At 39.1% G+C, this 72089-nt stretch overlaps 1 protein-coding gene and 1 non-coding gene across 2 annotated transcripts; both read right to left on the reverse strand.

The window, feature by feature from the left end:
- Positions 1-17674: 17674 nt before the first annotated feature.
- Positions 17675-17886, reverse strand: LOC122216784. Its single transcript, XR_006201114.1, has one exon. It is a non-coding gene; the product is annotated as a small nucleolar RNA U3 (small nucleolar RNA).
- Positions 17887-38420: 20534 nt separating this feature from the next.
- Positions 38421-43830, reverse strand: LOC122215217 (catenin alpha-2-like). The gene is made up of 3 exons (XM_042930317.1): positions 43613-43830; positions 43263-43529; positions 38421-38483 (listed from the first exon to the last, which is right to left on the reverse strand). The coding sequence occupies exons 1-3, from the start codon at positions 43637-43639 to the stop codon at positions 38421-38423; spliced, it is 357 nt and encodes a 118-aa protein (XP_042786251.1). The 5' UTR covers positions 43640-43830.
- Positions 43831-72089: the final 28259 nt, after the last annotated feature.

The following is a 72089-nucleotide window of genomic DNA, read 5'->3' on the forward strand; positions in this document are numbered from 1 at the left end:
GGCAGTCGTCAAGAGGAAAATACATTGCAACTCAGGCCTATCTCAAGAAGCAAGATAGGTACACAATATTAGATTAGGTTTCTAGAAAAGAAGCAGCTAATAAAGCCCAAAGCCAGAAGCAGAAGAAAAATAAATGATTAGAGCAGAAATAATGACATAGAATAAAGAAACAGAATAGATCAATAAATCTAAGATATGATTTTTTGAAATAATGAACAAAATTGATAATCCCTAGCCAGACTTCTCAAAAAGAAAAGAGAGAAGACTCAAATAGATAAAATCAGGAATGAAAGAGGAGAGATCACAACTAACACCAAAGAAATACAAACAATTACAAGAGAATATTATGATCAATTAAATGCCAACCAATTGGGCTATCAGGAGGATATTGATAAATTCATAGAAACCTATGAATTACTGAAAACTGAAACAAGAAGAAATAGAAAATTTGAAGAGACCGTAAGCAGTAAGGAAAGTGAATCAGTTTTCAAAAATCTCCCAACAAACAAGAGTTCAGGACCAGATGACTTCCCAGGGGAATTATACCAAAATTTTAAAGAAGAATTAATACCAATTATTTTGAAACCGTTAAAAAAAATAGAAATGGAAGGTAAACTTACAAACTCATTCTATGAAGCCAGCATTACCTTGATTCCAAAACCAGACAAAGACCCCTCTAAAATAGAGAATTATAGACCAAAATCCCTGATGAACATGTATGCAAAAATTCTCAACAAGATACTAGCAAATGCTACGGCTGAGAAACGTAACAGAAACCCATGGGGGAGGGGAAGGGGAAAAAAAAAAAAGAGGTTAGAGTGGGAGAGAGCCAAAGCATAAGAGACTGTTAAAAACTGAGAACAAACTGAGGGTTGATGGGGGGTGGGAGGGAGGGCAGGGTGGGTGATGGGTATTGAGGAGGGCACCTTTTGGGATGAGCACTGGGTGTTGTATGAAACCAATTTGACAGTAAATTTCATATATTAAAAAATAAAAAATTAAAAACTAAAAAAAACAAACAACAAAAAAAAGATACTAGCAAACGGAAATCAACAATACATTGAAAGAATTATTCACCATAATCAAGTAATATTTATTCCTGGGCTGCAGGTTTGGTTCAATATCCACAAACCAATTAATGTGATACACCACATGAATAAAAGAAAGGATAAGAACCATACGATTGCATCAATAGATGCAGAAAAGAACATTTGACAAAATACAGCATACTTTCTTCATAAAAACCCTTAAGAAAGTAGGGATAGAAGGAACTTACATCCACATCACAGAGGCCTTATATGAAAGACCTCAGCTAATATCCTTGATGGGGGAAAGCTGAGAGTTTTCCCCCTAAGGTCAGGAACATGACAGGGCTGTCCACTCTCACCACTGTTGTTCAACATAGTACTGGGATCCCTAGCCTCAGCAATCAGACAAAATTAAGAAAGAAAAGTCATGCAAACTGGCAAGGAAGAGGTCATTCACTCTTCACAGATGACATGATACTCTATAGGAAAATCCAAAAGACTCTACCAAAAACCTGCAAGAACTGATATGTGAATTCACCAATGCTACACGATATAAAATCAAGGTACAGAAATTAGCTCCATTTCTTTACACCAATAATGAAGCAGCAGAAAGAGATATGAAAAAATTAATCACATTTACAATTTCACCAAAAACCATAACATGCCTAGGAATAAACCTAGCCAAAAAGGTAAAATACCCGTACACTGAAAACTATAGAAAGCTTATGAAGGAAATGGAAGAATTATTCCATGGAATAATGGAAATGGAAAAATTATTCCATGTCCATGGGTTGGAAGAACAAATATTGTTAAAATGTAGATACTACCCAAAGCCATCCTCACATTAAATGCAATCCCATCAAAATAACACCAGCATTCTTCACAGAGCTAGAGCAAGCAATCATAAAATTTGCATGGAAACGCAAAAGAATCGAAATAGCCAAAGAAATGTTGAAAAAGGAAACCAATGTGACAATAAATTTCATATTAAGAAAAACTACAACGATAAAACCTCCAAACAAAATAAATAAAAGCCATGACAAATGTTTTAACTCTAGGTTATAAAAACATTTTTAAAGATATGACACCAAAATAAATGTCCATGAAAGAATAATAAATTGGACTTTATTAAAATTAAGTCCTCTGAGAAACACTTTAAAAAAGAATCAACAAAGTTTTTGACTGGGAGACAATTTTACAAACATAAAAGAAAGAAAGAAAGAAAGAAAACCAAAGCTGGAGGCTCCACAATCCCAGACTTTAAGCTGTATTACAAAGCTATAATAATCAACACAGTATGGTAGTACACAAAAACAGAAACATAGATAAAGGGAATAAAATAGAGAATTCAGAAATGGACCCACAAATATATAGAAAATTAAACTTTGTCAAGCAGGACAGTATCCAATGGAAAAAAGACGGTCTCTTTAGCAAATGATGCTAGGAGAACTGGAGAGCAACATGCAACATGAAGAATGAAACTGGACCAATTTCTAACACCACACACAAAAATAAATTCAAAATGGATGAGAGACCTAAATGTGAGACAGAAACCTACAAGTAGGTTTCAAGACAGGAAATTCTACAGTAAAAACAGACAGCAACCTCTTTGACCTGGGCTTCCACAACTTGTTACTTTACATGTCTCCAGAGACAAGGGAAATAAAAGCTAAAATGAACTATTGAGATCTCATCAAGACAAAAAGCTGCTGCACAGTGAAGGCAACAATCAACAAAACTAAAAGTCAACCAACGCAGTGGGAGAAAATATTTGCACATGACATCAGATAAAGGGTTAGTATCCAAAATCTCTAAAGAATTACCAAACTCAACACTCACAAAGCAAATAATCCAGTGAAGGAATGGGCAGAAGACATGAATAGACACTTTTCCAAAGAAGACATCCAGAAGGCTACCAGACACATTAGAAGATGCTCAACATCACTCACAGAAAAAAAAAACAAATGAAAACCACAATGAGATACCACCTCACTCCTGTCAGAATGGCTAAAATTAAGAACTCAGGCCACAACAGATGACGATGAGGATGCAGACAAAGGTGAACACTTTTGCACTCTTGGTGGGAATGCAAACTGGTGCAACCATGCTGGAAAACAGTATAGAGGTTCCTTGAAACATTAACATTGGAACTACTCTATATTTTCCAATAGCACTTGAAGCTTTGATACTTGATGGTTGTAAATGACCAAGTGTTGCTTAATCCATGAAAGACATGTTGCAATTTTTTTCAAAGAACTTTTAAGTGCAGTCCTGAATCCACATCACGTGTTTAACATAATTATTGTGAGGAGACCCCGTGTTGTATGAAAGTATGTAATCACAATATTGTACACTTGAAATGAATATTAGACTGTGTGTTAGCTAACGGGAATTTAAATAAAAAAATTAAAAATAAATAAATAAATAACTTTTAAGACACTTAACCTAAAAGAATTGAAAAACCAAGGGGCATAGCTCTCCTTTTAATTATTTCAGAAAAATTATCTTACAAATGTAAATTTCATGGGGAGTTGCCTTTTATTTGACTACAGGGGTATGATCTGCTTTTTCCATATTACCATACTTATTTTTGCCTTGTACATTTTCACTCATCTTCAGTGTAGATTTATATTCACCTTGAGGAGACCAAGTAAGCATATTCTAGTCTTTAATCTCAATGGCACTCATTAATTCTAAGTCACATTTTAGTGCTTTCCTCTAGACGAATTGTGTGAGTGTATCACCATATCCTCTCCACTATGACTTGCAGTTTTCTTCTCCACAAGTATACACATCCCTGGGTAAGCATGAAGCAGTTAGTAACTGGCTTCTTATCAATAGAGCACAAAGTGATGAGATATCATGTCTACGTTTAAAAAACATCAAAGCTATTATGTCCCTGTTTCTCTCTCTTCATTGATTTCTCTCTCTCCCTTCCCCTTTCTCTACCTCTCTCTCCCCTCCCCTTTCCCTAACTCTCCCTCCACTTCTCTTTCTTCCTCTCCCTCTCCTTTTCTCTCCCTCTCCTTCTTCCCATGTCCCTCTCCCCTTCCTTCTCCCTCTCCATCCCTCTCTCTTTCTCTCTCTCTCCATGCCAATGTCCCCCCCTCCCCGTTTCCCTCATTTTTCATTGCCTTGTAATGGGAAAAAGCACTGATGTTAACATTGATTCCATGGACAGGCACATATAGGACAGAAGAGAGAGAAACCACATGCTAACAGGCAGAATGGAAGTCATGCTCTGAGAGCAAACTGAATCCTGACAATAGTCACATGAATGAGCTTGAGAGGAAATATTCAGTTGAGCCTCAGTTGAGACCACTGCTCCAACTTCATTGAGACCTAGAAATAGAGCGCCCAGCCTTGTTTTGCCAGGATTACTAGTTTCCAGTTTATGAGCTATTCAATATTCATGGTTTGGAGGTGCTGAGTTTTGTAGACTGTTGCAGGGAGGAATTGATTGTTAAAAGTCTATCAGACCCAAGGATGAGACCCAACTATCCATCCCCATCTCCTTTCTCATTTCCCAGGTCCCCTCCAGCCAAACTGACTGCCTTCCTTACCTCCTTTGGTCAAATTCACTTCTCTCAGTGAGCCTCTCACCCACGTGACTTGTCCTTGACTCACTGCTCCCAGATGTGTGCAGGGCTGGCTCCCTCTTCCTATTCTGGTTCCAGTAAGAATCTCAAGTGAGGCCTTTCAAACCCTCCTACACAGTGGCTCGCCAGACCTCCCTCACTGCACCCTGCTTTGTTTTTGTCTTAATTGCTATTTTTTTTTTTGTCATGTTTTTGCTTTTGTAACTTTCACCCTTGGACTACGAGTTCTTGACAGGCCGAGAACACTTGTTCAATTACAGCACCACACTTAGGTGAACCAAGGTACTTGGCACTGGGTGGGTGCTCAGGGCATAGTGGCTGAATAAACTGAAAGATTGTCGAGTCCCCCTTTGCTCATTCTGACCAGCTCAGTCTGTGGAGATGGTCACTCATAATAATAGGTGCCTGATGTTTCTGAGGCAGGGGAAAGGTCAGAATGACCTCTGTATGATTCTTCCCTCCAGCTGCTGTAACAAATCTGAGCACAAACACATTCAGGAGGCTGCCTCCCCTTTGGTGGCCAGCACTAGCACTTAATCCCCACAGAGGAAACTTTATTTGGGTATCCTCAACGCAGAGTGTCTCCTGAACACCAGTGATAAAAGAGAAGACACTCAGTTTATGGACAAGGAAACTGAGTCCTTTCAAACTATGGTCCCCATTTTACTGTGGCCTAGCGTGTGTGCTCATCCTAGTCCTAAGAGCTGAGAATGGTGGGCGATAGGACCTCAGACTCTTCTCCAGAGACTACTATGGAGATGGCCTGTTCCCCTGCGAGATTATGGGAACTTTAAGAATCCCCTTCATGCTATGGAATTTTGTACATGTTGCCAGGAGAATAAATGTCCCTGCTCCATGTCAGATCTGTCTCCAAGTCTTTCCTCCTTTTTCCCTAACACTTACAGGCTATAAGCCCTTCCTTAACCACCATTCCATTATCTCCAGTGATGAATCCGTTTCTGTGTATGCATGTCTGTGTGCTCAGTTTAATGTGGAGAGGAGAATGATCTAAATTGGGAGGAGTTAGGTAGGGCTCACCAGGATCCTAAAGGCTCTCTTTCCAAAGCAAACTGGATAGACAGTGTTGAGCTTTGGCCTAGAAAGCCATATTCCTCATTTTTCTTCTGGACTCTGCTCACATACTGTGCCCTAAGCCAGTCTCAGCCTATTCCTTGGCCTCAGTTTTGCAAATATACAAAGGGTTGAATGTGGACTGCATAAATGCATGTGTAGGGGGATATGTTCTCAGACTCCATCAACACTAGATTCATCTGAGCAAACTGAGGCAGACACAGATGCACAGGCCTTTCTAACATGGGTAAATGACAAAGGACATACAGCAGGAGTGGAAAGGACTCATGCCTGGGACCTGTGTTTAGTTTCTATGTAAAGTAAGAATAAATTTGTGCAATGTTGAAAAATATTATTTTTATGCACATTGTTACAGCAGCCAACCTTAAATGATAGAAGTCTGGGGAGAAGTTAAGATGGCAGTGAAGTAGGTGGAACCTGGGCTAGTCTCATCCCTCGAACACAGATCAACACTATATCTCTTTTGAATACCTGGAAATTGATCTAAAGGTTAAGAGAACAATATGCATAATTTGAGGGAGAGAACATGGCAGGTACAAGGTGTGGAGTGGACATTTGGGGGAGAGTAAAGCTTCAGTGCCACAGATGGGTGGGAGCCCTTTGCACAGGGAGGAGAAAGAAAGAGGGGGAGAGAACAGTGTATTGGGTTCACACAAGAAAAACACCCCCCCCCCAAACCATTGATCAGGGAATTGTGAAGAAGTGAATATTGCAAGTTTTTGCAAACAGTGTAGCTGAAGTTCTGAGTTTTTGGAAGTCTGCATCATTTACTAGAGTAGGCCTTGGTAGGCAGTGGTACTCAATCTCCTGGGTTGCACTGGGATAGAAAGGTCCCCTTCCCTCAGTGCATTTACAGGAGGGTATATTGGCTCTTCAAGGACAAAAGACATGGCCGGCACCTTTGAGAGGGTATTGAATAGCAGGGGACAGAGACACATGCAGAGGGAAAATAAAGTGGTTACAGCTTTTTGCTGTGCTTCAACATAAACTTTAGACACGTTTGCAGCCCAAGGACTGCTTTTCTTGGACAGAAAAGTGCCAGTGCAACACTGCAAAGCTCTCCTCTGGAAAGGGGGAAGCAGGTTTACACCTTGCCCGTCCTTTCAAATTTGGAATTTTGAATCCCAGTCACACACCAGAGATAAACACAGAAGAGCTACGGCACTGGCATGTCCATGGTCTGGGCACAGAAGGGTTAAGGGCAGGGATCTGAGAGAAGCCTGGGACAGAGAAGGGAAGATCGTTTATCTGTGAGGGCTACCTAAACAGTGGCAGGCATCAGGTCCCCTACCCAGGAAAAATAGAGCAGGGTAATGCCATCTTCTCCCACCCACCAGCATGGTAAGCCTTCAGTGAGTAGCACAGCACCTCCAGTTGAGGCTGGAGCTGCTTACACCAAACCCCGCCCTCTGACAGGGTCATCTTTACAAGAGCAGGTATGATGGGCAGCAGGCCTCTCCCCCAGAGGACCAACACAGCTATACAAGGCCTTCCTCATGCACTTAATCTACTGATCATAGACTGCTCTAAAGCCTTGTGGTGACTGGGTGGCTCAGTTGGTTGAGCGTCCAACTTCAGCTCAGGTCATGATCTCATGGCTCATAAGTTTGAGCCCCATGTTGGGCTCTGTGCTGACAACTCAGAGCCTGGAGCCTGATTTGGATTTGGTGTCTTCCATTCTCTCTGCCCCTAACTGCTCATGCTCTATCTCCCTCACTCCCTCAAAACAAAGTAAACATTAAAAAACAAACAAAAAACAACAAAAAAATAATGCTCCAAAGCCTCAATTTCAGTGTTTTGGTTCTGGTGGAAATAGGACCAGGCATTTTTTTTTTCTTGAAAAAAAAATTGCAGTTCTTTTGTTTTTTTATTAGTTTTATTTTAATTTCCTATATCTCATTTTTTTTTTTGGAAAGGCTACTTTTTCTTTCTTTCTTTCTTTCTTTCTTCCTTTTTTTTTCTTCTTCTCCTTTTTGGCTTTCTTATCCTTTGGAATTAGGCTTATAGTTTTTTGTTTGTGTGTTTGTTTTTCTATTTTTGTTCCTTTACCTTTTTTCTTTTTTTTTTTCTTTTTGGATGAGGCTTTTATTTTTTTAAATCGGGCTTATTATCTATTTTAAATTGGGCTTAATGTTTACTTTTGAGCAAGTGAGTGAGAGCGAGAGAGAGAGACGGGGGGAGGGGCAGAGAGAGAGAGAGAGAGAAAGAGAGAGATACACAACACAGAATCCAAAAGAGTCTCCAGGCTCTGAAATATCAGCACAGGGCTGACCCAGGGCTCAAACCTAAGAACCAGGAGATCATGACCTGAGCTGAAGTTGAACACTTAACTGACTGAGCCACCAAGGAGCTCCAAATCAGGCTTATTTAAAAAGAACAAATCAAAGCACATCTAGTCAAAGTTCCAAACACTTCCCACTGCAAGCAAGGAGGAACTCTGCAGAAGACTGAGCTGGAGGAAAGAGCAGCCAAATCACAACAGCAGAGTGCACACAGCATATACCATAAACACGTCCCGAAGTGCCAGGCCCTTGACAGTGTATAATCCCTTCTTAATATAGTGTTACACCAAGAATAGAAAACATAACAAGCTTTCACAACACGACAAAGACTGAAACCTAGACAAAATGACAAGACAGAGGAATTCTCCCCTCAAGATCAAGAAGAAACCACACCCAGGATTTTGCTCAAAACAGATAGAAGTAAAATATCTGAAGAATAATTTAGAAGAGCAGACATAAGAATGCCTGATGGACTTGAAAAAAAAAAACCATAGAAGACTTCAGAGAAACCTGTGCTGCAGAAATAAAACACCTAAAAAGTAGTCAGGCTGAAATAAAACATGCTATAACTGAGATGCAAAATTGACTCATTGTAATTATAATGAAGATGGAAGAAGCAGAGGATAAAATAGGTGCTATAGAGGATAAAATTTTGGAAAATAATGAAGTTGAGAAGGAGAGGGAAAGAAAACTATTGGGTCACAAATATAGACTAAGAGAAATAAGCAATTCTATAAAGTGTAATAATACCCTTATCATAGGAGTGTCAGAAGAATGGGGAAAAGGGACAGCAAGTTTATTTGAACAAATTATAGCTGAGGCCTTCCCCAATCTGGGGAAGGGAGCAGCCATTCAAGCCCAAGAGGCACACAGTGAACTCCCCTCAATATCAATAAAACAGGTCCACACAAAAATATATCATAGTGAAACTTGCAAAATGCAAAGAAAAAGAGAATTCTGAAAGAAGCTAAAGAAAAAACGTCCTTAACCTATAAGGGTAGATCTATAAGGTTAACAGCAGACCTGTCTATAGAAACTTGGCAGGCCATAAGGGTGCGGTATGATATACTTAATGTGCTAAATGGGGAAAATATGCAGCCAAGAATACTTTATCAAGCAAGGCTGTCATTCAGAATAGGAGAGAGAAAGAGTTTCCAAGACAAGTAAAAACTAAAGGAGTTATTGAGCACCAAACCAGCTCTGCAAGAATTGTTAAAGGGGACATTTTGAGTGGGAAAGAGAGGCCAAAGGCAACGAAGACTAGAAAGGAACAGAGACATTCTACAGGAACAGCAACATTACAGGTAATACAATGGCACTGAATTCATATCTATCAATAATTATTTGAATGTAAATGGGCTAAATGCTCCAGTCAAAAGACAAAGCATATCAGAATGGATTAAAAAAATCAAGAACATTGAAATGGTGCCTATAAAAGACTCGTTTTAGACCCAAAGACACATTGAGATAGAAGGTGAAGGGGTGGAGGGCCAGTTGTCATGCTAATGGACATCAGAGGAAAGCTGGAGTAGCAATACATATATCAGACAAACTAGATTTTAAATGAAAGATTGTAATAAGTGATGAAGAAAGTCCTAATCGCTTCTCGGCCTTTTGGCTAAGATCAAGTGTAGAAAGTCTTATGTCATAATAAAGAAGTCTATCAAAGAAGAAGATCTAACAATTGTTAATATTTATGCCCCCAGCTAGGTACAGCCAATTATAGAAACCAATTAATAACAAACTTAAAGAAACATAATGATAATAATACAATAATAGTAAAGGACTTTAACACCCCACTTACATCAAAAGATAGATCATCTTAGCAGAAGATCAACAAAGAAACCATGGCTTTGAATGACACACTAGACCACACGGACTTAACAGATATATTCAGAGCATTTCACCCTAAAGCAGCAAAACACACACTCTTTTTGAATGCACACGCCACATTCTCCAGAGTAGATTATACTAGGTCACAAATCAGCCCTCTTATATTCAGACCACAATGCTATGAAACCTGAAGTCAACCAAAGGAAAAAAAAATGGGAAACACCACCAATACATGGATATTAAAGAACATCTGACAGGAAATTAAAGAGTAATAAATAAAAGAATCAATTTAAAAAATACATGGAAGCCAATGAAAATGAAAACATGACAGTCCAAAACCTTTACTATGTGGCCAGGCGGTAATAAGAGGGAAGTATATAACAATCCAGGCATTCCTCCAGAAAGAAGGAAAGTCTCATGTACACAACCAAATCTCACACATCAAAGAGTTGGAAAAAGAAGAGCAAATAAAGGTCAATGCCTGCAGAAAAAGGGAAATAATAAAGATTAGAGTAGAAATAAATGATATAAAATTTAAAAAAGTAGAAATGATTAATGAAACTAGGAGCTGGTTCTTTGAAAGAATTAACAAAATTGATAAACACCGAGCCAAAGCTATCAAAAAAAAGAGAGGGTAAAGGAACCAAATAAATAAAATCATGAATGGAAAAAAGAGAGATCACAACCAACACTGCAGAAATACAATTACAAGAGAATATTATGAGCAACTATATGCCAAAAAAGTGGATAATCTGCAAGAAATGGATGAATTTCAAGAAACTTGTAAACTACCAAAACTGAAACAGGAAGAAATAGAAAATATGAACAGATACATAACCAGTAAAGAAATTGAATCAGTAGTCTCAAATTTCCCAACAAACAAAATTCCAGGGCTGGATGGAATCTGAGCACAATTCTATAAAAAATTTTTTGGCATTTATTTATTTTTTATTATTTTTAATTTTTTAAATATAAGTTATTGTGAAACTGGTTTCCATCAGTGCTCATCCCAAAGATAGATGGTATCTATCTTGCTCTGCCTGGCTTATTTCACTTAGCATAATACCCTCCAGTTCCATCCACATTGCTGCAAATGGCCAAGTTTCATTCTTTCTCATTGCCAAGTAGTATTCCATTGTGTATATAATCCACATCTTCTTTATCCATTCATCAGTTGATGGACATGTAGGCTCTTTCCATAGTTTGGCTATTGTTGAAAGTGCTGCTATAAACAGTGGGATACAAATGCCCCTCTGCATCAGTACTCCTGTATCCCTTGGGTAAATTCCTAGCAGTGCTATTGCTGGGTCATAGGGTAGTTCTATTTTTAGTTTTTTGAGGAATCTCCACAACGTTTTCCAGAGTGGCTGTACCAGTTTGCATTCCCACCAGCAGTGCAAGAGGGTTCCCGTTTCTCCACATCCTCACCAGCATCTATAGTCTCCTGATTTACAAAACATTTAAAGAAGAATTAATACTTCTTTTGAAACTGTTCTAAAAAATTAAAACGGAAGGAAAACTGTTAAACTCATTCTGCAAGGCCAGCATAACCTTGTTTCCAAAAGCAGACAAAGATCTCACTAAAAAGGAGAATTACAGACCAATATCTCTGATGAACATGAATGCAAAAATTTTCAACAAAAGCTAGCAAAGCAGATTCAACAGTATGTTAAAAGAAGTATTCAACATGATTCAGTGGTATTTATTCCTGGGCTGTGGGGCTGGCTCAAAATCCACAATCCAACCAATGGGATACATGTCATTAATAAAAGAAAGGATAAGAACCATATGATCCTCTGAATAGACGAAGAATAGGCATCTGACAAAATACAGCATCTTTTGTTGTGATAAAAACTCTCAAGAAAGTAAGGATAGAAGGAACATGCCTCACCATCATTAAGGCCATATAGGAAGGAAGCCAGCATCCTGTAGGAAGGATGAGTTAATATCATCCTTAGTGGGTAAAAACAGTTTTCCCCTAAGGTCAGGAACAACAGTATGCCTATTCTCACCACTGTTGTTCAAAATAGCACATGAAGTTCTAGCCTTAGCACCCAGAAAACAAAAAGAGAAAAAAAAATCCAAATTCACAAGAAGTCAAACTTTCATTCTCTGCAGACGACATGATACTGTATGTGGAAAAGACTCCACCAAAAAAATTGCTATAATTGATACATGAATTCAGGAAAGTTGCAGGATATAAAATCAATGTACAGAAACCTGTAATATTTCTACACACCAGAAATGAAGCAGCAGAGAAATCAAGGAATCAATCTCATTTACAATTGCACCAAAATTCATGAGATACCTAGGAATAAACCTAACCAGCGAGGTAAAGATCTGTACTCTGAAAACTATAGAATACTTACAAAAGAAATTGATGAAGACACAAATTAATGGAAAAACATTTTCTGCTCATTGATTCAAAGAACAAACATTGTTAAAATGTCTATACTACCCAAAGCAATCTACACATTTAATAATACCAGCATTTTTCACAGAGCTCAGATAAAAAATTCTAAAATTGTATGGAACTAGAAAACACCATGAATAGCCAAAGTATGTTGAAAAACACAAGGAAAGTGGGAAGCATCACAATTCCAGACTTCAAACTGTATTACATATCTGTGAAGACAGTATGGTACTGGCACAAAAACAGATAAATAGATCGAAGGGACAGAATAGAAAACCCACAACCACAAAATGGACCCACAACTATATAGTCAACTAATCTTCAACAAAGCAGGAAAGAATACTCAATGGAAAAAAGTCAGTCTCTTCAACAAATGGTGTTGGGAAAACTGGACAGCAACGTGCAGAAGAATGAAACCTGGACCACTTTCTTAACACCATACACAAAAATAAATTCAAATAGATGAAAGACATAAATATGAGACAAGACACCATCAAAACCCAGAGTAAAATATAGGCTGCAACCTCTTTGACCTCAGCCAGAACAGCTTCTTACTAGACACATCTCCAAAGGCAAGAGAAACATAAACAAATGTAGACTACTGGGACTTCATCAATATAAGAAGTTTCTGCAGAGTGAAGGAAACAATCAACAAAACTAGAAGGCAACTGATGGAATTGGAGAAGATATTTTAAAATGATGTACCAGATAAAGAACTGGTATTCAAAATCCATAAAGAACTTATCAAACTTAACACCCAAAAAACAACTAATCCTGTTAAGACACGGGGAGAAGATATGAACAGACATTCCTCCAAGAAAGACATAAAAATGCCTAACAGACACGTGAAAAAATGTTCAACATCACTCATCATCATGGAAGTACAAATCAAAACCATGGATAGAGTCCAAAGTCCATTGATGAATGGATAAAGAAGATTTGGTATATACATGTATATATATATACACACACACACACACACATATATATAATGGAATATTGGTGATTACAAAGAATGAAATATTTCCATTTGCAACAACGTGGATGGAACTAGAGTGTATTATGCTAAGTGAATAAGTCAGAGAAAAATAAATATCATGATTTCACTGATATGTGGAATTTAAGAAACAAAACAGATGAACATAGGAGAAAGGAAGGAAAAATAAGATGAAAACTGAGGAGGCCAACAATAAAGGACTCTTAAATACAGAGAACATACTGAGGGCTCCTGGAGGGAGGTGGGGGGGGTGGCCTAAATGGGTGATGTACATTAAGGAGGGCACTTGTTAGGATGAGCACTGGGTGTTATATGTAAGTGATGAATCACAAAATTCTCCTAAAGCCAATACTACACTATCTGGTAACTGACTTGAATTTAAATAAAATGTTTGAAAGGAAATAAAAAAGAAAGAAGTCTGGGTATTCAAGGGATATCATATTTAAATATAAAGATACCATAATGATATGTTAATATACCATAATTTTGTTGTTAGATATTTCTCAACTGGTATGATTACAGACTACTTTCTTGCACATAAAAATGTAATTGGATAGAGTGGTCATAAGCATCATGTTCTTCCCTATCTCATTAACTTCTGATAAGACTTGTTAGGTGAGAGAAAACACAATTCAATTCCCTCCCTGATGAGCTCAGAGGCATACCAGCTGTATTCCACTGCTTGAAAGTACATGTCCCTGCACTACAATTTCCATATGAGCATGAGCAAAAAAAAAAATCCTTCATTTCTGCCTTAGTTATCTGTGATTTTAATCAAGGCCACATAGCAGTTTATCAAGGAGGATCTTTTCCTGAAAGAGCTGAAGCCCTCTCTAACCGTCTGAACATCTAGTGGAGAATTTAATGGTTGAAATGGGTGGATCTTTTGTAGGGACTTGACACTTGATTCTGTCACTGTGGCATGGCATAGGGATGATGTTTTTGAGATGACTTAAAACCCTGATGTCTTTTTTCTTCTCCAAGCCATTACTTCAAGGGCATGTCCCAGGCAGGAGAGTGGGCATGAATGAAGCAGAGCAACACCAGTGTCTTCCAGAGGCTGGGGCACTGAGATTTTTAGTAACTTAGCACTTTGGCCAGGAGGGGAGCAAGTCCACCTGCAGGTGAACCCCAAGGGTCCTGTGCTGCCCTCATTAGCCAGCAGGAGGCACACAATTCCACCATTTCTGAGCTGCCCAGAGCTCAGGAGGTCAATAGCAGGGTCAGTGAGAAAGAGCTTCCTTCCCTCAGCACAGTGACTTAGGAGACAACACTCTGGTTTGGGGCTGATGTGGGACAGAGTCCCCATGAGAAGAACTCTGTATCCTAGCTCCTGGGGCTGAGGAGAGGCTGTGCCATCAGGGTATCCAGAAAATTTTCCCTCTGTAGCCAGCACTGAGCCTTTATTATCTGGACCCTTCTTACATCCTTTATTCCCTGCTTTCTCAGGTAATACTTGAACAAAAGTTATTTTACAACAGGATCTGTTCCTAAAGGGGCTTGGTGGGCAAAGTCATGCTGTCATGTTTGCTGTGGACTAAAACTTAATTTGTGAGAGAAATTCCCGCACATATTCAGAGTCAGGGAAACAAATGTATAACTATGAAAGAAACATACAGCTGCCAGGAGCACCAGCCCAATATGATGGGATACACAGGATGTGTATGGCCAACATATACAAAATCTTTAGATGAATGGGGAAAAAATGTTTACAATTATGTACATACTTGCGTTTATTTTAATGCTTAATTTTTCATCTAACGTGGAAGTATGTTAAAATGTAGAAAAGGTAAAGAGGTGTGTAAAACTCCATTATTTTAAGATTCAGTGTTTTCAGTTTTGCAAAATCAGAATTTATTATAATTCTACTTTTCTGCTATAAATTAAGCAAAGGTCTATATACTTAAAATATACTTCTGTGCTTGTTTTCAAATGGGAATATTGTGTTTTTTGATATTTTATCCTAACAGTGACATTGTGAAATGTTTTTAAATATTAGTTCACTGGAAAATCTTTTTCAGGACTGCAATGTGAAAAACATTGTTAAAAATGATAATAAATCCAGGTGACACCAAATTTTGTGTACGAATGTAATAAGAAAATCTCATGTATCAGTTCTAGACTATTCGATGCAATGGCAATTTTTAAAATGCCAACCATGGCATGCTGCTTAAAACCATTTGAGATGAAACATTTTTAAACTTAAAACTTCAGAATAGTAAAGAGCCCATAAAATGGCTGCTTTTTAAAATTAGATATATTCATTGCAAACAAATTATATCCTATTAAAAATGTAAAATATGAAGGCAGTTAGTTTGGTATTAAATTTTTATTCAAAAGCTGAAATTAGGATATGTATATTATATCTGATATAAGTCATTTTCCCATAAGAGTTGATATTTTTAGCCATAGATTATCCACTGTCCATTGCTTTAATTTTCCTGTTTATTTTCTAAATCAAGAAGTATATTCCTATGATTTGTGAAGGCATTGTTTTTCTCACATGTTTCGAAGTTACTTTTTTACTTTGTAAGCATGGGTTGAGGCTTTTTAATAAACACGCATCTTTGCATATCATGATGAGTTTTCATTGGAGAGCTTTCTTAACCATTTCCACTTGAGCCTAACATCATACCATTAAAAAAAAAACACACAAAAAAATTAATCTATATATGCTAAGATGCATCTGACTACAGCATAGTGTATTTCATAATTTGACTTTACATTATAAAATATAATAATAAATTTATTTTATATTACCATACACTAATACATTATATATCTGTACATATATATCTGTTTGCTAGTTGACATGAATTTGCATTGGGTGGTGGCTGATTGCATTTGATCTTGTTGCCAACTGGATATTCATATGTGTATCTAAAGTTCTTTTTAGAACAGACATCTACTCATGGAGTTCACAAAGCCTGTTATCTACGGTAATATATTTAAAGGACATCTTACTTTATTTCACGGGAGCAGAAATTTTGTCTAAGATTATGAGCTGATCAAGGCACAGATTTGGCACTATCATATTCAATGGAGGACTAATGGCTTCTCTCTCCTTGTACAGCTGCCATCGATGCTTCTGTATAATTACTGTGAACTTAAGTGTTTTTATGTCAACATTATCTGTATCCCATTTACTAACAGTTATCTAAGCTACAATATATACATTTTTTTCTTTCATTTCATTACAATCAGTAAATCTTTGTGGTGATGGCAGTGTTTTTAACATGAACATTGTCATCTGACATCTTTGTTCATAATGAGTTATGAACCAGGGCCCGCTTCACGGCTTCCTGGGTGTAACACTAGTGCTGTCTCACAATGGTTTTTGCTGAGAAAAGTTTGTGCTTATTTGCATACTGTGCTGTTGCAACAGATAATGTTGACATAAAAACACTTAAGTTCACAGTAATTATACAGAAGCATTGATGGCAGTTGTACAAGGAGAGAGAAGCCATTAGTCCTCCATTGAATATGATAGTGCCAAATCTGTGCCTTGATCAGCTCATAATCTTAGACAAAATTTCTGCTCCCTGGTTCAAAAAGTTATGAAAAAATATGATTTTCATATTCTCAAATGTATATCAGCTTTATGCACTTTTCTTTGAATCATTCCACATGTCTCTTGTGTTCTATTAAACTCATAGAAAGAGATCACTTTTTATCTTTCCCAACAGGGGCAAGACCAACTAAAATGCCACAAAAAAGAACATGACTGGCTTGTTTATGAAAGGATAAATATCATACGGCCTGTTAGAATTGAAAAGAAAAGATGATTAATAAATGCAACACTTAGGCACAAAAGATAGATAATTATATGAGGTGACAGAGGTGTTAGCCAATCTTATTGTGGTAGTCATCTCAAAACATATACATGTATCAAATCATCATGTTGTAAAACTTATATTTCCCAATGATATATGCCAATTATATCTCAGTAAAACTGGGAAGAAAAGAATTTCAGGATTGCAACAGCACAGTATGCAAATAAGCACAAACTTTTCTAAGCAAAAACCATTGTGAGACAGCACTAGTGTTACATCCCGGAAGTCGTGAAGCGGGCCCTGGTTCTATCTGCAAATACGTCCCAAACATCTGACCACTTGTCACCATCTCCACTGCTAACAAACAGCCTAATTTCCCCTCTAGGTTACTACACCAGTCTCTTAAGTAACCTCTTGCCTCTGCCTTTGCCTTTCCAGTTGATTGGTAGCATAGAAATCAGATTAGTTCTGATAGACCTCCTCTTCTGAAAATCCTCCAATGATTTTCCTTTCACTCCAAGAAAAGTCAAAGTCCTTGCCATGGCTGACAAATCTGTTTACACTCCAAGTGCTGTCTCCTTGCTCACTTAACTTCACCCACACAGCATTCCGATGGACAATTAACAAGCCACACATGTGGCCTTCTTTTTTAGAGAAACTACTCAGACAACGGGCCACTTTCCTCTTAGTCCCCCAAAGGAGGAGGGAACAATTATCAATGACAAGGGCAGCTGTGGAAACCACACCCAGAGTCGGTTTTACAGTCAGGAAGGGACACTATTTCTCCTCCTCATGCTTTCAGGGACTCCACACTTAGAGAAATTTCTCTAGTGACAAACTTTAGAAACAATCCCTGAAAGTACAGTCTTCACATTTCCAATCATTGAAAAATCCATGGTCCTACCAACACGTCCCAGTTCTATCTAAAATTCCCTCCAATGTGATGTCCTTAAATATAAAAAAGATTAGGGGTGCCTGGGTGGCTCAGTCGGTTAGACATCCGACTTCAGCTCAGGTCGTGATCTCACAGTTTGTGAGTTTGAGCCCCGCGTCGGGCTCTGTGCTGACAACTCAGAGCCCGGAGCCTGCTCCAGATTCTGTGTCTCCGTCTCTGCGCCTCCCCTGCTCGTGCTCTATCTCTCTCTCATTCTCTCTCAAAAATAAATATTTTTAACAAAATTTTTAAATAAAATAAAAAAAATTAGCAACAAGGGAAAAGAATGAAGATATAACACGAACCCAAGAATTCAGCAACTTCGTAATTCGTTACTGGATTATCAAAGGTTGAATTTTTTTTTTTTTAGTTTAATAATAGGAGAAACAAACTTCTTATCCCAGAAATTAGTTACACTACAGGTCTGTGGTTTGGAATGTTAAATTATCCATTTAAAACAGAAAGCCAATTTATATTTCTCAGAAACATTTATGACTTAATTGCTGTTATCAACCTAATAAATTACCCTAGTAATTTGGTTTCCACAAACTGGTTATACACTCAAATTTCATGTCTGATGAAAGAATAATTGTATCAATATTCTGCAAATATGAAAAGGAAATTAGCTCATTGGCCACAAGGGAAAGGCATATACCTTGAGTGTAAACGCATCTATCTTTTTCTGTCTTTAAGCAGGCAAATTAAAATGGGAAAGAAACAGTTTGTGTCTCACAGGAATAATGTGTAATATGTTAATTGCTTTTCAAATACCATAGCATGACTCAAAAATATTCTTTGTGTCTAATGAGAATGTCATGTACTCTTGTGAACTCTGTATTTTAATGTACATCTACTGGCAACAAGTTCAATTACATAGATTCTTTTTATAACACAAGAAAACAGATACCTGAAAAGGGTTAACCCAACCCAGAAGATCATGAATTTCCCTTGGAACGTAACAATGGTCATGAAGACATGGAACATCTTGTAGAGAATATGCTATGGCAATAGTCCAGAAAGCTAAGAAGAAATTTTAAGTGGAGAAATCATAGCCACTAAGATCAAAACAGTGAGCATATTCATTTCGGTACCCATTCAAGAAACATTTATGTCATGTCTGTGTGCTAACTGCGCAGATGAAAATATAAATGAGACCTGCTTTTTAATCTCCCAGTGCTCACATTTGGAAACATGAAACCAGAGACATAGTAACATACTTAATATTAATATGCACCAAGTATAATACTAACATCAAAGTAATAGTGGTTTCATTGTGTAGAGAATTAACTTCAAAAACGAAGCTACTCAAAGATGGATGAATATAAATATATTAGGTTAAAAAGAGAAGGAAGTTCAGACAGAGAAAATACCATGAGTGGCAGCACATAAACGAAATAGCCACTACATCTGACAACAAACAATTGTAGCAGAACATAGAATGGAAGGCAAAGAAAAGTAGGATAGGAAATGAGAGAGGTCGTCAGGGGCCTACTGAAATAATTTGATGCCATGCTAAGAACTTTAAAGTTTATCCTGAAGGTGGAATTTTGCTGGTAAATAACGCAAAGCACCCTGTTTGCATTTTTGCAAAGGCAGACTGTCAGAGATAATGGAATATAAGGGAAGAAGTTGGGAGGGGGGCAGGACAAGCAGTTAGGAAATTATCTCAATGATCCAGGCAAAATACATGGGCCTGAACTAGCCAGTGGTCATAAAGATGAAGGTGTGAGTCCAAAGCAAGAGTTGTAAAAGGAACTGAATCAGAGGATTTCAAGATAAACTGAGGAGGAGAGTGGAGAAGACTCTCAATTTTCTGGATTGAGTGATCACATTAAAAAAAGATAGTACCTTTAGCTAAAAGAAAAATACAAGAAGAAAATTTAGCATTGATGAGAGATAAAAAAAAAAACAACAACTAGATTTAGTCTGAGAACTTTTTTAGATGCTTGAAGTCATCCAAATTAACATGTCACATAGGCAGCCGGGCATAGGTCTGGAGCTTGGGAGAGTTTGGTACTAGAGAAACACATGGGGGTACAAGGGATTCCAAGAAAAGAGGCCATTTAGTGGGAATCAGGTGGGGCAAAGGACAGAGCTCTAGGGAAAAGCCTTATTTAGGTGGCAGGAAAGAAGAGAAAACCACGGAGACTGAGGTATAATGGTCAAAGAGGCAAGAAAAAAATGAAGCAAAATGAGGTTATTCATGGAAGTCCAAGGGAACAGGATGTTGAAGAAGAAGTCATCCGTGGAAAGAGATGCTTTAGGATGACAAGGGTTAGCTCCAAAGTTAAACCTACCCAAGTGGCTGGTTCCTAAGGCAGATGGCTTGATGACTTTAAGCTCTCCAAAATCCAAGATTCCAAGATAAAAGATATATTGATTCTAACCTAACCTTTGACCTTGCTAAAGTACATGGCAAGGTCAAAGATCTATATTCTCTTGTTATAATTATTATGTATCATTTTAAATTATTATCAACAACCTTTCACTGTATTAGTACCTTTTCTCCTTCCTTAAATGTAAGTTCTGACAGTAATTACAACCCTTTGGCCAAACTGACTGACTCACTTTGCCTCATCTGCGATCCAGCAGGTACTGTCATTCCTTCATCCATATTCTTAATTTCCCAAACATTTCTTGAGAGCTTACTAAGTATGAGGCAGTGTTACGCACCAGAACTGAAACTGCTACCACACAGTAATTTCTTTGATGGGACACAATTCAAAAGGATATGAATTATTAAAACACATGAAAAACTTGGACATCTGCTGCTTCTTTTAACTGTTCATGAAAAACTCCCCGTGGAAAGGCATGGGTTGGAGTTGCTTGAAAGACGGGGAAAGTCTTATTACTTTTCAGCAATCTGCTAAGAAAAGGCAGCTGTGTTAGCTTTGTTGGCTGGATAAGGGCTGTTTACCTAAGCGTGTAGTACTAATTGTTAGTTCCTTTTGGTCTCTTCTTTTAGTCTCTCTCAATTTATCAATATTGCTATGTTCTTTCTGCCACTGAGACTCCTCTTGCTTTTCCCTATAGCCTCTCACCCCTCACCCTTGCCAACGTCTCAATGGAAAAATTAATGGCTCAGCTCTCCCCACCACTTATCTGTTCTGCACATGGCACCTGTGTAAGGCCTGTACTACATGAATTTAAACTATCAACAATGTGTGTGGTCTTGCCACAGCTATTTATCTGCTAGAATGTTCTGCTCCAGCCTGGCAGCAGTTAAGTGATGAGAAAATTAGCCTTTCCTTACTGTAATTTACAAGGCTGTGCAAAGCTTAAGTAAGTATGGCACACAGATAGAAAGTTGTATAGGAATTCCAAAGGATCTCTCTACTTTTCCCCAGTCCATTCCTGCACACAGATACCCTCCAGGTACTGATTTTAAATTAATTACTCCTTACATAGGAATATAGAGTGGTCACTAAAGGATGACTATTTTATCATACATAACAATTATGCTCAGATAAAATTAATCTATGTGCAATTCATATTTGCATAATTATAAACGCACAATCATAAATAAAACACAATGGACTTCAGAGGACCACAACAAACAAACTGCAGAATTAGTATTATTGACATTAGTAAAAGAAATAGATGGTAAATCAAAGTTACTTGCCATGATTTGGGAAACTATTTGAAGTGTTTGGGTCTAACACAAGTACACACCAGTTTTATACCTTATTTTTTAGCATAGGTTTCAGCAGTAATAAAACTTTAATTCGCTTTTTCAAGTGTGTGGCAATTTGAATGCAGTTCCTTACCTTTGACTATAAATATCTAATATTGTAGAGTCTATTTCAGGAGATTTGTCAATATCTACTGAATTTATAATATAAAGTTTGTTAAAGTAGCAAACCTTGAAACTCAGTGTCTAACTTTTAACCAAAGAACTGAATGTAGATCATTTTCCCAAAAGAAATCAATGTTAAAAAACTTTTAATGCAAAAACTTAATAAAAACTGTATCTCACTAGCACCTGGGTTAACTAACGTTTTAGTGTTTGCCTCAACCAGTCTACAGAATGTTTTTGTAGATGATGCCATTAATTCTAATAACCAACCTAGGTAACCATTTTACCTATGGAAACACGAAGGCTTAGAGACCTGCTCAAGCACCAGGAAAGGCAGAGAGGTAACCAAGTTAGTCCCATTTGAAACACGAAACTAATGGCTTCCTCTGCTTCCAGACCCACGAACAACAGCTGATCTACCCGTATTGTGTGGGGACACCGGAAAGACTTTTAAATTTTCTTGTCAGACAGAGCAGAAGAGAAACATGGACACTTCTGGTTTTTAGAAAGAAGTTAGTAGCAATGTGAGAAAATGGGCTGAAGAAGGTTGGAAGGATGGAAAGAAAACCACTTGCTAGGCCACTGTCGAGATATGACAGGAAGATCTGGCAGAATCAAGTACTCCAAAATATTTATTAACTACTAATCATGGGTGAAAGATGATTAAGGGAGGAGACTGCAATAGAATTTGCTCCTCAAGGATTTCTCAGCCCTGTCTTGCAAGTAAGACTTGTATTTATGACCCTCATAAAATGTGATATAGGCTAACGAAGGGGGGACAGATGAGGTGCTTTGGAAATTTACTTAGGAAATTTTGGTGTAAAAAGGAACTTTATTTCTCAAATATTAGAGCTTCTGTAAAATACAACAAGAAATCACCCCCAGTGATTTCCTCCCAATAATATCTTGCAAAGGCAGAAGGTCCACCTATGAGGGATGCTAGGTACAGACTTTCTATCTTATGGTAAGTTAACCACATGACCTCCAGTATCTTTACCAACTCTGAAGTTTTATGGCGCTCCCAAGAACAAAAAAGCCTTTGCGATGAATTAGCTTCAGAAATGAATAGATTCTGCAGGTTTCCCTCCCTCTTACTCCTCAAGAATACTTAGTGCCTTATTAAAATGTCCTAAGTTTTCTTTGTTCACACCATCTAATTGAACATCACTTTTCCCCCCACCTTTTAAATGTTTCTTAAACTTTATAAAATGCTTAAAAACAAGTATGCAATGATCAACCAGGAACAAACTTGACTCAGGTCAAACTTAGGTAGCTGATTGCTCTAACCTTCTAGTTACAAAGACCCAAGTTAAAAAATTTTTTTTAATATTTATTTTTGAGAGACAGAGAGAGAAGACAGAGCACAAGCGGGGGAGGGGCAGAAAGAGATGGAGACACAGAATCCAAAGCAGGCTCCAGGCTCTGAGCCATCAGCACAGAGCCTGACGTGGGGCTCGAACCCGCGGACTGTGAGATCATGACCTGAGCTGAAGTTGACGCTTTAACCGACTGAGCCACCCAGGCACCCCAACACAGTTTTTTTTATGGATGTTACTGTGTAAAGACCGTATTGGGGAAGATTGTATCGTACCCACAGCCCTTCATCAAATAACCCTTTGAACCAGGCAAAACTAGCAAATTAATACGTGTGCTGGTGTCATCCCTTTTAAAAAATCTGTAATTCTGGGGGCACCTGGGTGGCTCAGTTGGTTAGGCGCCTGATTTTGGCTCAGGTCATGATCTCACAGTCCGTGAGTTCAAGCCCCTCGTCGGGCTCTGTGCTGACAGCTCAGAGCCTGGAGCCTGCTTCAGATTCTGTGTCTCCCCGTCTCTCTACCCCTCTGTGTCTCATGCTCTATGTCTCCCTGTCTCTCAATAATAAATAAATGTTATTTTTTTTAAAAGATCTGTAATTTTTAGTAGATATAATTAGGGAAAGAGTGTCTGTTATGTGTGTAAGCATATATAATAAAGCTGACTTTACCCATTTGACAATTAAGGAGTCTGTGTGCCTGAAGGAGAAAGAGAGAACACACACACACAAAACAGTAAATGGGGTAAAACACTAACAACAGGTGAAGCTTGAAGAACATAGAGGTATTATTTTTATATTTGCAGTATATCTGTGAACAGTTTCCAATATTTTCAAGTAAAATATATATATATTTTTTCACTGTGTTATTTAAATAGTCATCTTTTTTTTTTTAATATATGAAATTTACTGTCAAATTGGTTTCCATACAACACCCAGTGCTCATCCCAAAAGGTGCCCTCCTCAATACCCATCACCCACCCTGCCCTCCCTCCCACCCCCCATCAACCCTCAGTTTGCTCTTAGTTTTTAACAGTCTGTTATGCTTTGGCTTTCTCCCACTCTAACCTCTTTTTTTTTTTTTTTCCTTCCCCTCCCCCATGGGTTTCTGTTAAGTTTCTCAGGATCCACATAAGAGTGAAACCATATGGTATCTGTCTTTCTCTGTATGGCTTATTTCACTTAGCATCACACTCTCCAGTTCCATCCACGTTGCTACAAAAGGCCATATTTCATTTTTTCTCATTGCCACGTAGTATTACATTGTGTATATAAACCACAATTTCTTTATCCATTCATCAGTTGATGGACATTTCGGCTCTTTCCATAATTTGGCTATTGTTGAGAGTGCTGCTATAAACATTGGGGTACAAGTGCCCCTATGCATCAGTACTCCTGTATCCCTTGGATAAATTCCTAGCAGTGCTATTGCTGGGTCATAGGGTAGGTCTATTTTTAATTTTCTGAGGAACCTCCACACTGCTTTCCAGAGCGGCTGCACCAATTTGCATTCCCACCAACAGTGCAAGAGGGTTCCTGTTTCTCCACATCCTCTCCAGCATCTATAGTCTCCTGATTTCTTCATTTTGGCCACTCTGACTGGCGTGAGGTGGTATCTGAGTGTGGTTTTGATTTGTATTTCCCTGATAAGGAGCGACGTTGAACATCTTTTCATGTGCCTGTTGGCCATCCGGGTGTCTTCTTTAGAGAAGTGTCTATTCATGTTGTCTGCCCATTTCTTCACTGGGTTATTTGTTTTTCGGGTGTGGAGTTTGATGAGCTCTTTATAGATTTTGGATACTAGCCCTTTGTCCGATGTGTCATTTGCAAATATCTTTTCCCATTCCGTTGGTTGCCTTTTACTTTTGTTGGTTGTTTCCTTTGCTGTGCAGAAGCTTTTTATCTTCATAAGGTCCCAGTAATTCACTTTTGCTTTTAATTCCCTTGCCTTTGGGGATGTGCCGAGTAAGAGATTGCTACGGCTGAGGTCAGAGAGGTCTTTTCCTGCTTTCTCCTCTAAGGTTTTGATGGCTTCCTGTCTCACATTCAGGTCCTTTATCCATTTTGAGTTTATTTTTGTGAATGGTGTGAGAAAGTGGTCTAGTTTCAACCTTCCGCATGTTGCTGTCCAATTCTCCCAGCACCATTTGTTAAAGAGACTGTCTTTTTTCCATTGGATGTTCTTTCCTGCTTTGTCAAAGATGAGTTGGCCATACGTTTGTGGGTCTAGTTCTGGGGTTTCTATTCTATTCCATTGGTCTATGTGTCTGTTTTTGTGCCAATACCATGCTGTCTTGATGATGACAGCTTTGTAGTAGAGGCTAAAGTCTGGGATTGTGATGCCTCCTGCTTTGGTCTTCTTCTTCAAAATGACTTTGGCTATTCGGGGCCTTTTGTGGTTCCATATGAATTTTAGGATTGCTTGTTCTAGTTTCGAGAAGAATGCTGGTGCAATTTTGATTGGGATTGCATTGAATGTGTAGATAGCTTTGGGTAGTATTGACATTTTGACAATATTTATTCTTCCAATCCATGAGCAGGGAATGTCTTTCCATTTCTTTATATCTTCTTCAATTACCTGCATAAGCTTTCTATAGTTTTCATCATACAGATCTTTTACATCTTTGGTTAGATTTATTCCTAGGTATTTTATGCTTCTTGGTGCAATTGTGAATGGGATCAGTTTCTTCATTTGTCTTTCTGTTGCTTCATTGTTAGTGTATAAGAATGCAACTGATTTCTGCACATTGATTTTGTATCCTGCAACTTTGCTGAATTCATGTATCAGTTCTAGCAGACTTTTGGTGGAGTCTATCGGATTTTCCATGTATAATATCATGTCATCTGCAAAAAGCGAAAGCTTGACTTCATCTTTGCCAATTTGGATGCCTTTGATTTCCTTTTGTTGTCTGATTGCTGATGCTAGAACTTCCAGCACTATATTAAACAGCAGCGGTGACAGTGGGCATCCCTGTCGTGTTCCTGATCTCAGGGAAAAAGCTCTCAGTTTTTCCCCGTTGAGGATGATGTTAGCTGTGGGCTTTTCATAAATGGCCTTTATGATCTTTAAGTATGTTCCTTCTATCCCGACTTTCTCAAGCGTTTTTATTAAGAAAGGGTGCTGGATTTTGTCAAAGGCCTTTTCTGCATCGATTGACAGGATCATATGGTTCTTCTCTTTTTTTTTGTTAATGTGATATATCACGTTGATCAATTTGCGAATGTTGAACCAGCCCTGCATCCCAGGAATGAATCCCACTTGATCATGGTGAATAATTCTTTTTATATGCTGTTGAATTCGATTTGCTAGTATCTTATTGAGAATTTTTGCATCCATATTCATCAGAGATATTGGCCTGTAGTTCTCTTTTTTTACTGGGTCTCTGTCTGGTTTAGGAATCAAAGTAATACTGGCTTCATAGAATGAGTCTGGCAGTTTTCCTTCCCTTTCTATTCCTTGGAATAGCTTGAGAAGGATAGGTATTATCTCTGCTTTAAACGTCTGGTAGAACTCCCCTGGAAAGCCATCTGGTCCTGGACTCTTATTTGTTGGGAGATTTTTGATAACTGATTCAATTTCTTCGCTGGTTATGGGTCTGTTCAAGCTTTCTATTTCCTCCTGATTGAGTTTTGGAAGAGTGTGGGTGTTTAGGAATTTGTCCATTTCTTCCAGGTTGTCCAATTTGTTGGCATATAATTTTTCATAGTATTCCCTGATAGTTGTTTGTATCTCTGAGGGATTGGTTGTAATCATTCCATTTTCATTCATGATTTTATCTATTTGGGTCATCTCCCTTTTCTTTTTGAGAAGCCTGGCTAGAGGTTTGTCAATTTTGTTTATTTTTTCAAAAAACCAACTCTTGGTTTCGTTGATCTGCTCTACAGTTTTTTTAGATTCTATATTGTTTATTTCTGCTCTGGTCTTTATTATTTCTCTTCTTCTGCTGGGTTTAGGCTGCCTTTGCTGTTCGGCTTCTATTTCCTTTAGGTGTGCTGTTAGATTTTGTATTTGGGATTTTTCTTGTTTCTTGAGATAGGCCTGGATTGCAATGTATTTTCCTCTCAGGACTGCCTTCGCTGCGTCCCAAAGCGTTTGGATTGTTGTATTTTCATTTTCGTTTGTTTCCATATATTTTTTAATTTCTTCTCTAATTGCCTGGTTGACCCACTCATTCGTTAGTAGGGTGTTCTTTAACCTCCATGCTTTTGGAGGCTTTCCAGACTTTTTCCTGTGGTTGATTTCAAGCTTCATCGCATTGTGGTCTGAAAGTATGCATGGTATAATTTCAATTCTTGTAAACTTATGAAGGGCTGTTTTGTGACCCAGTATATGATCTATCTTCGAGAATGTTCCATGTGCACTCGAGAAGAAAGTATATTCTGTTGCTTTGGGATGCAGAGTTCTAAATATATCTGTCAAGTCCATCTGATCCAATGTGTCATTCAGGGCCCTTGTTTCTTTATTGACTGTGTGTCTAGATGATCTATCCATTTCTGTAAGTGAGGTGTTAAAGTCCCCTGCAATGACCACATTCTTATCAATAAGGTTGCTTATGTTTATGAGTAATTGTTTTATATATCTGGGGGCTCGGGTATTTGGCGCATAGACATTTATAATAGTTAGCTCTTCCTGATGGATAGACCCTGTGATGATTATATAATGCCCTTCTTCATCTCTTGTTACAGCCTTTAATTTAAAGTCTAGTTTGTCTGATAGAAGTATGGCTACTCCAGCTTTCTTTTGGCTTCCAGTAGCATGATAAATAGTTCTCCATCCCCTCACTCTCAATCTAAATGTGTCCTCAGATCTAAGATGAGTCTCTTGTAGACAGCAAATAGATGGGTCTTGTTTTTTTATCCATTCTGATACCCTATGTCTTTTGGTTGGCGCATTTAATCCATTTACATTCAGTGTTATTATAGAAAGATATGGGTTTAGAGTCATTGTGATGTCTGTATGTTTTATGCTTGTAGTGATGTCTCTGGTACTTTGTCTCACAGGATCCCCCTTAGGATCTCTTGTAGGGCTGGTTTCGTGGTGACAAATTCCTTCAGTTTTTGTTTGTTTGGGAAGACCTTTATCTCTCCTTCTATTCTAAATGACAGACTTGCTGGATAAAGGATTCTCGGCTGCATATTTTTTCTGTTTAGCACACTGTAGATATCGTGCCAAGCCTTTCTGGCCTGCCAAGTTTCAAAGGAGACATCCGTCACGAGTCTTATAGGTCTCCCTTTATATGTGAGGGCACGTTTATCCCTTGCTGCTTTCAGAATTTTCTCTTTATCCTTGTATTTTGCCAGTTTCACTATGATATGTCGTGCAGAAGATCGATTCAAGTTACGTCTGAAGGGAGTTCTCTGTGCCTCTTGGATTTCAATGCCTTTTTCCTTCCCCAGTTCAGGGAAGTTCTCAGCTATAATTTCTTCAAGTACCCCTTCAGCACCTTTCCCTCTCTCTTCCTCCTCTGGGATGCCAATTATGCGTATATTATTTCTTTTTAGTGTATCACTTAGTTCTCTAATTTTCCCCTCATACTCCTGGATTTTTTTTATCTCTCTTTCTTTCAGCTTCCTCTTTCTCCATAACTTTATCTTCTAGTTCACCTATTCTCTCCTCTGCCTCTTCAAGCCGAGCCGTCGTGGTTTCCATTTTGTTTTGCATTTCGTTTAAAGCGTTTTTCAGCTCCTCATGACTGTTCCTTAGTCCCTTGATCTCTGTGGCAAGAGATTCTCTGCTGTCCTGTATACTGTTTTCAAGCCCAACGATTAATTTTATTACTATTATTCTAAATTCACTTTCTGTTATATTATTTAAATCCTTTTTGATCAGTTCATTAGCTGTTGTTATTTCCTGGAGATTCTTCTGAGGGGAATTCTTCCGTTTGGTCATTTTGGATAGTCCCTGGAGTGGTGAGGACCTGCAGGGCACTTCCCCTGTGCTGTGGTGTATAACTGGAGTTGATGGGCGGGGCCGCAGTCCGACCTGATGTCTGCCCCCAGCCCACCGCTGGGGCCACAGTCAGACTGGTGTGTGCCTTCTCTTCCCCTCTCCTAGGGGCGGGATTCACTGTGGGGTGGCGTGGCCCGTCTGGGCTACTTGCACACTGCCAGGCTTGTGTTGCTGGGGATCTGGTGTATTAGCTGGGGTGGGCAGGCAAGGTGCACGGGGGCTGGAGGGGCAGGCTTAGCTCGCTTCTCCTTAGGTGATCCACTTCAGGAGGGGCCCTGTGGCAGCGGGAGGGAGTCAGATCTGCTGCCGGAGGTTTGGCTCCGCAGAAGCACAGAGTTGGGTGTTTGCGCGGAGCGAGCAAGTTCCCTGGCAGGAACTGGTTCCCTTTGGGATTTGGCTGGGGGATGGGCGGGGGAGATGGCGCTGGTGAGCGCCTTTGTTCCCCGCCAAGCTGAGCTCTGCTGTCCGGGGCTCAGCAGCTCTCCCTCCCTTTGTCCTCCAGCCTTCCCGCTTTCTGAGCAGAGCTGTTAATTTATGACCTCCCAGACGCTGAGTCGCGCTTGCTGTCGGAACACAGTCCGTCCGGCCCCTCCGCTTTTGCCAGCCAGACTCGGGAGCTCTGCTTGGCCGGCGAACCGCCCCTCCGCCCCGGCTCCCTCCCGCCAGTCCGTGGAGTGCGCTCCGCCTTGCTGCCCTTCCTACCCTCTTCCGTGGGCCTCTTGTCTGCTCTTGGCTCCAGAGACTCTGTTCTGCTAATCCTCTGGCGGTTTTCTGGGTTCTTTAGGCAGGTGTAGGTGGAATCTAAGTGATCAGCAGGACGCGCGGTGAGCCCAGCATCCTCCTACGCTGCCATCTTCCGGAACCCCCTCGTAAAATATATTTTTTAATTAAGGAATCACTTGTCAAAGTTTGGGAAGAAATATAGGTGAAAAAACTCTTAACAGTCATCACAAGCCAAAGAAAAACCATAAACATCTGGTGTGAGTTTATATATGTTATAATTCATAATCATATATATTCACATAAAACATACATTCAGGTTTATTGGGTATTTTCACTGCAATTATTTTTTCAAATTTTCCTGCTGCAGGGAAGTGATTTCTTAGGTGCTAGAGTGTTAGTATTAAATTTTTTCCTTAACGCTCATTTACTTTGAGAGACAGAGACAAAGCACGAACAGGGGAAGGGTAGAGAGAGAGGGAGACACAGAACCCAAGGCAGGCTCCAGGCTCTGAGCTGTCAGCACAGAGCCCCACGTGGGACTCAAACTCGCAAAATGTGAGGTCATGACCTGAGCTGAAGTTGAACACTTAACTGACTGAGCCACCCAGGCGCCCCTAGAATGTTAGTATTAAGTCTGCATCTTCCTTGTGTCACTTTCGGCTTATTTCGCTGCTCCAGATTTTAAAAGTGATTCTGGTATGTGAGGCTTGAGAGAGTGTGAAAATAAAACCAGCCTGTATCCACAGACCAAAGGGCTGCCACATTTAAGAGGCTAGTAACAGATCAAGCACATTACCTTTTTCACCCTAGGAGATCTACGTCAGATATCCACAAATGACATCTTTCTTCACATCTGTCAGAGATCTTTGTTTAAAACAAAATGAAAGAAAGAAATTTCTGAGAAAACTTTTCTGGTTGATGATGCTTCTGTGTTTAAATGCTATGCCAAACAGACTATTTTGAGCAAATGGAGGATTTAAAAATCTTCACATCATTCATTCAAATACATGCAAATATTCTTCAGAGTAATACTTGTTTTCAGGTAAAGAAGATTCTTAACTTATGTGCAAATCTGGTCAGTTTTGCTAGGTTTAGAAAGTATCCTGGGCGGGGGGGGGTGTCACTGCAATTAGTTCAAACTTCCCAACTAGGAATTCATTTGGTCTTTCAAATAATATGCATAAGCATCTCCTGGAAGAAATGAAGCTGCAAGATGTATTTAGAACAAAAGAAAAACGAAAGGAGGAAAGATCACAGCTTTTTTCTTATGTAGAAAAAATTGTGTACATTATATACAATATATGATTATGAAAGCTTATTTTTAAATTTCTAAACATACATCAAAAACTGAGAAGGAAAAGTAAAAGAAAATGACACCAAAAAGAGGTGCCTAGGCGGCTCAGTTAAGCCTCCAATTCTTGGTATCTGTTCAGGTTGTGATCTCACGGTCTTGAGATCTAGCCCTGCATCGGGCTCCACTCTGGGTACAGAGCCTGCTTGGGATGTTCTATCTCCCTCTCTCTCTCTGCTCCTCCCCTGCTCACACTCTCTCAAGACAAATAAACTTAAAAAAAATAACACCAAGGTCATTACCAGCTTAGAGGCCCTCAGCAATCAGAATAAGCTTAAGAAGTATGATGAAGGCTAAGCATGAAGAAGTACGAAGAGGACAGGAAGACCCCTCACACAGATGTACGTGTGTGTCTCATCCTTTCAGAGAATATACTAAAAGCATGGGCCTGGGAGACAAGCATGTCAGCTGCAGAATTTCTTCAAAGAAAAGCTGTAGGAGAGGCAAACTAGTAAGAGAGGGAGAAGGCAGGACCTGTCTGGAAGCCGCACCTGCATTGCAAGCACATTCTTTTTCTTCTTAGTGTTTGTTTAGTTTTGAGAGAGAGCGAGTGAGCAAGCAGTGTGAGTGGGGGGCAGAGAAAGGAAACACAGAATCCAAAGCAGGCTCCAAGCTGTCAGCTGTCTGCACAGAGCCTGATGCAGGGCTCAATCCCATCAATCATAAGCCTGAGTCAGGCGCTCAACCAACTGAGCCACCCAGGCTCCCCACAAGCACATTCTTCTACTTAGATTGCATCATTAATGGGGGGGGGGAGTACTTTTAGGGACTTAATAGAAATTTAGAGGAAGCACTTCGTGTACCATTCTTGGCCAATACCTCTGAAATAGAAAGACATATCCATACTTGGGCTAGAAGGATAATAGTTTCTATCACTTTGAACTAAGTGAGTTCTTCGGAAATCACTTTCTACACTCCTAAATTGGGTTATTTTACAAATTGGGTTATATGAACTCAACAATAAAAGGAGATTATTACTAATCTTTGATTCTCTGTATCATCCAGGTATTAGAAATTCCCTCTGATTTACGAGTCTATGTTCTATTCCAGGAATATGGATCCATTCTTCTCCTCATCAAAACTGAGGGGTTTAATCCTGGAGGTTTTTAAGAGAATATTGGTGATAGAAAAGCTGAGCATTAAGTGTAGGCATTAATAATGTCTTTTCACGGTGTTTTTTCCTTATCTTTTGTATTAGGCTTTTTAAACCAAGTGTCGTGTCTTGCTAATTAACTGTGGTAGAAAGTTATCACCTGGGTAGAACATGTTAAAAAATAATTATATATTCCTTGGCATTGTGGTTCTTGGATGAAGGAAGAACACCAATCTTTGCCATCATTTCATCTTCCATTTTTACCCCTTTCTGTCAGCCACTCTTTTCCTTCTTGGTGTACTAGGAGAATCTTAAGAGACCACCAAACCTGAATAACTCTGATATTTAATAGGAAGATAAAGGGGTCTCTCACCACATCAGAAGCAATGAGAATTACCAAATAAACACAAGGGAGAAACCTACATTCCTAGTGCTAGCACTAGACTTACAACTTCACTCTTTACAATTCATCCTTGGAGAGGGGCACATGAGTGGCTTGGTCAGTCAAGGGTCAAGCTGTTGATTTCAGCTCACAGTTGTGAGATCAAGCCTACCTCAGGCTCTGCTCTGATGGCACGGAACCTGATTGAGATTTGCACTCTCTCTGCTCCTCCTCTCTCACTCTCTCTCACTCTTTCTCACTCTCAAAATAGACAAACATTAAAAAAAATTATCCTTGGAGAAAGGGAACCCTTGTGCACTGTTGGTGGGAATGTAAATTGGTACAACCACTATGAAAACAGTATGGAAGCTCCTCAAAAAATTAAACACAAATACTATAGGATCCAACAATTCTACTACTATTTAGCCAAAGAAAACAAACACTAATTTGAAAAGACGTATGAACCCCTATGTTCACTGTAGCATTATTTACAATAGCCAAGGTATGGAAGCAACTGAAATGTCCATCAATAGATGGATAAAGAAGATGTGCTGTGTACACACACACACACACACACACACACAGGAATATTACTTAGCTGTAAAAATAGAATGAGATTCTGCCATTTGCAACAATATGGATGGACATAGAAGGTATTATGCTAAGTGAAATAAGTCAGGCAGAGGAATACAAATACCATATGATTTCAGTTATGTGTGGAACCTAAAAAAAAACAAAACAAACCAGAAATGGACTGAAGAGTACTGGTGTTTGCCAGAGGGAGGGGGAGGGGGAATGGACAAAATAGGTGAAGGGGATTAAGAGGTACTAAAGCTCAACTTTAAGTCACAAGCATGAGGAGGAGTACAGCATAGGGAGTATAATCAATGGTATGTAATAGTGTTGTATGGTGACAGATGGTAGCTAGACTTAGTGTAGTCAGTACCGTATAATGTATAGAACTGTTGAATCAATGTTGCACACTTGAAACTAATATAACATTATATGTCAACTATACCGCAATAAAAAAGTTTAAGAAATTAATTCTTAGGCCAGGTGGTAATTTAATCTACACTTTGGCCAGACTTTTCTTGGAGGTCTGGATGTGACCAAGGAAGAACACAACTTTTCAGTTAGGAACTGTTCTCTAAGCATTTTCTAGCCAATAGTTTCCACAGTAACTTTGGATGGAAGACATCTGTCTGTGACTTCTGTAAAGAGAAGTAGGAGAAAAAGACAACTAGCATTTCTAAGTGCCCACCAAGGATGAGGCACCCAAGAATGTTTATTCCATATAACTATTATCACCATCTTGGTAAGTCAACATTATTACCCCATTTTATAGATGCAGAAACAAAGGCAAGGAAGGAAGAGTTGTATGGTCAGATTTAAACACAAGCTTGTTCTGTTTGTCCTATGCCATGCTGTGCCATTGTCCACAAGTATGACCACTGTAACGAGGATGACTAGCATGGGCCCCAGTCATGCCCTCAGTGATGTTAGCCACCTGACAAATTTACTACCACACTTGCATCTCTGGGTAACCGTTCCCCTCCGTTCTTAGCTCAATGAATGTGTGCAGTAAGAACAAAACAGCCCCAGAGAACATTTGGATAAATAAACAATGGGACTCAATAGGTTACAGTAAAGTTTCCAGAAAATACTGTCGGAGAAGTTCAGGATGTATATTAAGGAGTTTGGTTAATAAGAAATCAAAATTAGTGTTTTTAGGGGGGAGGAGCAGGTGTGTGTGTGCATGAGCACATGTGTTTACCTCATCACGGAATCAAACCAAATCCTATAAATGAGTACTGAATATATGCCTACTTGTAATATGGAGAGTGCATAAAAGGGAAAGGTATAATCCTGAAGGGCTACGACAAGCACTTCTAACGTAAGAAATCACGAAAGAAACTAAGACTAAGGAGGTCAATATTTTAAATAAATCCTATTTTTCACCACTAAATAGTTCACTAGATAAAAGACCTCATTTGGTTCCCCAATTTTAAAGTATAACTAATTAGATGATAATCAACATGGTATTTGCCATCACACGTTTAGACAATGTAGAATATGATGATCCATTACATCAATAATCAGTTACATTTAGAACTAATTATTTGAAATAAAGGTGAGCTCATATGCACAGAATCTGCCAATATTCTCAAAGGAAAACATTATTGGGGCACCTGGGTGGTTCAGGCAGTTGGGCGTCCAACTTCAGCTCAGGTCATGATCTCATAGCTTATGAGTTCGAGCCCCGCATCAGGCTCTGTGCTGACAGCCCAGAGTCTGAAGCCTGCTTCAGATTCTGTGTCTCCCTCTCTCTCTGCCCCTCCCCGACTCACGCTCTGTCTCACTCCTTCAAAAATAAATAAACATTAAAAAAAAATTTTTTAAAAGGAAAACATTATTCAGTGAAGAAAAGATTTTCATTTTCTCTTGTGAAAAGAAATAAAAAGATTGAAAATATGATTTTAATTACAGACAACATGGAGGGTAATAAGGATTTGAAATTTCAAATACAATTTTCAAATATTTCAAATCATATTGTTTTTTTCTCTCAATGATTTTTGTAGCTCCATATTTACTAAGTGAAATATAGAAAACTAAATTGTCTTGGGATATTTCCTTGAAATCGCTTTTAAGAAAATAAAAATTTAAATGATACGATCAGAAAATATTCCTGGTTTACAACACCTTAAATTAAAGCTGTTTGCAGACAAGAAGTCATCGGAGGAGTCAGTATCCCACAGTAAGATTTCTTGGACAAAAAAGGAGGATAGTGGATAAACTGGTCCTGGGGAGGCACGTGGTATGACTCAGGAAGCAGAGAATATGTTGTTGGTTGATGTTGGCTGACCTGGTCCCACACACAGCCAGCAGAACGACCCTCAGCTCTACCTCCTGCCTGGAGCTTCTCTTCTTGCAAACTCATCTGCCTCTGTATCCATCTTTACCACTTTCCTAGAGCTAGTTTTCCGAAAAGGATTAATGCAATTCCCATGGCATAATTTTAGTGTGCAGAAGGGTGCCTGAGGCCGACTGAAAGTTCTGTGAAGGCAGAGTACACCTTTTCCGTATTTACATCGGGAGTCTTGGCCCATATTTAGGTTGTGCTAGGTTTACAGGCATACAGGAATGCACTGGAGTGTTTCTAATGTTCGATTTGGCCACCAGATGTCAGTACATGATAACAAATGCTGTAATACCACATTAAGCCAGAAAAGCTTAAAAGGCCATTTTCAAGAGTTTAATTTGGCAGAGTAGAAAAGAGCAGACAGATTTACAGGCAGTACATTGTGATAGTATCTGGAAAAAAGATGAGAATCTCTGGACCCTACTAACCCCCAGTTATTGATACTATGTCCTCTCAGATGGGGAAATCCATGTCCCATTTTTTTAAAAGTGTCTCTAAAATTTAGTTTTTAAAAAGTAAAATGTGCATTAGTAAGCACATACTAATGAAAGCTCAGTTGTATATAAATAACTTAAACTAATTAGGAAAATCCTAGATGTAGAGTTTAGATTTAAATTATCAAAAACATAGATCTATGTCAATTATTAGGCATTTAATAATCATACTGTTGTGTATATACGTGAATTAAAGAGCCAGAAAAAAAAAAAAGCGTGAGAAGGTTTTTTTTTATGCAAAAAATCAAATATCCCACAAACAACTGAAACTTCCCCAGATTTCATAGTTGGAATTACAAATGTTTGGTCTTTTTAACTAAAGACTATTGTACAAAACATTAACTTTTGATATATGAAAACGAAAAGTACAATTGTCAAGGCCTGTTCACTCTCCTCCCTCAACATGGTTCAGACCCACCCATTTATCCCATTTCTCCTCCAACAATGGATTTAGGGCACTGGTCACCTTGCTCGCCATAACCACCCTCCTACACTGCAGCTTTGTCCCTTCTGAGTCCATTCTCCACCCTGTAGGCAGAGGTCACTTTAAAAACACAAATTTGACCATGCATTCCCCTGCCTGGAGCACCAGCAACTTCCTAATGCCTTCAGGTTGAAGCTCAGCCCTTGGCTTTGCAAGGCCTACAGAGCACTCCCGGATCTGCCTCCAGCTCACTCAGCCAGGTTTCTTCTCATTCCTCGGTTCCAGAACTATTTTAGTGATTAATGCTGCCACATGAAATGGTGTTCTTTCTGAGACATACTCATTCAAACATCAGCATGTTAATTCCTACTCATGCACTGCCTCCTCCAGGAAATCTATGATTTGATCCTCCCTAATTTTACCCATCCCCCAACACACACTAGTATGTAGGTGCATACTACATAGGTAAGTGTATAGCACATCATTTATGCATCGCAGTAACTATAGCTGTTTACAGAGTATTACTCCTTTATACCTTGCAGTCCTTCCTTCTTACATCTCACTTGGCATACTCTATACTCTTAATCATCTTAGCTATCCTGTAGCTAAATCTTTTTCCAAGGCCTAGAGATACTATCTCCGCAACCCAAGGTCACACATTCTTAAAATTTTACAGAGCTTGGAGTAGTAGCCACACACTGCAATCCAAGTCCTGAGCTCTTCCCAATATCCTGGGCTACTTCCAAAGGCCATTAAATGGGAACCATTTGATAGGAATATGGCAGAGATTATTGAAGAGTACTAATAGGGGTGCCAGACTGGCTCAGTCAGCAGAGCATATGACTCTTGCTATTTGGGTTGCGAGTTCAAGCCCCATGTTGGGAATAGAGCTTACTTAAAAAAAAAAAAGTACCAATAAAAGCATTAAAGAACAACAGATACAACTCTACAGATGATAAGCCTTCAAAAATATTGGTATACACTCAGACAGAAAGTTGCTGAATTTGCCTTCTTCCTCTTTTTAGTACCTGAATTAGGAACCCAAAATTGCTTTCCAGAAGCTAAATGGTCCTACTTACTGGCGTTAATTTTTATGCATTTGGCTTGCTTCTTGCTAACTGCTTTAGGACATAAGCTGTATCTTGAGTTTTCTTCATCAGTATGTTTACAATATTTTGTCAGGGATTTCTCCTCTTTTTTCTGTCCTCATGCTAATGTAATACATAGGAAGCTTACCTTTTCCATAACCTAATGTGAGTGTTCCCACATGTCTGCAGTCAGAATGGCTTTACGGAGTATCACAGAAGAGGAGACCTAGGGTAGGCCTCTCTGAGAAAGACCTATGTTGATTTCCACAGCAAAAGGGAAGGTTAGAACTGGGAAGGAGCTCAACAAGATGCTCTGTGAAAATGTACTACTTTAAGGAGGCATTCCTTCTTGCCTCCTTGGAGAGACCATGAGTCAACAAAACCCTTTAAGAATCACTGAGCCAGCCAGAATTCTGGTTCACGGCTCCTTAAGGGATCAGGCTTTCAACAAGAGCATCTAAGAATTAATCTCACTATTCAAAAGGTATTAAGAGAGATGTTTAGAGTAGAGTGCCAACTGAAAAACTCTACTTCTTTAGTCTCCTGAAGCATAGGTCTGCATGAAGTCATGCATTTGGGCTTCTTACCTAAGATACCTGTATTAGCACTCCAGCTCTCCACTGGGCCTGTATTCCAACCCTGGGTTCTAAACCCTGGGCTAGGGTTATTATGCTTGGGTGTCCAGAAACCTCCATGTCCCAAAAATGGGCTGGCGTCTTGCTATGAAATGAGTTACCATCTAACTCCTGTTTCTTAACCATGTTTTTCCAACTAGATCTCCTAGATTGTCCATACATACCTGAGAAGTGCACATAGTTGGAATCACCTTGGGGCAGTGACCACCATAACATGGAGATGCTCCCCAGAGGACAATTCTCCCATCAGTGCAGTTGGTCTATGTGCCCTACCCTTGTCAGATAAAGAGTTTTGCTATCCTCATTGGCCTGTGATGTAGATGCTCCATGATGTCTTATGCTCACATTCCAACACTTCCATCCACTGAATACCAGCAGTAAGAGAATTACAATTAGATCCACACAATTATACTTAAAAAGAAAGAAGAGGGAGAAAATGGGAGAAATACCAGAGGGAAGAGGGTGTGAAAAATCAGGTAGAAATAGCAAGGGCAATGTATGTAGAGTTGGTATGTCATGGTGACATTTCACTCAATGTATTTGAGGTCTGATTGCCCTACTCTTCAATAAAAATAAATCTTGCAAATCAGAAATAATACGAAGAAAAAAAAGAATATGGTTAATGCTATTAAAATCTACCCCCCCCCATTCCAAATTTAAAGTAGTTGAGAACTAGCAAGTAAAATCACATAGACTTGGGGGTCCTTAAAGATTCAAACACAGAGTTACAGAGGAGGGGCAGTAAAAGTTGGATGACAAGGCTCAAAAAGGTAGGAGCTAGTGGTAGCCAAGACACGGAAACAAGGACTGGCATTGACTTATTTAACAACTGTTCTTAAAGAACTGTGTAAGGAGAAGAGTGAAGTATGAGAAAAATGGTAAACATAGTAGACTAATGCTTTATTTTCTTCTTAGACTGTAGAAGAGAAATACATTTTTCTATAGGCTGAGGGAATTTCTCCTAGTGGAGAAAGAGAAACGAAATGTCCAAGAAAATAATTACTAATCAAGCAAATACCCAGGGCAGGTGGGGAAAAGTAAGAAAATTCACAAGAAGGTAATAAAGTTAGAGGAATTTGAGATTGTGTTTACTTACTATCTGATTTAAAACAAACGTTTAAAATGCAAATAGCTACCAATTATAAAGACTGGTCCATGAATGGTGTTAATTTCCATTTTTCTCAAGTGCCTTCATCTACAAAAGAAGCTTCAAAAAAACAAGATATAGTATACTCTCTTCTCTTTAAAATAGAAATTCTGTAGGAATAACTTTTAATTTTCCTCTCTCTCACTCTTTCAAGTTTTCTGGCAGTAAAATAGACATTTTAATAGGATTTATTTCTGAGTAGTCACTATATTTTTAAAATTCTTTTTAGTATTCCTTAGTAGTTTCACCCAATAAAATTAACTACCTCAAGCTGCCACATTTTAAACAGAGGCTGATTTTTCCATTGGTTAGCAATCATTTTCTCTTTGCTATTTTATCATTAGAAACTCCCTTGACAGTTTCAAGTTGTTAAAATCCTGGGTTTTTTCTTCATTCTTTTGCTTCATAAATCACGACATCAACTATTCATGTAGGCAGAAAAATAGTGCCAGAAAATAGGTCACCATGCATTGAGCCACAATTTTAACTACCTAGATTAAAATAAAAAAACAAAAAAATCAATCCTACAACTTAACAAATTAATGTAAAAATACTAATTTTTACCTTGTTTTTAGTCAGCTATCAAACTTTACGTCACTTCTGCATCCTACCGCCCCTAAAACTGGGTTTTGCATACTGATGACCAATACAAATCGTGCTTAAAATTGAACATTAAGGCATGCTAGCCATGCTCACAATGGACTTGTGAATTTCTATAGTTCCTTTCACTTCAGGATCTCATACATACTTTACTTTTGAAAATCTCCTTCACGTTGGCAAGTCAGTAAACCTAGCATCAGGAAGGGATATTGCCAGAAACCTAATTCACAGGAAGTTTGAGTGAGTTTCCCTCCCAATGTGGTATCAATTTGTTTAATATCTGAGAATAGCTTTTAGGATATAAGACACATGTCTGAATTCAAAAATCAATTTCAAGTCACTATGTCCGCAGAATAAAAACAACAACGACAACAACAACAAAGTATTCATTATGCAACTAAAGAACAGAAATGGAAAATTCTGTTACCAAGAGAAGGAGAATATTATATTAGTGATAATTTCAAATATCCTTAAGGACTGTCTAGATTTGCTGGTGTCAAATGGTGGAAAAAACAACACATCTACAAATGGCTAATTACCTTATGTCTGGTCATATTCTGTAATACTTTATTAGCATTACTATGTTTGAGAAAGTACTGAAACTGCACTTACTAAATTTTTAGGGAACCATACCCAATTGAATTACTATCTATAAATCACCAATATAGATGGTTCTCCCTGATGATTTTTGTCAATCTCTGAGAAATGAAGTTTTAAACATTTGTCAATCTCTGAGAAATAAAGTTTTAAACATTAGATAATGCTTTAGTTATTTATATAGCTTGTGAACGAGTATACATTCTTAATAAAATATTACTTGATTAATATACTTAGCCAATATATAATTGAGTAGTCTGGTATTATATAAGCATAGAATTGACATAATACACTTATTTTAACTAATAAAAATTACCTAGTATAATAGTGAAAATACAGTGAATTACTTAGTTAATATGTCATGTTCTGTAAGAAACTTACATTTCTGTATCAACCTCCCAAAGCCATATTTGCACAGCGTATCACTACAGTTAACAAAATACTACATGGCAATGAGAAAGAATGAAATATGGCCTTTTGTAGCAATGTGGATGCAACTGGAGAGTGTGATGCTAAGTGAAATAAGTCATACAGAGAAAGACAGATACCGTATGTTTTCACTCTTATGTGGATCCTGAGAAACTTAACAGAAGACCATGGGGGAGGGGAAGAAAAAAAGAAAAAAAAAAGAGAGGTTAGAGAGGGAGGAAGCCAAAACATAAGAGACTCTTAAAAATTGAGAACAAACTGAGGGTTAATGGGGGGTGGGAGGGAGGAGAGGGTGAGTGATGGGTACCCGCTCATTTTCATCTCCTTAAAATATGGGCTTATTCATTCTTAGTCCAGAAAAAAAACTTCATCATTACTCTGTCAAGTTGCAAAAGAACTCTTAGAATTTTTATTGGGATTGTCTGAACATTGTAAAAATTAAGAATCAATAGTTTTCCTACCCAGGCTTGTGATATCATTGTGATATCATACCCAGAAGTAGAACTTGCCACTCAGCTTTTTTTGTTTTGTTTCTAGTCTTCCACATCTGTATCAGGATGATTTCCAACATTTATAAGGAAATAAGGAATAAAATAAAGCCAACAAACTATTTTTCATTTCTATCAGCAAGATCATTTTTTTAAAAATAGGATCTGTTTTTCCATTACTCTATGTTTTTGCACTTTGCAAATCTGTGGACGTATATTTTAAAACTGATAACCTTACTGAACTCTGTTAGCTCCAATGGATTTTCAGTTGTCTCCTCAAACTTTGTGAATTACATATTAACCCCCAATCCCTGTGGTAAATAGTTAATAAATAAACATTAAAAAATATTATTTAAGACATTAAAACATTATTTATAATAAATAAATAATGTTTATTTATTAAGAGAGAGGGAGCGTGAGCACGAGTGGGGAGGGGCAGAGAAAGGGAGACACACAATCTGAAGCAGTCACCAGGCTCCAAGCTGTCAGCACAGAGCCCAAAGCCAGGCCCAAACCCAGAAACCATGAGATCATGACCTGAGCCAAAGCTGGACACTTAACCAACTGAGCCACCCAGTTGCCCCTAAATTTCCAAATATCTTTAAATAAATATAACCTGTCACTTGCATGAAATCAGTTGAATGTGATATGTGAGTTATTAACTTTCAATCCCAACACTTAACCAACTGAGCCACCCAGGTGATCCTGTGGCACTTTAAATTTATTATATTTAATCTTGAGCAAAAAAAAAAAGAAGAAGAAAAGAAAAAAACATAGGAAACAGTATATGGTCTAAGCTATCTCTATATATTTTGACTGACTGAAAAAACTAAAAGAGGAGACACCCCTATGAAAACAGCTAGGTCAAGTATCATAATTATTCCTCCATTAGATCTTCCAGCTTTAGGTCTCTAGCAATCACTGCTTTGTTCCCGATTCTCTTCTCTAGCCAGTCATCTCCTGCCAAAAATTCATGTCAACAGATCCAAAAGCAAGCTCATCATCTTTCTCCACAGCTGTTAAGTAACCTATTTTTCTCTTATGAATTTCGTTAATACTGTGTTTTATCCCTTGAAAGGTATTTAATACATTCTACTTCTCCCATCTCCTTACAGGGAAATAGAATCCTTGAAAGCAGATACCAATTATTTTAAATCTTGGTAGTTCTCACAACACACTTAGACTCTCACACTGAACACAGAATGAGCTCAGATGAATTCCAGCATCCCATAGGTGGGTCCATATCCTGATCCAGGAGAAGTGAGGGCTCTCATCCTGGGGTACTGATTACATGAATGCCTCCCATTCACTTTGATGCCATCTTCCTACTGCTTCACTCATTGGGACACACCCCCAGAAACAGCAGGTGCAGAATGTGGGTCATTCATGGGTCCTGCAGAGGCATTACCCAGAGGGGTCTATTCAAGGAAGATGGCGATCCCATGTGGGATCAGTGGGCAACAACGTTTGTCAATGATTTAAAATGAACACATTGAGGGTAGTTCTTCACCCAGGCACAACATAGAGGCAATCTATACCTACACTGCTTAAGACATTTGTCCCCTTAAAAATAAAGATCATCATCCAAGTGATGAATGGTCCCTAAATAACCAGTGGGATAAAAAAAAGTTAATGATTTACAGGGCTTCTGCTTGCCTAACATCAGGTCCTCTTCAACATTGTTGTTAGATCCTTTGAATACAAGAAAACTAGGCTCTGCCACTATGTTGGATTCCCATCAACAGAAATATGATATAATTTACCTTTTATCCTAAGCTTCCAAGAGGGGTAAATTCATATATGCTTCTGTGGCCCTTCATCCCTAAATCATTTTTTTCAATGCAAGTGTATACTCCTCTGTGTGCACCACTGGGACACTTACATCAAACTCATTCAGGACTGCAGCCAGCTCACCGATGCCTGTGTGGCCTTTGGCTTCATCGGTGGGCGAGGTAGCTTGAGCAGCATTGGAGATGCCAGCAATGGCTTTCTGGACTTGTTTAAACACATAATCTCGGTTGGCTCTGGTGGCAGCAACATCTGGGTGGCGGAGAAGCGCTTGGGAGGCTGTGTACAGCATTGTGGCATTCTTCTTTAGAGCCCCTCGGGCGGCTGCCATCTCATTCCGACAGTGAGGGTCCTTCAGCTCCTGTGTGTGCAAAACATGAAACCTGTCACATCCATGGAGTTTGCCATGGAAACGTTTGTTATTGAACTCTGAGTCAGACTCACCGAACTCCACTGAATTTTGTAAACCATCTACCTTCCCTTGTCCTCTCTCTAGCTGCCAGGACTTTGTGTATGGTGTTCTTTCCATATGAAATACTGGAGTACCCCTCTTCTACCCAACCCTTTCACTCAACATGGCCCATCTTCCTGGAACCTATTCCATCCAGCTCTCTAGGCGATGTCTCCTTCTTTCTGCTCCCACAAGCCCCTATCCCCTCCTATCATCAATACTTATTATACTGTACTGGAGTTACATATTTAAGCATGTGTCCCTCCTGTGTTGTATCTCTTGAGAGCAGGAAACCCAATCGTGTTTAGTGGCCCTTTACTTATTAGCAAATGTTTGGCCTATAAAAGGCACTCAAATATTGCTGGGGAAAATGTAAAAACCAAGATACAGACAAGTAGCCTGCATGGATAGGAGTTAGTTAAGCAGCAGAGGAAAACCCAGACTTCAGTCTTATGATATTGCTAGCCCTTATACTCAATGACAATTACAAATATGGGAAATCAAACTCTTCTGATTTTTGCTTAGTGCATATCTGCCACTTCCTTATCAGGTTCGGACTAGGGTTCATTTCATTTTATTTTTTAAAGCTATCTTCAATGGCAGCTCAATCACTGAGTTTAGGGAATAAAAACAGATCAAAGGTGATGTGTCTTCCTTGTTTGGGCTGTCAAAATACTACTACCTGGGAATCTCTTGATCTTCAGCTTTAAAGAGCATTGTTAAGAAACTGTTCACATCATTTATGGAAATGTTAAAGGCAGCGCTGCTCTCTGAGGCCATGTAGGATTGCCAGCTGAGGATCTCAGAGAAATTTTTCCAGTTTCAAAACATCATTGAAGGTTATTTGAATCACTGGGGTTCAGTTTTTATTTGTTTATTCAGTATGTGTTATATGAATGACCTGGCAACAATTGTATCTTTTCTTTTGTGTGTCAAAACAACTCTGAGACAAGCACAATGGATTGGTTATCTAGGATTGTCAAGGCAGATTGACAAGTAATAATTAACTGAACCATCTATCCTCTTTTGCTTATGCACTAATGAATTTAGCCCGCCAACATGATTTCTAGTTGGAGAGCATTTCTTTTTGGTCCTAAACATGAACACCAATAGGTAACCAAAACATGTGTGTACTTTCTATGCCAGATAATTATCTAGGCATTCAAAGTAAAAGGTTTCTCCCGACTAGTCATGAAGAGCCTTTTAACCTCCACAACTCTGGTCCAGAAATTGCGTATTATATTACTGGGTACCTACACTTAAAAAAGGAAGAGATGGAAGGGGGATTCTCTCTATAAAAACACTTGAGGAAACATTCCTTACTTACATTTAAAAACCCCTGCAAACAATCTAAATGTTAAATTATGAAGAATTGGGGGCGCCTGGGTGGCTCAGTCGGTTGAGCGGCGGACTTTGGCTCAGGTCATGATCTCGCGCTGAGTTCGAGCCCCGCTTCAGGCTCTGTGCTGACAGCTCAGAGCCTGGAGCCTGTTTCGGATTCTGTGTCTCCCTCTCTCTGATCCTCCCCCATTCATGCTCTGTCTCTCGCTGTCTCAAAAATAAATAAGCATTAAAAAAAATTTTTTTTTAATTATGAAGTATTGGTTAGGTAAATAACTGAAGCATTTATTTATTTGATAGAATCTGGATACTATAGTTTTCAATAAATGACATGAATAATATTTACAATATAAATGAAAAGGAAGAACATAATATGCATACCTGTATGCAAAGTATGATTATAAATGTGTTAAATATGGAGATAAATAATTAAAATGCAATATACCAAAATTTTACCACTTTTTTCTTGGGTGGTAGGGTGTTTTATGATATTTTCCTTCTTCCAATTCTACCTGTTCTCTAAATTTTCTTGAAACAGACTCAACTAGCAGTTAATTTAATATAAGGTATTAATGAAATAAAAGATACTTAGGGGTATTCTCATGTAAATCTCATACACATCCATGAATTTTAATACACATTTATATACACACCAGTACCTGATGTGTCCATCTCCAACCCACAACTTTCTTCTATTTGACATTTTTACATGGAGAGTTCACAGGCATCTCACAAGCCATGTATCTCAATATGAAATATTAATTTCTGTACCCAACTGACCCAGTCTTTCCCATCTCTGTAAATTTACCAACATTTACTCATGTGCTGAAACCAGAACCTTAGAACTGAACTGGTTGCTGTCACTTCCTAACATGTCCAATTTCACATCAGGTCCTCAGAGTTCTAGTTTCAAAATAAACTTGGATTCTTTGCAGTTTCCTCCATTTCCACCACTACAAACGAATCAAGACCACCATCTCTCACCTAGACTACTTCAGCTCCCTCCCCCCCCCCCCCCAACGATAGCCGGTCTCTCCTCTTCCATTCTCTTCTGCACAGCATATCTAGAATCCTAAAATACGTCTCTGAGACACTGATATCAAACTTTGAACTATTCAAACACTACCCACCCACTTACAATAAAATCCAAAACTTCTGCAAGACTCCCAATGTCCTGGGCCCTACCTTTCTTCCCAACTGCCCGCATGGTTCACTAAGATCAAGATTCAGTGGCTTTTTTCTCAGTTGTTTGAAGTAGCTAAGTAGCTTTCTTGGTCTCACATTGGTGTTTCAGAGTAACTTCACTCCTACCCATCTTACATTGTGGACTATCACACAAGAGCTCATTTGAGTCTGCTGATGACAAAACGCTTAAATCATCAAGTAATCTCAAATCACATGCGTGCCTCTCTCACACAAAGAATACTGCAAGCATGTTAGGAGCAGAAACTAGATCTTGGTCCAGCTTGTAATACCAACGTTCCTTCAACCTGGCACAGAAGAACACTCAACAAATATTTGTGGAATAAAACTTGCTTGTTGGTCACAGACCATCTTGAATCACTAGGAATTGCCCTACGTGTTGAATTCTTGGAACAGTCAAGAGGACGGGTGAAGGATTTTTAACTGACCCTTTCACATCTGGAGATGTTTTTCCTAGGGGAAAAAAATAAAACCAAATTCCTTGAGGATAAAATCCTAATGGTACTTGACAAACAACTAGAATAGACTAAATTGAGACTGCTAGCTCTAGACAAAAGGATGACAGAAGACACTACGTCAGTCACCTTCATCAGAGTAACTCACACTTAACCTGTGTTATCCCACACCCCCACACATTTATTTTCTTCTCTGCCTTTCCTTGATTTTCTTTGCATAGTCCTCTTGTCTTTCATAAAGGGGTCACTCAACATGCTGCACATTTGGGCTATGCATATGCATGATGGGGTCTATAGGGCTAGGAAACAAAAAGTGAGGGCAAAGGGTGGTGCTCAGAAAGCATCCACTGCACTACATGAAACCACTCTCCCCTCCTTTCTTTTTTTCTTTTTTTTCTTTTCTTTTCTCTTCTTTTTCTTTTTCTTTCTTTCTTTCTTTCTTTCTTTTTTTCCTTTTTTCTTTTTTTTGATGGGGGAGCTTTTCTTACAGTGGAAAAAAGGTTACAGTGGTTCCCACCAGTCACACAGGAGACCTGTGACCTACCCTAGGTAGGCAGGGGGCAGAGAGTACCCCAGGGCCCACAATGCTATGGAAACTGGCCCATGTAATAAGCAACCTTTGTTGATCATAGGTTCTGAGGACATTTGCTAATTTGATAACCAGCAGATAAGACTGATCTGTTGTTTAAGCCTACCAAGCGAGGAGGTTACTTAAACACACATTTTCTCGCCCAGCGTTTCCTGAATTGTCCCCACCTGTTGTCTTCTTGCCGCTACATAGTTCAGTGTCACCATTGCTTTGCCAAATCCTTTAAGGGATTTGCAAGGTCTTGTTCATTTGTAGCATTTTTGACAGCTTCCAAGGCCTCTTCCACCTGAGGTAGGAAGGAACATTTATCAGTGGATAGAATTTAAATAGTAAACATGTTAGAAATGGTCATTTGTAAAAATAAAATTATGCCTAGGGATTCACATTTAAATAAAATAGAAGTACCACTAATAAGTACTTATAATCAGAATATTTCTTCACAACACACAGGATATTTTCTACCTAAAAAGATAATGCCTGAACTCTCGAAGCACTAGAACTGTATCAATGGTCATTTATTGGGTTAGGATTCTGACGAGCAATACAGACTAACAATTTCACATAGACACATACAAGAAAATCGATCGAAGAAAAAAAAAAAACATGGAATTTGAAGACAAATTCTAGAAATCTTCAGGAGGAAGTGCTTCACCAACAAAAACTGAAGGAATTCCCCGAAGCGTGAGTGCGCTTGAATCTGCAACCACAGTTCTTGGCAACACCTGTGCAGCCTGAGCTGAACCGCCTGTAACTGTGAACCGAGTTCACTCCCTGCCATCCACTGCAAAGAGGAGCTGTTCCCTGTGGAGAAGCAAGTGAATCTGAAGCTTCGTTGTCACTGCAGGTGGTGTCAGCTGGGGTAGAATGCAGGTGAGCAGAATGAGAGCAGGCATGCCTCCCTAATGACGTGCCCTGCTTCCAATTCTTGCCAACTGGATCATGCAACTTTTGCAGAGAGGTCTTAGACTTGAATTAGGAATTTCACTAAGAACTCCTTTACAGATGATTTGAGGATTTGGTGGGTGCCTGGGTGGCCCTGACTTCGGCTCAGGTCATGATCTCACCGTTAGTGGGTTCAAGCCCTGCGTCGGCTCTATGCTGAGAGCTCAGAGCCTGGAGCCTGCTTCAGATTCTGTGTCTCCCACTCTGCCCCTCCCCCAGTCACCTTAGGTCTCTCTCAAAAATAAAATAAAAAACATTAGAAAAAATAAAATAAATGACTCGAGGATTTGGGTGGTACTAAAGTCTCTTCTCCAGAATGACTTTAATGTTTTTATTTATTTTTGAGAGAGCACACACATGTGGGAGAGTGGAGAGAGGGAGACAGAGGATCTGAAGCAGGTTCTGCACTGACAAGAGAGCCCGATGTGGGGCTCGAACTCATGAACCAGGAGATCATGACCCAGCAGAAGCTGGCGCTTCACCAACTGAGCCACCCAGGTGCCCCCTCCAGAGTGACTTTACTACAGTGTGAAGATTTCCACAACTGGTAACGTTAAACACCTGGGGTCTCGATTTAAATTAAAACGAAAATTGGAGATATGAAGTAATCCAGGACATCATCATCAGTCAACTTGCTATTTTGTCAGTGGAAATAACCAAGAACAAAATTCTGACTAAGGCACAAGACAGGTATGTGTTTGCTAAATCAAAAGTTCTTCTATACAAAAAGGGACCCTAGTAGACAGACCTCTGCTAATGCTGTCTTCTAATAGAGGCAACAGAAAAAGAGCAGGCAGCTCAGTCACGTGAAGTGAAGAAAATGCAGGGCCTACTGAAGAATTCCGATTAGCTCTTCTGTTTGACATTTTTACTCTCTTCTATTTGACATTTTTACATGGAGAGTTCACAGGCATCTCACAAGCCATGTATCTCAATATGAAATATTAATTTCTGTACCCAACTGACCCAGTCTTTCCCATCTCTGTAAATTTACCAACATTTACTCATGCGCTGAAACCAGAACCTTAGAACTGAACTGGTTGCTGTCACTTCCTAACATGTCCAATTTCACATCAGGTCCTCAGAGTTCTAGTTTCAAAATAAACTTGGATTCTTTGCAGTTTCCTCCATTTCCACCACTACAAACGAATCAAGACCACCATCTCTCACCTAGACTACTTCAGCTCCCTCCCCCCCCCCCCACGATAGCCGGTCTCTCCTCTTCCATTCTCTTCTGCACAGCATATCTAGAATCCTAAAATACGTCTCTGAGACACTGATATCAAACTTTGAACTATTCAAACACTACCCACCCACTTACAATAAAATCCAAAACTTCTGCAAGACTCCCAATGTCCTGGGCCCTACCTTTCTTCCCAACTGCCCGCGTGGTTCACTAAGATCAAGATTCAGTGGCTTTTTTCTCAGTTGTTTGAAGTAGCTAAGTAGCTTTCTTGGTCTCACATTGGTGTTTCAGAGTAACTTCACTCCTACCCATCTTACATTGTGGACTATCACACAAGAGCTCATTTGAGTCTGCTGATGACAAAACGCTTAAATCATCAAGTAATCTCAAATCACATGCGTGCCTCTCTCACACAAAGAATACTGCAAGCATGTTAGGAGCAGAAACTAGATCTTGGTCCAGCTTGTAATACCAACGTTCCTTCAACCTGGCACAGAAGAACACTCAACAAATATTTGTGGAATAAAACTTGCTTGTTGGTCACAGACCATCTTGAATCACTAGGAATTGCCCTACGTGTTGAATTCTTGGAACAGTCAAGAGGACGGGTGAAGGATTTTTAACTGACCCTTTCACATCTGGAGATGTTTTTCCTAGGGGAAAAAAATAAAACCAAATTCCTTGAGGATAAAATCCTAATGGTACTTGACAAACAACTAGAATAGACTAAATTGAGACTGCTAGCTCTAGACAAAAGGATGACAGAAGACACTACGTCAGTCACCTTCATCAGAGTAACTCACACTTAACCTGTGTTATCCCACACCCCCACACATTTATTTTCTTCTCTGCCTTTCCTTGATTTTCTTTGCATAGTCCTCTTGTCTTTCATAAAGGGGTCACTCAACATGCTGCACATTTGGGCTATGCATATGCATGATGGGGTCTATAGGGCTAGGAAACAAAAAGTGAGGGCAAAGGGTGGTGCTCAGAAAGCATCCACTGCACTACATGAAACCACTCTCCCCTCCTTTCTTTTTTTCTTTTTTTTCTTTTCTTTTCTCTTCTTTTTCTTTTTCTTTCTTTCTTTCTTTCTTTTTTTCCTTTTTTCTTTTTTTTGATGGGGGAGCTTTTCTTACAGTGGAAAAAAGGTTACAGTGGTTCCCACCAGTCACACAGGAGGCCTGTGACCTACCCTAGGTAGGCAGGGGGCAGAGAGTACCCCAGGGCCCACAATGCTATGGAAACTGGCCCATGTAATAAGCAACCTTTGTTGATCATAGGTTCTGAGGACATTTGCTAATTTGATAACCAGCAGATAAGACTGATCTGTTGTTTAAGCCTACCAAGCGAGGAGGTTACTTAAACACACATTTTCTCGCCCAGCGTTTCCTGAATTGTCCCCACCTGTTGCCTTCTTGCCGCTACATAGTTCAGTGTCACCATTGCTTTGCCAAATCCTTTAAGGGATTTGCAAAGTCTTGTTCATTTGTAGCATTTTTGACAGCTTCCAAGGCCTCTTCCACCTGAGGTAGGAAGGAACATTTATCAGTGGATAGAATTTAAATAGTAAACATGTTAGAAATGGTCATTTGTAAAAATAAAATTATGCCTAGGGATTCACATTTAAATAAAATAGAAGTACCATTAATAAGTACTTATAATCAGAATATTTCTTCACAACACACAGGATATTTTCTACCTAAAAAGATAATGCCTGAACTCTCGAAGCACTAGAACTGTATCAATGGTCATTTATTGGGTTAGGATTCTGACGAGCAATACAGACTAACAATTTCACATAGACACATACAAGAAAATCGATCGAAGAAAAAAAAAACATGGAATTTGAAGACAAATTCTAGAAATCTTCAGGAGGAAGTGCTTCACCAACAAAAACTGAAGGAATTCCCCGAAGCGTGAGTGCGCTTGAATCTGCAACCACAGTTCTTGGCAACACCTGTGCAGCCAGAGCTGAACTGCCTGTAACTGTGAACCGAGTTCACTCCCTGCCATCCACTGCAAAGAGGAGCTGTTCCCTGTGGAGAAGCAAGTGAATCTGAAGCTTCGTTGTCACTGCAGGTGGTGTCAGCTGGGGTAGAATGCAGGTGAGCAGAATGAGAGCAGGCATGCCTCCCTAATGATGTGCCCTGCTTCCAATTCTTGCCAACTGGATCATGCAACTTTTGCAGAGAGGTCTTAGACTTGAATTAGGAATTTCACTAAGAACTCCTTTACAGATGATTTGAGGATTTGGTGGGTGCCTGGGTGGCCCTGACTTCGGCTCAGGTCATGATCTCACCGTTAGTGGGTTCAAGCCCTGCGTCGGCTCTATGCTGAGAGCTCAGAGCCTGGAGCCTGCTTCAGATTCTGTGTCTCCCGCTCTGCCCCTCCCCCAGTCACCTTAGGTCTCTCTCAAAAATAAAATAAAAAACATTAGAAAAAATAAAATAAGTGACTCGAGGATTTGGGTGGTACTAAAGTCTCTTCTCCAGAATGACTTTAATGTTTTTATTTATTTTTGAGAGAGCACACACATGTGGGAGAGTGGAGAGAGGGAGACAGAGGATCTGAAGCAGGTTCTGCACTGACAAGAGAGCCCGATGTGGGGCTCGAACTCATGAACCAGGAGATCATGACCCAGCAGAAGCTGGCGCTTCACCAACTGAGCCACCCAGGTGCCCCCTCCAGAGTGACTTTACTACAGTGTGAAGATTTCCACAACTGGTAACGTTAAACACCTGGGGTCTCGATTTAAATTAAAACGAAAATTGGAGATATGAAGTAATCCAGGACATCATCATCAGTCAACTTGCTATTTTGTCAGTGGAAATAACCAAGAACAAAATTCTGACTAAGGCACAAGACAGGTATGTGTTTGCTAAATCAAAAGTTCTTCTATACAAAAAGGGACCCTAGTAGACAGACCTCTGCTAATGCTGTCTTCTAATGGAAGCAACAGAAAAAGAGCAGGCAGCTCAGTCATGTGAAGTGAAGAAAATGCAGGGCCTAATGAAAAATTACTATTAGCTCTTTGTATTTGAAGCATGCCAAAGGGAACATGCAGGGAGTTCATCGTATGAAAATGCGGAAATACAAAGGACCACTAAATAGCTAGAAAAAGCCAGAGATTAACAGTTCTGAGCTACAGTGACCTACCTTTAAGCTTGACACAATCACAAAGATACCTAATTCAACAGCCTTAGCAAGTTTCACTGCGTGGAGGAAGACAATCGTGTATATAAACCAGTGATAATGGAGATCATCAACCTTTTTCTCTGTAGACGTGCCATTCAATTTACTAAATAGGCTAACCCATTTTTATTAAGAATTGTATCAAGCCAGGGAAGTTATTTAGAATGCTTGTAATCTAGACTCCACATAAAATTGTTTCCATTCACATTTCCTATAGAAATTCTGAATCTTTTCTTAACTGTGAAAAATATAAAATACTTTCACTTCTCAATGTTAGTCTTGTTCAATTTCTATCCAGGCTAATACTCAAGGAAAAACAGTAACAATCATTGAACAAAAAAAAAGGACTGTTGTGTGTAAAGATATTTTTTAGGGACTCAAATCAAGTTACATTTTATGGTATGGAATAGGCCAGATAAAGCATTTTCATAGTTTAATTAGAATCTTATACCTCAAACCTTTAAAACAACAAATCAGTGATGTCTCACTTTCTAATAGATTTGTAATATCTTAATACGGCTATCAACAGCATCATGGAGAGGACAGCTCTTGGCAGTTAATTTGTTCCTGGTGCTTATTTGAGCTGTAAATCTTTCCAGAGGACGTAAAAACAGGTTCCAGCCAAGAGCAAAATAATTATCTCAGAAGGAGATAAATGTTGGATTTGTTTTCTAATACATATATAAAACAGGCTTCTTACTGAATATTAATCAGACCAATTGGGAATATCTATTTTGTTGCTTTATACCTTACATTTTCTTATTGACTGTATCTGAAGAATCCAGATGCTAGTTTGAATTTATGTTTCTAATTCAGTGAAGTTCTTTTAAAAAGAAACACCAACAATGGGGTCTCTGTGTAAAGGTAGACTTAGCCATACTTAGAGTTTTAATCTACAAGGATCTCCAACAAGTAATGCAAAGTTCTCATGTAGAAACACGGGTTCAGAATCAGTCCAAGGTCTGGAAGAAATGGGACCATAGTAGAGAGTGGTGGGAGCAGACAAATGGGGGGGGGTGTGCTGAAGAGACAAGAAGGAAAAGGAAAAAAAAGGCAGTGACAAGACACTTCTTCTGAGAAGTCAAAATTAATAGAATAACCAAGTTGGTCCTTTTTTTGTTTTTGTTCTTTTTAAACAGAGCCAATGATATTTTCTTTCTGGGTGTCTGGATTAAAGGAAATTACAGGGATATAAGCCAAACAAACACTTTAAAAGTCAGTTCTTGTACAGAATACTCAGGACACTTTTTCCAAAAACTTTTTCAGAGCACTTAGATGGCACAATTGGTTAAGCATCCAACTCTTGATGTCAGCTCAGGTCATGATCTCACCGCTCATGAGTTCAAGCCCTGCATCGGGCTCTATGCTGACAGCATTGAACCTGATTGGGATTCTGGCTCTCTTCTCCTACCCAATGCTCTCTCTCAAAATAAATAAACAATTAAAAAAAAAAAAAAGGAAAACCTCCCTAGGCCCCACATTGTTAGATATGAGTCAATATGTGTGAGGAAGGCTAGGTGTGAGGTCAGACCGTTGTGTTTGAACCCCAGCTCTGTCACTTGTTTGCCTTATGATCCAGGCAAACCACTTAACCTTTCAGACCCTCAGTGTCATTTAATAAAATGAAGGTAATAATGTTTACATATTACACAAAGTTATTGTGAGAATTAGGGAAGAAATGAAGAAGGTTTGTAAATGGAAAAAATGAAGATGGCTAACTAAGCTCAATTAGAAAATAAATATAAGTGGGCTAAATACTGTAATTATGATAAAACTCTCAGATGGAACTTTTGAGAGACCGACAGAGAATCCCAATCAGGCTCCACACTGTTACCGCAGAACCCAATGTGGAGTTCGAACTCACAAATCTTGAGATCATGCCCTGAGCCGAAATCAATAGTTAGATGTTTAACCAACTGAACCACCCAGATGCCCCAACAGATGGAACGTTTAAAAACAGACCCCACAAGAGGCTATCAACAAGAGATAATTTAAACAGTAAGATAAAAAAGATGAAGATAAAACCTCTCATGCTAATGAATTTTAAATGTATCTGCAATAAATTCTAAATATATAAAATGCCAATAGGAATGTAAAAAGAAACAGAGAACTTGAATAGATCCAAGTATATGACAGAAATGGAACAAAGACTTCTGTACTCTTTTCTCAAACTACGTATTCTGTATATGTAGGAAAGGAAAGAAAGAAATGCAAAATAGCAAACACTTAGAATAACCGGCAAGAATTAGCTCCTTAAACAGAGACACTGACCTGCCACTCAGCGTCTAGCTAAGTATCGGAGTATCTGTTAAGGAAAGTGTCTAATGAAGAGGTTTTCCCAAATAATTTCCAAGAGGCAAGGCGCTTGGAACATCTGCAGACCAGGCACTTGGGAGAGTGGAAGCCTCACAGTGAAGGCCTGCCAGCGAGGACTCTAAGCAGAGCAGAGCTCCTGGGAGGTGTTATAAGGGGGATGCTTGAGAGAAGCACCTGTCCAGAACTGGGAAGTCTTTTCCAATGAGCTGATAAAGGAAGCCTTTAGAGGCAGGAGCCATAGCTTCCCTTCTTAAGAACGCCCTTGGAGTCCTGGATATCACAATTAAGTGTTCTCCTCCCACAGCAGGCCCAGCTGTGAACACCAAAGTGAGAACTCTTTGCTCAACCAGGTAAACCTGTCCTTAATATTGGCAGTTTGGGCAGGGTACAGCTGAAAAGACTCAAAGAGCTAGAAAAGATATTAAAATTTCCTCCCTTGTTAGTGGATTTAGGTATTATTTTCGGAGCTTGTCACCTAAAACTCTTAAAATCTTGGTCTTTTCACAGAGATTGTTCAAAATAGCCTCTACCCCCATTCCTAAAGCAAGCCTGCCTTCCACAGACTACAGCTTTGTCAAATTGTTGGCAACCAGCTCTTTAAATCAGTCTCCCATTTTCCTGATTGGAACTTCATGTATTTACTTCATTATACGAAAGTAGTCTGAATTCATGTAGTCATTCAATATTTATTAAGCAGCTCCTAGGAGTCAGGCAGATATATAGGGATGGGGGTACTGAACTGAGGAGTCGATCCTTCACCCCCCCTGGACAGTGTCACCTGGCTCTCCCATCAATATTTACCATCCATACCAGGGCCACAAATCAGGGCATAAGGATCCTCAATCCTGTTGGGACAGACTAACCTCATTTCAGGATCCTCCCATAGATATGGGGTTGATTGGATTTTAAGTGACCTGAACTAAACTATTTAATAAGTCTTATATAATTCTCTTATTAGGATCTAGTTTTACAGCTAAATTAAAAATATTGTCTTGGGGGCACCTGGGTGGCCCAGTCGGTTAAGCATCTGATTCTGGGTTTCAGCTCAAGTCGTGATCTCACTGTTCATGGGATAGAGCCCTGTGTCAGGTTCTGCACAGAGCCTGCTTGGAATTCTCTGCCTCTTTCTCACTCTCTCTTTCTCTCAAAATAAATAAATAAACATTCAAAAATATATATTATCTTGGAAACAGTAGTTGGCTAAGATTCCAGTAGTTGGCTAAGTAGATGTAAGATTCCACATTCTATTACTTTACTTGTTTAATCATGTACTCTGGTTTGACTGCGATACCACAGCACCATCATATTTTATGTCTCTGCCTAACTCTGGCTTTTTTTTAAAAAAAGAAACTTTTTAACAATTATTTATTTTTGAGAGACAGAAACAGAGTGCAAGTAGGGGAGGGACAGAGAGAGAGGGAGACATAGAATTCAAAGCAGACTCCAGGCTCCCAGCTGTCTGCACAGAGCCCTACACGGGGCTTGAACCCATGAACCATGAGATCATGACCTGAGCCAAAGTCGGACACTTAACCAACTGAGCCACCCAGATGCTCCCTAAAGCTGGCCTTCTTGATTAAATATTTTCTTTCCTTCATAAGCCGCTCCTCCTGATTAAATTTTGTCTTCTTGTTAACAAGTGAAGAAAATGATTTCATCAGAAAGCAAGAATGCTTAAATGCTATTGTCATGTATTCTTAACGTGTCATGTTTTATAAAGCACAATAATACAGCTTATATTCCCAAAGTTATTTTCAGCTGGTGCAAGAAAAATGACACTAGCCAGTGCCACTGAGTACTTATGGGATGTACCAGACACTGTTCTAAATGGCTTATATATACGTAATTTCGTCCCAGAAAACAGCTCTTTTCAGTGGATAGCTTTCCTATTTTTTACTTTATGCAGGATATACTGAGGTCAGGGTGGTTACACTAGCTTCCCAAGAGGTCTCACAGCAAGTGAGTTGGGAACCTGGATTTGAACCAAGGTAGTCTGCGCCAGAGTTCGTGCTTTTAACTCTCCAGCTCTACTGTCTCAGTTTCCCAGAAAGGATAGGTTTATGACGTTGATGGAGTTTGGGTTTGGGTTGTACTGATCAGTTGACGATGAACACTCATTAAGAGCCTTGCCCCATCTGATCAGTCTCCAGGATCTAGTCATTCCACCTCTTTAATATCTTTAAAACTTACCTCCTTTTCACAACATGCACTGCCACTGCCTTCATCTGCCTTTCAGTCACTGGCCTGGATAATTTCACTGGTCTCTTCATCTGTCTCCTTGCTCGGATGCACCCCTTTTCTAATTCTTTCTCCATATTGCTACCAAAACTATTGATATAAATCCCAAATCTGATTCTAAGGCTTACAAGTACTCAGTGGCTCCCCATAATCCACACAGAGTCCAAATGAATCCTCATGTTATCTGAGGCACTAAACAACTTGTATTGCCCCATCCAACTTTGTTAGTGCCTCTCCCCACCTTGCCCTGTATGCTCCAGCAAGACAGAATCAATTATATTATTGAGAACACCCCAAGTCCCTTCTCTTGCTCTCATCCCTTGGTTCCTTCCCTTGGTGTGTGAAGCTCTCTGTAGCTGAAGTCTGTTGTCTGACCTGAATCTATCTCCTTTATTATGGCACAAGCACCCCATGAGCACACTAAGGGCAGATTTCCAGCAAGTTCCATTAGCTTGTGTGGCACCTCGGTGACCTCTCTGTCACCCAGTGAGGTAGGAATATCTGGATCTTGGCCCCAGCTCAGAGTGGCTGGGATGGTCTCCCTGAAGTGCTCCATTCCAGTCTTTGGGGTAGCAGCTGCTCCTTATATCTGCTATTCCTATGTTGCTTAGAGCTCTCTTCCTGCTACCCAAACCATTATAACTCTACTCTGCTATTGGAGTTAACAGTTCTTCATATTAAGCTTCCCCCTGCTGAACTTACTGTGAAGTTTTAATCTCATCACTGAACAGAATGATAGATCCCCAAGCTCTTCTGATGGGACCAACCTCTTCCAAGTCACCCTCAACCTTTAGGCTACAGTTTAGCTTGGCCGTCTGACTCCCACATACTCAATCTTGTCCAAGAAATTGGTTCCAGGAAAAGCAAATCGCATTCAATTTAATTAGACCGAATCCTGAGACCTCCTTCTCCCAGCCACATCACCCTTTCTCATATTATCCTCAAATGACCAACACTATAATTTGGTTGAACTGATCCCATCTGTGACTTGGGGGATGGTGAGGGAAAGGAGTAAGCACTGACCAAATTAAAAAAATCAACACATCCCATTCCCGCTCTAAATAATTTTTAGAGATAATCACTTAATTCATCAGCCAATAGAATTAACAAGACCATGAAATTTTATTTGTGCTAAAAATAAAAGGGAAGAGAATTCACTCTTTCCTGCTATCTTTAGTCTAGAAGCATGTAATCTTGAGAATAGTTAGCAGCTATCTTGAGACTATGACAAAAGGGCCTACAGAGAAGTGTGCTCTTAGTGAAGGAAAGGAGATAAGAGCCTGGTTCTTATCACATTTTTGTGCCTTGATCAAGCCTTGCTTGAAGCTAATTACCTCTGGACTTTTTACTTTGGTGAGCCAATACACTCCTTTTTTAATATACGAAGTTGAAAATGAACTTTTGGGACCTCATCAAAATAAAAAGCTTCTGCACAGCAAAGGAAACAATTAGCACAACTAAAAGGCAGCCGATGGAATGGGAGAAGATATTTGCAAATGACATAGCAGATAAAGGGTTAGTATCCAAATCTATAAAGAACTTATCAAACTCAACACACACACACACACACACACAACACACACACACACACACACTCATTAATCCAGTGAAGAAATGTGAAGAAACCATGAATAGACACTTCTCTAAAGAAGATATCCAGATGGCACACACATGAAAAAATGCTCAACGTCACTCACCAGGGAAATACAAATCAAAACCACAATGAGATACCACCTCACACCTGTCAATGTAGAATGGCTAACACTAACAACTCAGGCAACAACAGATGTTGGCGAGGATGAGGAGAAAGAGGATCTCTTTTGCACTGCTGGTGGGAATGCAAACTGGTGCAGCCATTCTGGAAAACAGTATGGAGGTTCCTCAAAAAATTAAAAGTAGAACTACCCTACGACCCAGCAATTACACTATTAGGTGTTTATCCAAGGGATACAGGTGTGCTGTTTCGAAGGGGCACATGCACCCCCATGTTTATAGCAGCACTATCAACAATAGACAAAGTATGGTAAAAGTCCTCATGTCCATTGATGGATGTATGGATAAAGAAGAGGTGGTATACATATACAATGGATTATTATTCTCCAATAAAAAATGAAATCTTGCCATTTGCAACTATGCGGATGGAACTAGAGTGTATTATGCTAAGTGAAATTAGAGAAAGATAAATCTCATATGACTGAAGTCATATGAAGAATTTAAGATACAAAACAGATAAACTTGAGGGAAGGGAAGCAAAAATAATATAAAAACAGGGAGGGGGACAAAACATAAGAGACTCAAATATAGAGAACAAACAGAGGGTTGTTGGAGGGGTTGTGGGAAGGGGAATGGGCTAAATGGGTAAGGGGCTTAAGGAATCTCCTGAAGTCATTGTTGTACTATATGCTAACTTGGATGTAAACTAAAAAAATAAGTAATTAATTAAAAAATAAAATAAAATACCAAGCTGAGTTGGGTTTGTGTTACTTAAAGTGGAAAACATCCTAATTAGTATAACTTCATTGTAGGTGAGATCACAGCCATGTGCACATTTTCCTAATATGCAATGCTTTTTTTTAATGTCTTCCTTAGTAGCCTATAAAGTTTTGAAGGCAGGGGCTGAGACTTATTCACCTTTGAAGTTATCTGAGCACAGTGTCTTGTATACACTAGGCATCCAGTAAGTCCTTTTTGAAACGATAACTGAATACATAAATAAATTCCAAACAACCCAGCTGTGTGAAGTTAATGCTGCAATAGCTGTGACAGAAAAGATATGCTAAGAACCTGGGCAGTAATTTCCCTCTTTTATATTCAGAAACAAGGCTATTTTATGTCAATTGACTGCTGTTCTTCTAACACAAGACCCACATTAGAGCTGTAGGACTACACAGCCAACTACTGAGAAATAATCCGTTACTGAGGACACCCAACACTATTTGATGCTTATGTCCCGAAAAGCAGAGGTAATATTCAAGTCACCCTGTCTCATCAATGTCCTGCAAACAGGAGGCAGCTAACTCAAGAGAGTTAAAAATCTTTATTATTTCCCTTCTTCTGCTGGCATTGAGCTTTATTTGCTCTTCTTTTTCCAACTCTTTGATGTGTGAGATTTGGTTGTGTACATGAGACTTTCCTTCTTTCTGGAGGAATGCCTGGATTGTTATATACTTCCCTCTTATTACCGCCTGGCCACATAGTAAAGGTTTTGGACTGTCATGTTTTCATTTTCATTGGCTTCCATGTATTTTTTAAAAGGATTCTTTTATTTATTACTCTTTGATTTCCTGATAAACCAATGTATTCTTTGTCAGATGTTCTTTAATATCCATGTATTGGTGGTGTTTCCCATTTTTTTTTTCTTTTGGTTGACTTCAGGTTTCATAGCATTGTGGTCTGAATATAAGAGGGCTGATTTGTGACCTAGTATAATCTACTCTGGAGAATGTGGCGTGTGCATTCAAAAAGAGTGTGTGTTTTGCTGCTTTAGGGTGAAATGCTCTGAATATATCTGTTAAGTCCGTGTGGTCTAGTGTGTCATTCAAAGCCATGGTTTCTTTGTTGATCTTCTGCTAAGATGATCTATCTTTTGATGTAAGTGGGGTGTTAAAGTCCTTTACTATTATTGTATTATTATCAATATGTTTCTTTAAGTTTGTTATTAATTGGTTTCTATAATTGGCTGTACCTAGCTGGGAGCATAAATATTAACAATTGTTAGATCTTCTTCTTTGATAGACTTCTTTATTATGACATAAGACTTTCTACACTTGATCTTAGCCAAAAGGCCGAGAAGCGATTAGGACTTTCTTCATCACTTATTACAATCTTTCATTTAAAATCTAGTTTGTCTGATATATGTATTGCTACTCCAGCTTTCCTCTGATGTCCATTAGCATGACAACTGGCCCTCCACCCCTTCACCTTCTATCTCAATGTGTCTTTGGGTCTAAAACGAGTCTTTTATAGGCACCATTTCAATGTTCTTGATTTTTTTAATCCATTCTGATATGCTATGTCTTTTGACTGGAGCATTTAGCCCATTTACATTCAAATAATTATTGATAGATATGAATTCAGTGCCATTGTATTACCTGTAATGTTGCTGTTCCTGTAGAATGTCTCTGTTCCTTTCTAGTCTTCGTTGCCTTTGGCCTCTCTTTCCCACTCAAAATGTCCCCTTTAACAATTCTTGCAGAGCTGGTTTGGTGCTCAATAACTCCTTTAGTTTTTACTTGTCTTGGAAACTCTTTCTCTCTCCTATTCTGAATGACAGCCTTGCTTGATAAAGTATTCTTGGCTGCATATTTTCCCCATTTAGCACATTAAGTATATCATACCGCACCCTTATGGCCTGCCAAGTTTCTATAGACAGGTCTGCTGTTAACCTTATAGATCTACCCTTATAGGTTAAGGACGTTTTTTCTTTAGCTTCTTTCAGAATTCTCTTTTTCTTTGCATTTTGCAAGTTTCACTATGATATATTTTTGTGTGGACCTGTTTTATTGATATTGAGGGGAGTTCACTGTGTGCCTCTTGGGCTTGAATGGCTGCTCCCTTCCCCAGATTGGGGAAGGCCTCAGCTATAATTTGTTCAAATAAACTTGCTGTCCCTTTTCCCCATTCTTCTGACACTCCTATGATAAGGGTATTATTACACTTTATAGAATTGCTTATTTCTCTTAGTCTATATTTGTGACCCAATAGTTTTCTTTCCCTCTCCTTCTCAACTTCATTATTTTCCAAAATTTTATCCTCTATAGCACCTATTTTATCCTCTGCTTCTTCCATCTTCATTATAATTACAATGAGTCAATTTTGCATCTCAGTTATAGCATGTTTTATTTCAGCCTGACTACTTTTTAGGTGTTTTATTTCTGCAGCACAGGTTTCTCTGAAGTCTTCTATGGTTTTTTTTTTTCAAGTCCATCAGGCATTCTTATGTCTGCTCTTCTAAATTATTCTTCAGATATTTTACTTCTATCTGTTTTGAGCAAAATCCTGGGTGTGGTTTCTTCTTGATCTTGAGGGGAGAATTCCTCTGTCTTGTCATTTTGTCTAGGTTTCAGTCTTTGTCGTGTTGTGAAAGCTTGTTATGTTTTCTATTCTTGGTGTAACACTATATTAAGAAGGGATTATACACTGTCAAGGGCCTGGCACTTCGGGACGTGTTTATGGTATATGCTGTGTGCACTCTGCTGTTGTGATTTGGCTGCTCTTTCCTCCAGCTCAGTCTTCTGCAGAGTTCCTCCTTGCTTGCAGTGGGAAGTGTTTGGAACTTTGACTAGATGTGCTTTGATTTGTTCTTTTTAAATAAGCCTGATTTGGAGCTCCTTGGTGGCTCAGTCAGTTAAGTGTTCAACTTCAGCTCAGGTCATGATCTCCTGGTTCTTAGGTTTGAGCCCTGGGTCAGCCCTGTGCTGATATTTCAGAGCCTGGAGACTCTTTTGGATTCTGTGTTGTGTATCTCTCTCTTTCTCTCTCTCTCTCTCTCTGCCCCTCCCCCCGTCTCTCTCTCTCGCTCTCACTCACTTGCTCAAAAGTAAACATTAAGCCCAATTTAAAATAGATAATAAGCCCGATTTAAAAAAATAAAAGCCTCATCCAAAAAGAAAAAAAAAAAGAAAAAAGGTAAAGGAACAAAAATAGAAAAACAAACACACAAACAAAAAACTATAAGCCTAATTCCAAAGGATAAGAAAGCCAAAAAGGAGAAGAAGAAAAAAAAAGGAAGAAAGAAAGAAAGAAAGAAAGAAAAAGTAGCCTTTCCAAAAAAAAAATGAGATATAGGAAATTAAAACTAATAAAAAAACAAAAGAACTGCAATTTTTTTTTTCAAGAAAAAAAAAATGCCTGGTCCTATTTCCACCAGAACCAAAACACTGAAATTGAGGCTTTGGAGCATTATTTTTTTGTTGTTTTTTGTTTGTTTTTTAATGTTTACTTTGTTTTGAGGGAGTGAGGGAGATAGAGCATGAGCAGTTAGGGGCAGAGAGAATGGAAGACACCAAATCCAAATCAGGCTCCAGGCTCTGAGTTGTCAGCACAGAGCCCAACATGGGGCTCAAACTTATGAGCCATGAGATCATGACCTGAGCTGAAGTTGGACGCTCAACCAACTGAGCCACCCAGTCACCACAAGGCTTTAGAGCAGTCTATGATCAGTAGATTAAGTGCATGAGGAAGGCCTTGTATAGCTGTGTTGGTCCTCTGGGGGAGAGGCCTGCTGCCCATCATACCTGCTCTTGTAAAGATGACCCTGTCAGAGGGCGGGGTTTGGTGTAAGCAGCTCCAGCCTCAACTGGAGGTGCTGTGCTACTCACTGAAGGCTTACCATGCTGGTGGGTGGGAGAAGATGGCATTACCCTGCTCTATTTTTCCTGGGTAGGGGACCTGATGCCTGCCACTGTTTAGGTAGCCCTCACAGATAAACGATCTTCCCTTCTCTGTCCCAGGCTTCTCTCAGATCCCTGCCCTTAACCCTTCTGTGCCCAGACCATGGACATGCCAGTGCCGTAGCTCTTCTGTGTTTATCTCTGGTGTGTGACTGGGATTCAAAATTCCAAATTTGAAAGGACGGGCAAGGTGTAAACCTGCTTCCCCCTTTCCAGAGGAGAGCTTTGCAGTGTTGCACTGGCACTTTTCTGTCCAAGAAAAGCAGTCCTTGGGCTGCAAACGTGTCTAAAGTTTATGTTGAAGCACAGCAAAAAGCTGTAACCACTTTATTTTCCCTCTGCATGTGTCTCTGTCCCCTGCTATTCAATACCCTCTCAAAGGTGCCGGCCATGTCTTTTGTCCTTGAAGAGCCAATATACCCTCCTGTAAATGCACTGAGGGAAGGGGACCTTTCTATCCCAGTGCAACCCAGGAGATTGAGTACCACTGCCTACCAAGGCCTACTCTAGTAAATGATGCAGACTTCCAAAAACTCAGAACTTCAGCTACACTGTTTGCAAAAACTTGCAATATTCACTTCTTCACAATTCCCTGATCAATGGTTTGGGGGGGGGTGTTTTTCTTGTGTGAACCCAATACACTGTTCTCTCCCCCTCTTTCTTTCTCCTCCCTGTGCAAAGGGCTCCCACCCATCTGTGGCACTGAAGCTTTACTCTCCCCCAAATGTCCACTCCACACCTTGTACCTGCCATGTTCTCTCCCTCAAATTATGCATATTGTTCTCTTAACCTTTAGATCAATTTCCAGGTATTCAAAAGAGATATAGTGTTGATCTGTGTTCGAGGGATGAGACTAGCCCAGGTTCCACCTACTTCACTGCCATCTTAACTTCTCCCCAGACTTCTATCATTTAAGGTTGGCTGCTGTAACAATGTGCATAAAAATAATATTTTTCAACATTGCACAAATTTATTCTTACTTTACATAGAAACTAAACACAGGTCCCAGGCATGAGTCCTTTCCACTCCTGCTGTATGTCCTTTGTCATTTACCCATGTTAGAAAGGCCTGTGCATCTGTGTCTGCCTCAGTTTGCTCAGATGAATCTAGTGTTGATGGAGTCTGAGAACATATCCCCCTACACATGCATTTATGCAGTCCACATTCAACCCTTTGTATATTTGCAAAACTGAGGCCAAGGAATAGGCTGAGACTGGCTTAGGGCACAGTATGTGAGCAGAGTCCAGAAGAAAAATGAGGAATATGGCTTTCTAGGCCAAAGCTCAACACTGTCTATCCAGTTTGCTTTGGAAAGAGAGCCTTTAGGATCCTGGTGAGCCCTACCTAACTCCTCCCAATTTAGATCATTCTCCTCTCCACATTAAACTGAGCACACAGACATGCATACACAGAAACGGATTCATCACTGGAGATAATGGAATGGTGGTTAAGGAAGGGCTTATAGCCTGTAAGTGTTAGGGAAAAAGGAGGAAAGACTTGGAGACAGATCTGACATGGAGCAGGGACATTTATTCTCCTGGCAACATGTACAAAATTCCATAGCATGAAGGGGATTCTTAAAGTTCCCATAGTCTCGCAGGGGAACAGGCCATCTCCATAGTAGTCTCTGGAGAAGAGTCTGAGGTCCTATCGCCCACCATTCTCAGCTCTTAGGACTAGGATGAGCACACACGCTAGGCCACAGTAAAATGGGGACCATAGTTTGAAAGGACTCAGTTTCCTTGTCCATAAACTGAGTGTCTTCTCTTTTATCACTGGTGTTCAGGAGACACTCTGCGTTGAGGATACCCAAATAAAGTTTCCTCTGTGGGGATTAAGTGCTAGTGCTGGCCACCAAAGGGGAGGCAGCCTCCTGAATGTGTTTGTGCTCAGATTTGTTACAGCAGCTGGAGGGAAGAATCATACAGAGGTCATTCTGACCTTTCCCCTGCCTCAGAAACATCAGGCACCTATTATTATGAGTGACCATCTCCACAGACTGAGCTGGTCAGAATGAGCAAAGGGGGACTCGACAATCTTTCAGTTTATTCAGCCACTATGCCCTGAGCACCCACCCAGTGCCAAGTACCTTGGTTCACCTAAGTGTGGTGCTGTAATTGAACAAGTGTTCTCGGCCTGTCAAGAACTCGTAGTCCAAGGGTGAAAGTTACAAAAGCAAAAACATGACAAAAAAAAAATAGCAATTAAGACAAAAACAAAGCAGGGTGCAGTGAGGGAGGTCTGGCGAGCCACTGTGTAGGAGGGTTTGAAAGGCCTCACTTGAGATTCTTACTGGAACCAGAATAGGAAGAGGGAGCCAGCCCTGCACACATCTGGGAGCAGTGAGTCAAGGACAAGTCACGTGGGTGAGAGGCTCACTGAGAGAAGTGAATTTGACCAAAGGAGGTAAGGAAGGCAGTCAGTTTGGCTGGAGGGGACCTGGGAAATGAGAAAGGAGATGGGGATGGATAGTTGGGTCTCATCCTTGGGTCTGATAGACTTTTAACAATCAATTCCTCCCTGCAACAGTCTACAAAACTCAGCACCTCCAAACCATGAATATTGAATAGCTCATAAACTGGAAACTAGTAATCCTGGCAAAACAAGGCTGGGCGCTCTATTTCTAGGTCTCAGTGAAGTTGGAGCAGTGGTCTCAACTGAGGCTCAACTGAATATTTCCTCTCAAGCTCATTCATGTGACTATTGTCAGGATTCAGTTTGCTCTCAGAGCATGACTTCCATTCTGCCTGTTAGCATGTGGTTTCTCTCTCTTCTGTCCTATATGTGCCTGTCCATGGAATCAATGTTAACATCAGTGCTTTTTCCCATTACAAGGCAATGAAAAATGAGGGAAACGGGGAGGGGGGGACATTGGCATGGAGAGAGAGAGAAAGAGAGAGGGATGGAGAGGGAGAAGGAAGGGGAGAGGGACATGGGAAGAAGGAGAGGGAGAGAAAAGGAGAGGGAGAGGAAGAAAGAGAAGTGGAGGGAGAGTTAGGGAAAGGGGAGGGGAGAGAGAGGTAGAGAAAGGGGAAGGGAGAGAGAGAAATCAATGAAGAGAGAGAAACAGGGACATAATAGCTTTGATGTTTTTTAAACGTAGACATGATATCTCATCACTTTGTGCTCTATTGATAAGAAGCCAGTTACTAACTGCTTCATGCTTACCCAGGGATGTGTATACTTGTGGAGAAGAAAACTGCAAGTCATAGTGGAGAGGATATGGTGATACACTCACACAATTCGTCTAGAGGAAAGCACTAAAATGTGACTTAGAATTAATGAGTGCCATTGAGATTAAAGACTAGAATATGCTTACTTGGTCTCCTCAAGGTGAATATAAATCTACACTGAAGATGAGTGAAAATGTACAAGGCAAAAATAAGTATGGTAATATGGAAAAAGCAGATCATACCCCTGTAGTCAAATAAAAGGCAACTCCCCATGAAATTTACATTTGTAAGATAATTTTTCTGAAATAATTAAAAGGAGAGCTATGCCCCTTGGTTTTTCAATTCTTTTAGGTTAAGTGTCTTAAAAGTTATTTATTTATTTATTTTTAATTTTTTTATTTAAATTCCCGTTAGCTAACACACAGTCTAATATTCATTTCAAGTGTACAATATTGTGATTACATACTTTCATACAACACGGGGTCTCCTCACAATAATTATGTTAAACACGTGATGTGGATTCAGGACTGCACTTAAAAGTTCTTTGAAAAAAATTGCAACATGTCTTTCATGGATTAAGCAACACTTGGTCATTTACAACCATCAAGTATCAAAGCTTCAAGTGCTATTGGAAAATATAGAGTAGTTCCAATGTTAATGTTTCAAGGAACCTCTATACTGTTTTCCAGCATGGTTGCACCAGTTTGCATTCCCACCAAGAGTGCAAAAGTGTTCACCTTTGTCTGCATCCTCATCGTCATCTGTTGTGGCCTGAGTTCTTAATTTTAGCCATTCTGACAGGAGTGAGGTGGTATCTCATTGTGGTTTTCATTTGTTTTTTTTTCTGTGAGTGATGTTGAGCATCTTCTAATGTGTCTGGTAGCCTTCTGGATGTCTTCTTTGGAAAAGTGTCTATTCATGTCTTCTGCCCATTCCTTCACTGGATTATTTGCTTTGTGAGTGTTGAGTTTGGTAATTCTTTAGAGATTTTGGATACTAACCCTTTATCTGATGTCATGTGCAAATATTTTCTCCCACTGCGTTGGTTGACTTTTAGTTTTGTTGATTGTTGCCTTCACTGTGCAGCAGCTTTTTGTCTTGATGAGATCTCAATAGTTCATTTTAGCTTTTATTTCCCTTGTCTCTGGAGACATGTAAAGTAACAAGTTGTGGAAGCCCAGGTCAAAGAGGTTGCTGTCTGTTTTTACTGTAGAATTTCCTGTCTTGAAACCTACTTGTAGGTTTCTGTCTCACATTTAGGTCTCTCATCCATTTTGAATTTATTTTTGTGTGTGGTGTTAGAAATTGGTCCAGTTTCATTCTTCATGTTGCATGTTGCTCTCCAGTTCTCCTAGCATCATTTGCTAAAGAGACCGTCTTTTTTCCATTGGATACTGTCCTGCTTGACAAAGTTTAATTTTCTATATATTTGTGGGTCCATTTCTGAATTCTCTATTTTATTCCCTTTATCTATGTTTCTGTTTTTGTGTACTACCATACTGTGTTGATTATTATAGCTTTGTAATACAGCTTAAAGTCTGGGATTGTGGAGCCTCCAGCTTTGGTTTTCTTTCTTTCTTTCTTTCTTTTATGTTTGTAAAATTGTCTCCCAGTCAAAAACTTTGTTGATTCTTTTTTAAAGTGTTTCTCAGAGGACTTAATTTTAATAAAGTCCAATTTATTATTCTTTCATGGACATTTATTTTGGTGTCATATCTTTAAAAATGTTTTTATAACCTAGAGTTAAAACATTTGTCATGGCTTTTATTTATTTTGTTTGGAGGTTTTATCGTTGTAGTTTTTCTTAATATGAAATTTATTGTCACATTGGTTTCCTTTTTCAACATTTCTTTGGCTATTTCGATTCTTTTGCGTTTCCATGCAAATTTTATGATTGCTTGCTCTAGCTCTGTGAAGAATGCTGGTGTTATTTTGATGGGATTGCATTTAATGTGAGGATGGCTTTGGGTAGTATCTACATTTTAACAATATTTGTTCTTCCAACCCATGGACATGGAATAATTTTTCCATTTCCATTATTCCATGGAATAATTCTTCCATTTCCTTCATAAGCTTTCTATAGTTTTCAGTGTACGGGTATTTTACCTTTTTGGCTAGGTTTATTCCTAGGCATGTTATGGTTTTTGGTGAAATTGTAAATGTGATTAATTTTTTCATATCTCTTTCTGCTGCTTCATTATTGGTGTAAAGAAATGGAGCTAATTTCTGTACCTTGATTTTATATCGTGTAGCATTGGTGAATTCACATATCAGTTCTTGCAGGTTTTTGGTAGAGTCTTTTGGATTTTCCTATAGAGTATCATGTCATCTGTGAAGAGTGAATGTTTGACCTCTTCCTTGCCAGTTTGCATGCCTTTTCTTTCTTAATTTTGTCTGATTGCTGAGGCTAGGGATCCCAGTACTATGTTGAACAACAGTGGTGAGAGTGGACAGCCCTGTCATGTTCCTGACCTTAGGGGGAAAACTCTCAGCTTTCCCCCATCAAGGATGATATTAGCTGAGGTCTTTCATATAAGGCCTCTGTGATGTGGATGTAAGTTCCTTCTATCCCTACTTTCTTAAGGGTTTTTATGAAGAAAGTATGCTGTATTTTGTCAAATGTTCTTTTCTGCATCTATTGATGCAATCGTATGGTTCTTATCCTTTCTTTTATTCATGTGGTGTATCACATTAATTGGTTTGTGGATATTGAACCAAACCTGCAGCCCAGGAATAAATATTACTTGATTATGGTGAATAATTCTTTCAATGTATTGTTGATTTCCGTTTGCTAGTATCTTTTTTTTGTTGTTTGTTTTTTTTAGTTTTTAATTTTTTATTTTTTAATATATGAAATTTACTGTCAAATTGGTTTCATACAACACCCAGTGCTCATCCCAAAAGGTGCCCTCCTCAATACCCATCACCCACCCTGCCCTCCCTCCCACCCCCCATCAACCCTCAGTTTGTTCTCAGTTTTTAACAGTCTCTTATGCTTTGGCTCTCTCCCACTCTAACCTCTTTTTTTTTTTTCCCCTTCCCCTCCCCCATGGGTTTCTGTTACGTTTCTCAGCCGTAGCATTTGCTAGTATCTTGTTGAGAATTTTTGCATACATGTTCATCAGGGATTTTGGTCTATAATTCTCTATTTTAGAGGGGTCTTTGTCTGGTTTTGGAATCAAGGTAATGCTGGCTTCATAGAATGAGTTTGTAAGTTTACCTTCCATTTCTATTTTTTTTAACGGTTTCAAAATAATTGGTATTAATTCTTCTTTAAAATTTTGGTATAATTCCCCTGGGAAGTCATCTGGTCCTGAACTCTTGTTTGTTGGGAGATTTTTGAAAACTGATTCACTTTCCTTACTGCTTACGGTCTCTTCAAATTTTCTATTTCTTCTTGTTTCAGTTTTCAGTAATTCATAGGTTTCTATGAATTTATCAATATCCTCCTGATAGCCCAATTGGTTGGCATTTAATTGATCATAATATTCTCTTGTAATTGTTTGTATTTCTTTGGTGTTAGTTGTGATCTCTCCTCTTTCATTCCTGATTTTATCTATTTGAGTCTTCTCTCTTTTCTTTTTGAGAAGTCTGGCTAGGGATTATCAATTTTGTTCATTATTTCAAAAAATCATATCTTAGATTTATTGATCTATTCTGTTTCTTTATTCTATGTCATTATTTCTGCTCTAATCATATTATTTTTCTTCTGCTTCTGGCTTTGGGCTTTATTAGCTGCTTCTTTTCTAGAAACCTAATCTAATATTGTGTACCTATCTTGCTTCTTGAGATAGGCCTGAGTTGCAATGTATTTTCCTCTTGACGACTGCCTTTGCTGCATCCAAGGGGTTTGGACTGTCATTTTCATTTTCATTTGCTTCCATGTATTTTTTAAAAATTTTCCTTTAATTTCCTGGCTGACCCATTCATTCTTTAATAGGATTTTCTTTAAACTCGATGTATTTGAGGGATTTCCAATTTTTTTCTTGGGGTTGATTTCAAGTTTTATAGTGTTGTGATCTGAAAATATGCATGATATGATCTCAGTTTTTTTGTTCCAGTTGAGGGCTGATTTGTGACGCAACATGGGATCTATTCTGCATAATTCCATGTTCACTCAAAAAGAATGTGTATTCTGTTGCTTTAGGATGAAGTGGTCTGAATATATCTGTCAAGTCCCTCTGTCCCAATGTGCCTCTGTCCCTGTGTCCCTTCTTCAGATTCATTGTTTTTTTATTGATTATCTCTTAGATGATCTGTCCATTGTTGCAAATGGAGTATTAAAGTCTCCTATAATTATGGTATTATCATCAACAAGTTTGCTTGTTTTTGATTAATTGATCTATATATTTTGGTTCATATATATGTTGGGGGCATAAATACCTACAATTGTTATCTCTTCTTGATGGATAGACCCCTTAATTATGATATAATGCCCTTATTCATCTCTTGTTACAGTCTGTTTTAATATCTAATTTTTCTGTTATAAGTATGGCTACTCTGGCTTTTTTTAGTAGTAGTTAAGCTTAAGTTTAGTACACTTTATAAAATGCTGATGAATTTTCACATGAATAAAAGACCTCATGGTGTCAAATAAGGAAATTACAACTCTGGCTTTCTTCTGATGTCCATTAGCATTACAGATTATTCCCCATCCCCTCGTTCTAAATCTGCAAGTGTCCTCGGGTCTAAATAGAGTCTCTGGTAGGTAGCGTATAGATGGATCTTGTCTTTTACCCATTCTCATATCCTGTGTCTTTTGACTGGGGCAGTTAGTCCATTTACATTCAGATATGTATTGGAAGATATGAATTACTGTGTAAGCTGTAGCTTTCATTTGTGTGGTATTGTTTCTGGTCCTTTGTATGTTTGCTGCTTTCCACTCATAGAGTTCCCCCTTAGAATTTCTTGCAGGGCTGGTGTAGTGATCACTAACTCCTTTAGCTTTTGTTTGTCTGGGAAGGTCTTTATCTATTCTTCTGTTCTGAATAACAGCCTTATTGGGTAAAGAATTCTTGGCTGCATATTTTTCCTATTCATTACATTGAATATTTCCTGCCACTCCCTTCTGGCCTGCCAAGTTTCAGTGGGCAGGTCTGCTACTAACCTTATGTGTCTATCCTTGCAAGTTAAGGACTGTTTGTCCCTAGCTGCTTTCAGAATTTTCTCTTTGTCCTTGTATTTTGCTAGTTTCACTATGATATGTCTTGGTGTTAAGTTGTTTTTGTTGATTTTACAGGGAGTTCTCTGTGCCTCTTGGACTTTGATGCCTGTTTCCTTCCCTACATTAGGGAAGTTCTCAGGTATAATTTGTTCAAATAAACCTTCTAAGTCTTCCTTCATTATTTAGCTATTTCCTTTTCCTATTTTGTTTTCAGCTCTATTATTTTCCATCATTTTAACTTCTATTGCACCTACTCTATCCTCTACTTCTTCAGTC

The sequence above is a fragment of the Panthera leo genome, chromosome A3 (genome assembly GCF_018350215.1).
Source record: "Panthera leo isolate Ple1 chromosome A3, P.leo_Ple1_pat1.1, whole genome shotgun sequence".
Classification (NCBI taxonomy): Eukaryota; Metazoa; Chordata; class Mammalia; order Carnivora; family Felidae; genus Panthera; species Panthera leo.

Excerpts from the sequence above, each read along its gene's own strand:
- LOC122215217 (XM_042930317.1), bottom strand. The coding sequence starts at position 43,639 with ATGGTTTACAAAATTCAGTGGAGTTCG. Across the intron at positions 43,530-43,612 it reads ACAAAATTCAGTGGAGTTCG|GAGCTGAAGGACCCTCACTG; the intron begins GTGAGTCTGACT and ends TTGCACACACAG. Across the intron at positions 38,484-43,262 it reads CAGTCCTGAATGAGTTTGAT|TGGATGGAAGTGTTGGAATG; the intron begins GTAAGTGTCCCA and ends GCTGGTATTCAG.